Raw genomic sequence first — 60948 nt, forward strand, 5'->3', positions numbered from 1 at the left:
TGTTTGTTTGTTTGTTAAAAAAAATAAATTCCTCATTGTCAATGGATGGTCATATACATCTAGAAAAGAAACAAATCATTTTTGGGGGTGGAGGAATTATGAAGGGTGATGATGGTGAGATTCTTACGAATCTCACCATCTATTTTAGCAATATCAATAGCACTTAGACTTATATACCACTTCATAATGCTTTTACAGGCCTCTCTAAGTGGTTTACAGAGTCAGCATACTGTCCCCAACAATTTGGGTCCTCATTTTACCCACTTTGAAAGGATGGATGGCTGAGTCAGCCTTGAGCCAGGTGAGATTTGAACTGCTGAACTGCAGCTAGCAGTCAGCTGAAGTAGCCTGCAGTACTGCACTCCAACCACTCCACCACCTCGGCACTTTAGAATGAATTTTAGAGTGAATTAGAAACTCATAGAGACACTAAAGTATATTTATTTATTTATTTATTTATTTATTTATTTATTTATTTATTTATTTATTTATTCATTCATTCAATTTTTATGCCGCCCCTCTCCGAAGACCCAGGGTGATTCACATAAAAAAAAAAAAATCACTATAAAAACACTTAAAAATTAAAAACATTAAAACCCATATATAAGTATATTTGGAGAAAGGACCCAGTCATTTGTATAATACTCTTGCAAATAAAGTTTGTTCAACATTTAACAAATAAAATCACTTGAATTCACTAACAGTTTGATGCTGGTCTTTTTGCAGGTCTGAGAGAGATGCCTGGAATGGTTTGAATTTAAATGTATATAATAGGCATCTGGTTTTCCATAAAAATCACTAGACCCGACAAACACACAGGCACTAAATCTGTGAATCCCTTGAATATTGTTGGGAAAAAGCTTAAACTTGATTTAAGGTTTTCCCGAACATCCAGATTTCATAGACACAAATAAATCAGAATGGTAAGTAACCCTTGATATGAATAACTTAAAAATTAATTTTTAATCTTGTTCTGGCTTACTCCTACCAATTTTAAAAAGCATACAGAGGAAAATATATTTAAGAATGTCTCTTTATCAATTGTTCCTTGTTGTTTAAATCAGGCCTCAACACAATAATGTAACATTTGGGGGAAAAGATGCAGCCTAGGAGCACAGCAGTAGAGCACAAGATGGAGAAGATCTCCACAGCCACCATGGCTTTTCCCCTGGTGCTCAGGTAGGTTGGCACAAAGGAGACCCACACACTGCAGAAAGCCAACATGCTGAAGGTGATGAACTTGGCTTCATTAAAGCTGTCGGGCAGTTTACGAGCCTGGAAAGCCACAATGAAGCTGGCAAATGAAAGGAGGGCCATATAGCTCAGGACACAATAAAACATAACAACTGACCCCTCGTTGCATTGTAGAACCATTTCTTCAGTGATTGAGTGCACATCTAACTCTGGGAACGGGGGAGAAATTGATAACCATACAATACAAATGCCTGCTTGGAATAGAAAGCAGAGAAGGACAATAGAAACAGCTAGTCTTTTCCCCACCCATGTCCTCATCCGAGATCCTGGCCTGGTGGCCTTGAAGGCAAGAGAAACAAGGATGGTTTTGGCCAACACACAAGAGATGGACAATGAGAAGATGAGACCAAATGCAGACTGTCTCAGGAGACAGGTGACTCTCCCAGGTTGTCCAAGAAAGAGCAAAGAGCAGAGGAAGCAGAAGAGAAGGGAGATGAGGAGGGTGTAGGTGAGATCCCGGTTGTTGGCTTTCACAATAGGGCTGTCCTTGTGCTTAATAAAAGTTCCCAGGACCCATGTTGTAATGAGGGAGAACCCAGCAGCAAGACAAGCTAAACTATACCCTAGAGGTTCTTCATAAGACAGGAAGTTTATCCTTTTCAGGAGACATCTATATTTTTCTTGGTTTGCATATTGATCTTCTGGACATTGGACACAAGCTACCATGTCTGAAATTGAAAAGAAAAAAGAAAACCACTTGGCCAATAAAGAATTCTATTCTATTCTATTCTATTCTGTTCTGTTCTGTTCTGTTCTGTTCTGTTCTGTTCTGTTCTGTTCTGCTCTGTTCTATTCTATATGTTCTTACTATACACAAGTGCTCCAATGGAGATTCATGAATACCTGAAGGAATAATTGAATGTTTAAATTCATATTCACTTCAAGACTACACTTCAAGATATGTAGGAAATTGAAATATTTCCCCTAAAATTCAATACATTATATCATGGAGGAAATTCCAAAAGTTTAATATAATCATACATATTTCAAGTGCAAACTACATAGGAAATAAAATTTTCTAAGGCTGCGAGACATCATTTTTTATTTAATAAGTTTATTCTTAATTTTGCTTTCTACCTTCATTTCTCTTAAAGTTCATTTTTGCATTGATCCCCATAAACAGAATGTGGGAATCAGAGGCATCAAATTTGAATGTGCATATATACACACTCTAGGTTTGGATTTGACAGAGGAGCCAAACATGCAGAAATACCATATAATAAATGTAACTAGGTGGATATGAAAAGAATTAAGATTTAAATTGGGAAGTCAGTCATTTATCTTCCATATACCACTAATGTGTAAAAGGTTCATTTCATATTTATAAATATTAAGAATTTGCTTCCATAAATTCCATGTCTATTTATTTATTTTTAAATTTTTGCTTTCTTTGTTTCTTTTAAAACTTTTTTTTTCATTTTCATTGCCCCATTCAATTTCCAACAATAAACCTAAAACTAGCATTCTGCAAAACATATTCACAAAAATTCTCATATTGTATATTTCTTTGTAATGGCTTTACAGCTGATATTTCAGGTTCATCTCTGTAACAATAAAAATAGAGAAGTTATTACCATACCCATCTTATTTGAAAATTTTCCTTCTGGACATGGAACACAATCATAACAGCAGAATTTTTTCCCTTCATCCTTCCTTTTCTGATAACCGGGGAGACAATATTCATTGCACAGTGAGATGGGAAGCACCTAGTTATCGATTTCATAATGTTGGAAAGTGAGAAATTATTGTTTTGAAGAAAGTTCAGTTGTTATACCATAAAGGAAATGTGCACCATATCTATATATATATAAATGGCTGTGTGTGTGTGTATGTTCCAGCATAATTCTAGAACGCTTCAAGCAATTTCAACCAAACTTGGTACACAGATGACTTACTCTGTGGAAAAAATACTGTGGGGGTAAGACACCTCTAACACCTCTCAGGGTGTGTGTTCTGTTAAGATACAGCCTGTTGTTCTTTAAAATGGCTTCTACTGTACTGCCTTAAAATGGCTTCTACTGTACTGCCTTAAAATGGCTTCTACTGTGCAGCACAGTGGAGTTGCCATGGTAATAGCTTCACAGTACTCCACAAGGAGGATCCCTCTGGTAAGGGAGAAAATCCAACATTAGAAATTACATTTGGTCCGGACATTTTCAACAAGGTTTTGATTATTCTTGAGGACAAATGTATGGCCATGATCAATAAAACATTACTGCAACTCGCCCTGCCTGCACTGCTACAAGACTGACATGATGTACTTCATGCAGATTACATACGAGAAAAGAACTACAACATTGAACAGCTTAGTGCATATCTCGCGGACAGAAAGCCACTTCTAAATCAAGATCAGAAAAAAGCATAACAAATGATCATAGATCAGCTGGCAAAACAACAAGGTGGTATCATCTTACTTGATGCTTCTGGGGGCACAGGGAAAACATTTTTAACTAATTTAATTCTCTCCAAAATCAGGGCTCCGAGTGAAGTTGCTCTTCCTGTCTAATACAGGATTGGGATGAATAAATACCCGAGCAATGCCGGGTTATCAGCTAGTTTACAATAAAAAGGTCCTGTCAAAATAGGCATCAAAGAATCATGAAATAAATGGGATTTGAGAATTTTCAGTTCAATATTGGAGGAAGTGTAATAAGTGTTGTGTCAACTCGCAAAGCATCCCTGGCTTGCTCTCGAGTTGCCATAGGCAAGGGGAATGGGAAACTGATGAAGCAGTACAGCAACCAAAGACAGGAGCACATTCCAGACATACCTTTTTCAAGGCTGTCTCCCAGGGTTACCCACAGCGGCCGGAGGGGAGTGATCTCTACAACCCACGAAATTGCTCTGTTGGCGAATGTGATTGATGACACACACACTGGGGGGAGGGGGGAAACAGGGTCATGATTGGGGCTGTAAACTACATGGGGTCAGAGTTGGCTTCACTTGGGAACGTGCCAACACGAAGCTCCTAATAAATAACTGAATTTCTTTTGAAGCTTGGCTCGAGGCTCATGATTTAATTAGGGCATTTGTCGGAATCCTGACATATTGTTCACAATACTACTGCAGTTGGTTTTCAACAATTAAAGTGGAAAAATGTCATTTCTTTTTAATCTATTTAGTCCTCATGGTTTCCCTAGAAGAACAGCAGTACATTTCTCAACTTAATGAACCCAACTGAGAACGGTCACACAAACTCTCCTTGAAACCATACCTGGTTAAATGATCTATGCCAAACAATCATGTCCTCATTAATGACTAATTCCTTTCCTTGATTCAGAGCATCCGGTTCCACTTTTCCAACCTTTCGTCTCTGGAAACTGGAATTGGGAAAAGTGACTATGTTGACGATATCAAATCCACCTTCCATGTTCGTATGGTCATAAAAAGTCAAGGTCTCTCCAAGAGAATTGTTGTATGCAGTGCCTTTAAGAAATTGGTAGAGCTATTATATTGGGAATCAAAAGAAAATAGAACAATAAAGAATAGAAAGCGATGGGTAGTTTTATCTTAGTTGTATTCTACATTTCAGGGAGAAATTCTGACAATGTTAAAAGTCTATTTCTCCAACGTCTTGAGCCCCTCTTTTCTGCCCTCTGCATATGCAGGAAAAAAAAGGATCAGATATTTCAGCTTCAGTGATCAAATATCAGATACACAGGATTATAGTGTCCCACATCTTCTTCATTCCATTACAATATAGCTTAAGAAGTGGTACATAAACAAGTGGAAAAACAGTTTCCAAAATTAGGTTCCCTGTCTGATCTCCTCCTCCTTTTCTAAGAAAGACTCACCTGTCTGATTTGCTTCTGACTTCCAAGACATTTTTTATTTTCATTTAATTTTCACAGACATTTTCCAACAAGTGGAAAAGCAATAGAATAGAATAGAATAGAATAGAATAGAATAGAATAGAATAGAATAGAATAGAATAGAATAGAATAGAATAACAGAGTTGGAAAGGACCTTGGAGGTCTTCCACTCCAACCCCCTGCCTAGGCAGGAAACCCTACACCACTTCAGACAAATGGTTATCCAACATCTTCTTAAAAACTTCCAGTGTTAGAGCATTCACAACTTCTGCAGGCAAGTTCTTCCACTGATGAATTGTTCTAACTGTCAGGAAATTTCTACTTAGTTCTAAGTTGATTCTAAGTTGATTATCTGTGAATCATTTTCACAGACATAAGGCTGCTGTGGATGTAGTAAGGACTGAAGGATAGCTATTTAAGCTAAATAGGATTCACGTATTATTTTCAGTAATAGGTGAAATGCCTAAAAGCTAAATAGGAATTTAAAAACTAGGACTTGAATCTTAGTTAGTACTTGCATGCTGAAGATGTTCAAGGAGTAAAATGGAAAACATATATTGATGGAGATAAAGTCATAAAGACTAGGTATTTTTTAAAAAAGACATTCTATTCCATTTTGATAGTTGCTTCTAGCCTATTTAATTCATATATAACTTTGTAATTGCTGTTACCCAGCACAAAGTATTTCTCTAAAACAAATCACCTGCCATGGTTTTGCATCTTCATATTTTGATGATTTATGCCTCACCAAATGCCTGTCATTAGACTGAAGTAAGAAGAGATCATGTAAAGCTTGAGCCAGTACATAGACAGCATTATAGATACCATAGCTGTGCCCCGTCAACTGCACTTCAAATAGAGACCCAGGAATATCCTCCAGCTTTTCCTCTCCTGTACAAATATCTAGAGTTGAACGAGAAGATGGCAATGAACAATCAAACAGTTGACCCCAAAAAAGTGGGAAGAAACCATCTTCTTGAATCCAAGGAGGTTTTATCAAGTTAAGGAATTCCTTAAACCTTGGAATTTGCTTTGAGTGAATTGTAAAGCAAATGGCACCATCAAAGAACTGTCGATCCCATTTTCTCTGTAGTCCTGTTAATAAATAATCAATCTGGGCAGTCATGATCCACACCTTTCCCAAGGAACTCTGCTCACATCCAGGGCAAACTAAAAACATGATACTAGTTACCCATGCAATGGTCAAAGAGTCTCCAGAGACAATAAAGGTATTGGTCTTCCCATCAGCTATACTGTTATAAATATTTGTTATTTTATCAATCATATCCAAAAGTTTATCCCAGTGGGTTAAATATGGAATTCTTTGAATAGAAGCAGAGCAGATTCCATGTTGGGAAAAGAGGGACTCCATGATCTGCAGGAAACGTTCTCCATTCCAATTATCCGTAGTAAAAATCCCAATCCAGGTCCACCCAAAATGTTGAAGCAGTTGGATAATCCCAATATACTGAGAAGATTCATTGGGGACAATGGAGTAAAAGGAAGACATCCCAGCATTGTAACTATCCAGAGGGGTAAATGATCCATAAATCAACTAAAAAGAAAGAACACATTCTGTAGAACAAATTTACCTCCATTTTTCTATCCATGAAAATTATCTTTTGTACGGTTATTCAGCTAAGTGATTATCATTCATCATTATTTTCTAGAAGGGAGGAAACAATTAGCACTCTTATATCTATTCTTCAAGTGCCTACCTGTGGTATCTTGTATAAACCTACAATGTCTGCCATATAGGATGATGTTTCAGAGGTGAGTCCCCCAATAATGGCCATAAAGTTTTTCATAGTGTCACACTTGTAGTTGGGGACAAATTGCTGGGATTTGAAGAGTAAATCCAGGGTTGTCCGATAGGTCATCATTGGGTGATAATAGTTGTCATGGATATGGAAGCCAAGGCTGACATTAGACAGGATTTGTGGATTCTCATTGATCTCCTTCACAGCAAAGGCCAAGGAAAGGACATGTTGGTAGAATTTTGTTAACACCCTGTAAATAAAATGATGTCACTCTTTCAGAAGTTAACTTTAAAGAAGATTTATGTCTCTGCAACAGTAATTGCTATAACTGAATTAAATAGATCAATAACCTCTCCCTCTCTCCACGTTTAAGATAGGACTATTCCATCTCAATTGAGAACACTACCAGAATGAAATTTATTCCATGATTGACATGGTTGCAGAATAAGTCAAAGTATTGCCAGTTTCCACAAAATAAAATGTCCTCCTTTTTCAAAAACTAAAATATTTTTATATATTTCCTATCATTTGCAATAACATCTCATGCGGAGATTATAAATTTCAGTTTGCTCGTAGGCTTGATGTTATATAAGAGACCATGATATTTCTTTCCAGTATATATTGGTAGAATTTTGTTAGTACCCTGTAAATAAAATATTTCACTCTTTCAGAAGTTAACTTTAAAGAAGATTTTACATCTGAACAATGGTAATTGCTATAATTGAATTCAATATATCAATAATCTCTCCCTCCCCCCTCCCTCTCTCTCTGTTTAAGATAGGGCTATTCCATCTCAATTGAGAACTCTGCCAGAATGAAATATTTTCTGTGATTGACATTGTTGCAGAATAAGTCAAAGTATTGCCACTTCCCACAAACAAAAATGTCCTACTCTTTCAAAAAAAATAAAATTTCTGTTCATTCTTTCCTTCTCAATTTACAGTAAGGTTGTATAAGGAAATCATGAGTTGCACTTTCCTTTGCATGTATGATGTTATATAATAGCCCATGATATTTCACTCTAGCATCCTGCTGCTACCATAAATTGGGTCGCCTGGTCTAATTTTGCACACCTGGCAGACAGAATTTACATTCATTAAAAGCTGTCTTGAATTCCAGAGAATATAGATTAAAAATAATCTCAGAGAGAAAGAATTCTCATGATGCAAGGAAACAATCCATCTTTCCTTATTTCTCTGCATGCATTAAACTTTCCTAACTGCTACGGAGGAGCAAGATAGAAAATCCATACTCTGGAAATAAAAAAAACTCTTGAGAAGGATGCTCCTGAAATGAAACTTCATGAAAATTATAATTTATCATAGAAACCATTGCGCCGAGAACGATGTCTCCTTCTTGGTACCACTCATATCGAGTAGGTATTGGATCCCCCACATGACATGCTAGTCTATTCACACTGACTATTGGGGTTACAAAAAGAAGAAGAAGAAGAAGAAACATCTGGGCAACAGAAAGTCTTTCGAAATATGGATGTGTCTGATTTTACTTTAATCAGAATTCTGCATTAGCAAATGTTAGCCAGGCTAAATACAACCACTTGAGAGCTTTGCTCCTTCTCCTTAGATATAACAATTGTATAGATCCATCCACGTCCTTTATTCAGATTGCCAAAATCCAACTAACATTGTGCTCAAATGATGGCACCTTGGTACTATGACAAGTCACAGTTTGAAATGAAAAAAAAAAAAATGCAGAATCTGCCCTTTCCAATTGCTACTCTTATTTGCAATTCTCTATGGGACAAAACCTTTAGATGTTTTTTTTTTTTTTCTTCTCACTAATAGATTTGATGTTTTTGCTTCAGATGTTTCCATCTTAGACCAAGTGAACAAATTACAGTCCCTAGAATAATTCTAGTGGCGAGATCATCAATTTTGCTCTGCATGTCTTCTATGATTGAAAGAAACGATGTAATCCATGGTGAAGCAGTAAAGATTAGATGTGATTTTATAATTGTTCAGGCACTGCAGCTTTCCCCAGAAGCACCTTTCTCTTTTGGGAAGTTCAGCCAGTGTCAACTTTGCAAACAGATTAATTGTCTCTAGTAATTCAGCTTTTAAAGTACTCAACTCAGAAGCAAACAAAGTTATTTACAAATGTTATTTCTACAGCGAAATTCATGTGTCAATAGAATTGTGTCCCAGTATTTCCTAGAGTGAAAAATGTTTTTTTTTAAATATATATATATATGGAATTTTGACAGAAAATAGTATTGGTTTTTTTTTTATTGCAAAAGTTTTACAATTACATTTTCACCCCTTTTCTCCCCTACCCCACCCCCAAACTTCCCAACCTCCCTAACCCTCCCTAACCCTCCCCTCCCCCCAGACTTCCCTATAATATACTCATACTCATAAAGAACCCTAATATCACACTTATATATAAACTTGAACCCCTCCCTCCCCTGTATAATTTTTCTCTTTACCTCATTACATTAAAAAATTTCCAATACATTATTTTCAAATAAAAGCTATTTTATACTTTCTAGTTTGATATTTGTTCTGAACATATTCTATCCACTTTTTCCATTCCCATTCATAAGTCTCTTGTGAACAATCTTTTAAATATGCTGAAATCTTCGCCATCTCTGCAAAACTGGCCATCTTCAAAGTCCATTCCTCGATAGTGGGCAAAGCTTCATTCTTCCAGTATTTACCCTTGCTGCTGTTATCATATACAATATCAATTTTGTTTCACCCAATGTAAAACCCTTAACTATACCCAATAAAAACAGTTGTGGAGAAAATTGAATTTTTTTCTTCAAAACATTCTGCATGACCCACCAAATTTTTATCCAAAAAGCCTTAACTTTCCTACAGGTCCACCAAACATGATAATACGTAGCATCCAAACATTCACATCTCCAACATTTTGGCTGAACATTAGGGTACATACATGACAACTTTTTGGGATCTAAATGCCATCTATAAAACATTTTGTAGAAATTTTCCCTCAGATTCTGCGACTGTGTAAATTTAACATTCTGAACCCAATTTTTTTCCCATGTTTCCAGCATCACTGGTTCTTCAAAATTCTGTGCCCACTTAATCATACAGTCTTTAACTAATTTGGTTTCTGAATCTCTTTCTAGCAAAACCTTATAAAGCCTTTTGATATGCATTGGACCTTTCTCTCTTATATGTCTAACCAATTCTTCCTCATGCAACATAATACCAGTTTTTTGGTCCTCTTTCCATCTCAATTGTAATTGATTATATTGTAGCCAAGTAAAATTAATCCCTTCGTCCAACAGTGTCTGCAATGTCTTCAGCTGCCATCTGCCCGCATCTGTAAAAAGAACCTCTTTATATAAAACCCCCCCGAGTGACATTATATTTGTATTCCACAAAGTATGACCAAGATCCAACCATAGCAGTATTTTATAATCCCATTTGAGTCGGTGCTTCTTCCAAACTCTCATCAAAGAATCTCTAAGTATATGACTTTTAAATACTTTATCTACTTTGTCGTCATAAAATAAGTAAGCATGCCATCCAAATTCAAGATCAAAACTTTCTGCATTCAATATTCCAGTCTTTTTCCTTCCAAACCAATCACTTGTTAAAGTTAAAGCTGCTGCATCATAATATAGCTGTAGGTTTGGAAGTTTAAGACCTCCTCTTTCTGGAACATCTTGCATAATTTTCAATTTCACTCTCGGCTTCTTCTCGTTCCAGACAAACTTATTCACTCCAGATTGCCAAACTTTCAATTGTTTATCACTTTTAAGCACCGGAATCATTTGAAACAAAAAAAGAAATCTTGGCAAAATGTTCATCTTAACTGCTGCTATTCTTCCAAGTAGAGACAGCTGCAGTTTTTTCCAAGTCTCCATATCTTTCTGCACCTCTCGCCACAACACCTCATAGTTATTTTGAAACAATTTCATATTTGATTCTGCAACCTGAACTCCTAGATATTTTACCTTAGGTACAGTCTCAAAACCTGCCCTCCTTTCAAGCTCATGTTTACGATCTTGTGTCATGTTTTTAGCTATCATTTTAGTCTTTTTTGGATTCAATCTAAAACCTGAAACTTTACCATAGTCTTGTATAATGTCCTTCATCAAGATTATTGATTCCATTGGTTGTGATAGGGTAACAACCAGATCATCTGCAAATGCCTTTATTCTGTAATCCTCTTGCCTAATCTTTATACCTCTCAAGATATTAGAGTCCCGTATTGTATTTAGCAAGACTTCTAGTGTTAAAATAAATAAAAGTGGGGACAGCGGACATCCCTGTCTTGTTCCTTTTTCAATTTTAAACTCTGTTGTCAGACTTCCATTAATAATGATCTGTGCCTTTTGCTCTTGATAAATTGCCGAAATCGCCTGTATAAATTGATCCCCAAAGTCCATCTTTTTCAAAGTCTTTAATAGAAAATTCCAATCCACTCTGTCAAAGGCCTTCTCTGCATCCAAGAAGACCAGCACTGCAGGGATCTGTTTATTCTTCTCAAGATATTCCAATAAATCTATTACTTGCCTTACATTGTCCTTCATATATCTGCCCTCGATAAATCCCGCTTGATCATCATGAATCACCTTCTGAATTACTGGCATCAACCTGTTGGCTAGTACTTTCGCAAAAATTTTATAATCTGTATTCAAAAGAGATATTGGTCTATAGTTCTCTGGTTTTTTAGGACCGATTTGTTCTTTTGGTATCAAAGATATGTAAGCTGTTGTCCATGATGGGGGTATTTTACCCCCTTGCTGAATATTGCAAAATAAATCTCTAAGTTGTTCCACCATTTCAAATAGTATTGTTGATAAAGGTATACTGTGTGTGTGTGTTGTCTTTGTGTACACACACACACACACACACACACACACACACACACGTATGTATGTATGTCAGCGTTCCAGAAAAAACCCAACTCCAAGTAAAGATGTGGAAGCAAGCATTTTCCAAAGTTCTCTTTACTAGAATAGGCAAACTGGCACATCTGGGGAAACTCAAATCTGAAAAGCCCGGGTTTTCCTTCAGTAAATCAAAGCTCCCAAAATCATCCCTTTTTCCATCCAGTCGATCACATGCTCCAATCAACATCCGTTCCATCCCGATCCAGCCCCCTGACCACTCCTTCTCCAGATGCTGGATCGCCCTGACCTTGACCGACAGGAAGAATCCTATTATGTCTACTAACCCCCTCTCCTAAATCCCCCCTCCTACTTTCCAGCACATGAGAAGGTGGCAGCATTGGAGCTTCCGTCTAATATGGCTTCCAAAGCTGACAATGTATACATATAAATACATACATACATACCTAATTTTCCCCCAAAATAAGACCTAACATGTTTTTACATGTTTGTCTAATATAAGCTTTACCCCAAACTAAGCCCTAATTAAGACCCTGAGCAGTGGCCACCTGCTTATTCCTTCTTGTGGTGCCGCGGCAGCAAGGCAGGGTGGAGCTGAGCCGCACACCCCGCACTGGCTTACCCCAGGGCCCTTGAAGCCAGGCCATCCATGCCCTGACATCTGCCTTGCAGCAAGAGCACCAACAACCATGTGCAGCAGGGGCCACATGGCCGCTCACCCATTTCTTCTGGTTGCTTTCAGCCAAAATGGAACAGGAGGCTGAGCGATAGGCTAGTGCGGTGGTCGCGAGGTGAGGCAGGGTGTGGATGACATGGCTGTGGGGGCCCTGAGGTGAGCTGGTGGAGGGAGTGTGAGGCATGGCCACCACCCCTCCTGCCTCACCTCATGGCCACAGCACCAGCACATCGCTTGGCTTCCTGCTCCATTGCAACACAGAGCAAGCAGAAGAAGTGGGCAGATGGCCACACAGGGTCTTACTAGATGGGGTTGTTGGAGCTGCTGCTGTGAGGCAAGGCAGGTGTCAGCATCAGTGGCCTGAGCCCTGAGGTAAGCCCTGAGGGCCCTGAGGCATGAAATGGCATGCTGCAGGGCCTCTTGCCCTGCCACAAGCAAGCAGAAGAAGTTGGCTTCCCATATATGGAAAAAAATAAAACACCCCCAGAAAATAAGCCCTAGCACTTATTTTGGGGCCCAAAAGAAAATAAGACCTGGTCTTATTTTCGGGAAAACACGGGTACATACATACACGATAGACGTACACGAATCATTATCAGAGAATCATTGTAGGTTATTAAAATAATGACTAATGACACAAATAAGCAAATCATCAGTAAGAGGTTGTAGGAAGCCACAGCAATAACCAACCAAAAAATAAAAAGAGACTTAAAAGATGAGAGCAAAGAATAGTGATATTGTAATATTTCAGATATCATTATTAAATTAAATCTATATAGTCCTCAAGGGGCGTGGTGGCTCAGCGGCTAAGACGTTGAACTTGTCGATCAAAAGGTCAGCAGTTCAGTTATTTGAATCCCTAGTGCCACATAATGCGGTGAGCTCCCATTACTTGTTCCAGCTTCTGCCAACCTAGCAGTTCGAAAGCATTTAAAAAATGCTATTAGAAGAAATAGGGACCACCTATGGTGGGAAGGTAACAGCATTCCATGTGCCTTTGGCATTTAGTCATGCTGGCAACATGACCATGGAGACATCTTCTGATAGTGCTGGCTCCTTGGCTTTGAAATGGAGATGAGCACCACCTCCTAGAGTTGGAAACGACTAGCACATATATCCGAGGGGAACCTTTACCCTTTACCTTTACCTATATAGTATTCAAATTGTTGTGTCTGTAAATCTTATTGGTCAAAACATTGCATTCTAGGACAAAATCTTTTTTCAGGCAAAGTTAGGCTAACTTACAAAACAGTTCCAAAATTTGAGACCCCTGACTTTTCTGGAGTTGAAAATTAGCAAATTTTACAACACATTTTCTGACCTAAGGCAAAATGTCATGAAACATTTTTTGTACTATACAGTTCAACATGTGTTATTTTCAAAGCATGCACACCTCTGACTATTGCTTTAAATTTTTAAGAAGTTTCCCAATGAAAGAATTCATTGGAAGCTCTTTTGTTATTGAAGCCATTGAGGAATCTGATAAGGAAATATCTCTGAAAGAATGACCAACAGGTCATGAATGAATTTTATATTCTGAATTAAGATAGTTAAAGCCAATATTGAATCTTTCTTTCTGTGTCCAACTGTGTAGATTATTATTTTTTTAAATAAATCTATTTGTTAATATTCAGCACTTTCTCTCCAAGGATTTGGAGATGACGAAGGCAGGTCTTAGTACCATTGTGTGGGATGAGTTTGAGCCTGTGACGCCTGAGGAAGTGGACAAGGCTGTAAGAGCGATGAGTTCCTCCACTTGTTTGTTGGACCCATGCCCCTCCTGGCTGGTTTTGGCCAGCAGGGAGGTGACATGAGGCTGGCTCCAGGCTTTAGTTAATGCATCCTTGAGGGAAGGGGCCTTCCCGCAATTATTAAAGGAAGCGGTTGTAAGGCCCCTCCTCAAGAAGCCTTCCCTGGATCCAGCAGAATTAAAGAACTTTTGTCCAGTCTCCAACCTACCCTTTGTGGGAAAGGTTGTAGAGAAAGTGGTGGCACTTCAGCTCCTGCGGTCATTGGAGGAAATGGATTATCTAGACCCTTTTCAGTCTGGCTTCAGGCCTGGCTACAGCATGGAAACTGCTTTGGTCACACTAATGGATGATCTCTGGCGAGCCCGAGATGGGGGTCATTCCTCCATCTTGGTGCTACTTGACCTCTCAGCGGCTTTCGATACCATTGACCATGGTATCCTTCTGGGACGATTGAGGGAGCTGGGACTGGGAGGCACCGTGTAACGGTGGTTCTCCCCCTATCTCTCTGGTCAGTCACAGTCAGTGTTGGTAGGAGGACAGAGGTCGACCCCTAGGCCCCTCAATTGTGGGGTGCCTCAGGGCTCGGTCCTCTCTCCTCTCCTATTTAACATCTATGTGAAGCCGCTGGGTGAGATCACCTAACAACGCGGGGTGAGGTATCAGCAATACACGGATGATACCCAGCTGTATATCTCTACCCCGCGTCAATTCAGTGACGCAGTGGATGTGATGTGCCGGTGCCTGGAGGCTGTGAGGGTCTGGATGGGAGTCAACAGGCTCAGACTTAACCCAGACAAGACTGAGTGGCTGTGGGTATTGCCTCCTAAAGACTATGTCGATTATCCATCCTTGGTTCTGGGGGGGGGGAGAAATTGTCCCCCTTAGAATAGGCTCACAATTTGGGTATCCTCCTAGACTCACAGCTAAGATTAGAGCAACATCTGACAACTGTGACTAGGGGGACCTTTGCACAGGTTCGCCTGGTGCACCAATTACGACTCTACTTGGATCGGGAGGCTCTGCACACGGTCACTCATGCCCTTGTCACCTCACGGTTAGATTATTGCAATGCGCTGTACATGGGGCTACCCTTGAAAAGTGTTCGGAGACTACAGTTGGTCCAGAACTCAGCCGCGCGAGCTGTTGTGGGTGCACCTAGGTACACCCACATTACACCTCACATCCAAAATGAACCACATGGAGACTCCTGGGAGGGGAGGGGAGGGGAGGGGAGGGGAGGGGTGGGCGGGACCAGCCAGTCCTTGTAACTACCGGTTCGGTGAACCAGATGTAAAATTAGCATCCAGTTCACTTGAATTGGTCTGAACCGGCTGAATCCCACCCCTGAGGTAATGTAATTCTCAAAAGCAAAAGTTTCTGAATTTTTTCTATGTATAAGATCGATGTAAGAATAAGGAAGATTGCAAAGCAACAGAAAGAATATGGCACTTGCTATGGGACATTAACTGTAACTCTCATAATAACCATGTCTACAGATTTTAGACAAAAAAAAATTGCCTAAAATCATAAGGGAATAGAGTTAAAGGCTATGATTTGCACAATGACTATATTCCACTCCTGTTTCTTTGGCAGGATCAAACTTGCATAAGGATGTCTGGGAGAAAAAGGGTAAAAAACGCTGTACTTTGAAAGGTTCTCCAAAATTCCCCTTTGTGCCACCAAAATCTCATTTATCCAAGTCAAGGAAACCATTCTGTTTTATTTTTACTAATCAAATCTAATCAAAGCAACTTTTGGGGGAAACCTGATCACTATATTTTATTGACCATGTCCTTGAAAAGCTGGAATGATGGCTCAAGTCTGCAGGCATTGAAATTTATTCTGCTCTTCTTCTTTATTCCTGGCAGTGTCAGTGAGAGTTTGAAATCGATCTGCCTCCAGCCTTCTAAAGTTCCAGGGACAATTCCCACCTCAAGAGCTAAAATGATACTTGGCGGATTTACTTCATTTTTACTCAGTGTTGACCACGTACAGAGTTTCCAAAAACTGCCAGAGATTGCTGGCATTGTAAAGTAAGTGCCTTTTTTCTCTTTGAAGAAAGTGTAGTGAAAGGTGATAGAATGTAGGGTACATTATTCTGGTCCCTTTGCTGTCACATTTAGAGATAAATACAAATACAGATTAACAGAATTGGAAGGGACTTTGTAGTCCAAACAGACCCTGCATCATTTTTGACAGATGGCAGTCCAGTCTCTTTTTGAAAGCTTCCAGTGATGAAGCTCCCACAACTTCTGTTCCAAGGTTTTTTTTGTTTTGTTTTTTTTTTAATTTGATTTTTATGCCGCCCTTCTCCGGAGACTCAGGGCGGCTTACAATGCGTTAAGCAATAGCCTTCATACTTTTGTATATTTTTACAAAGTCAGCTTATTGCCCCCACAAACTGGGTCCTCAATTTACCTACCTTAGAAAAGATGGAAGGCTGAGTCAACCTTGAGTCTGGCACGATTCAAACTTACTAATTGCAGACAGCTGGAGTTAAATTACAATGCATTAGTCTGCTGAGCTATCCACGCTCCTGAGATATCCAGGTTGATTGTTCTCACTGTCAGGTACTTTGGAAAATAGCTTGACCCTCCCCTTCCTCTCTGTGGCAGCCCCTCAAATATTGGAACACTGCTATCATGTCTCCCCTGTTCCTTCTTTTCACTAGATTAAGATGTATCTTAAATGTTAACATATATTCATTGAAGTCTGTAGCTGCATGTAAGCTTTAATAGAAGTTCTAGGAAGAACTAGATAAACAGAGGGATAGAATCAAGTTCATGTGAAGTGTTCATACCACTTTATAATGCCTTGGTAAGGCCACACTTGGAATACTGCATCTAGTTTGGGTCGCCACGATGTAAAAAAGATGTGGAGACTCTAGAAAGAGTGCAGAGAAGAGTAACAAAGATGATGAGGTGACTGGAGGCTAAAACATATGAAGAACAGTTGCAGAAACTGGGTACGTCTAGTTTAATGAAAAGAAAGACTAGGGGAGATGTGATAGCAGTGTTCCAATATCTCACGGACTGCCACAAAGAAGAGGTAGACAAGCGATTCTCCAAAGCACCTGAGGGTAGGACAAGAAGCAATGGGTGGAAACTAATCAAGGAGGGAAGCAACTTAGAACTAAGGAGAAATTTCCTGACTGTTAGAACAATTAATCAGTGGAACAACTTGCCTCCAGAAGTTGTAAATACTCCAACACTGGAAATTTTTAAGAAGATGTTGGATAACCATTTGTCTGAAGTGGTATAGCATTTCCTACCTGAGCAGGTGGTAGGACTAGAAGAAGGTGTCCTGCCTAAGTAGGGTGTTGGAGTAGAAGACCTCCAAGGTCCCTTGCAACTCTATTATTCTATTCGATTTTAGATAGTGGACAGATTTTATATAATCATCGATGTACCTTTCCTATGAAAAAAGGAAGTTCCATCATATCAGCAAAATATGCACCAAAAGTTTGTTTTATAGACCTGATCATATAATTTGTTGCCAACATTAATATACAGTCTATCCACCCAGTGATGACAGGTGAAGTTGATATGCTGGTGTTCTTAAACTTTCAAAGACAAATACATTCTCTGTCAGGAGGTGACTTATACAAAACTGGTTGAGCATCACTGCATCCATTAGGAAAAGGACTTTCAACCAGCCTCTCCGAAATGCTTGCCTAGATGTCTAAGCATTTCTGAAAATCTCCTCCTCAATGATTCGAATGGCTGCTACATTAATAGAAGAATTAATACTAATTAAATAGCTAAGAGATATTTACACAACAGTTGGTAGAGAATAAATGGAATTGTATAACTGGGTAAAGTTCAAATACAGTCTTTATATATTTATGTCTATATAAATATATATCTATATATCTATCCTATATCTATATCTATAAATAGAATGGAATGGAATGGAATCGAATGGAATGGAATGGAATAGAATAGAATAGAATAGAATAGAATAGAATAGAATAGAATAGAATAGAATAGAATAGAATAGAATAGAATAGAATTCTTTATTGACCAAGTGTGATTAGACACACGAGGAATTTGTCTTTGAAATTTTAAGATATGATCAAAAAAGGAAAAAGAAGATTTTGGCAAAAATTGTAACTGAGTAAAATGTATTTGAATAAAATAAATTGTATAAGTTATGATACGGCCAATGGAGAAAAAAATCAATAAAACTTGATTCAAAAAAAAAAAAGGAATTTGTCTTTGGTGCATATGTTCTCAGTGTACATAAAAAGACTCAAGATACATTCATCAAGAATCATAAGGTACAACACTTAATGATAGTCTTAGGGTACAAATAAGCAATCAGATCATACTAGGAAACAATCAATATAAATCGTAAGGATACAAGCAACAAAGTTACAGTCATGCAGTCATAAGTGGGAGGAGAAGGTGATAGGAACAATGAGAAGATTAATAGTAATAGTAATGCAGCCTTAGTGAATAGTTTGACACTGGTTGAGCGAATTATTTGCTTAGCAGAGTGATGGCGTTCGGGGAAAAACTGTCTTTGTGTCCAGTTCTTCTGTTGTGCAGTGCTCTATAGCATCATTTAGAGGGTAGGAGCTGAAACAATTTATATCCAGGATGCGAAGAGTCTGTAAATATTTTCACAGCCCTCTTTTTGACTCATACAGGTCCTATATCTATATGAACAGTGTGTTGTCTGAGTACAGTTAGTTTTGAATAACAAAAAGACAATAAGCATAATAGTAATCATAATATACATATAATTGATAATAATCATATAGTGATAGTGGCGTTAGCTTATCCATACTAGAAAACTTTCATGATATAATTAATCATTCTCTTCATCTTTTTAGTTTCTAACTTCTGTTTCTGTTAGTTAGCCATTGGTAAAACAAGTCCCATGTTAAAAAGTATTGGTTTTTTCCTTCTCCTTTATTTTTAGTATTAATCTGTCCATCCCTGCACATTCTAATCTTTTTTTTATAACACTTCTATCTGAAGTATTCATTTTTCCACTGTTGTGCAAAAACAATTCTTGCTGCTGTTAACACATGTAAAATTAGATACGTGTTCCCTTTATTATACAGTTCTGGTAAAATACCCAACAAAAATATTTCTGGTTTCAAATCAGTCTGTTGCTTTTTCAGTTTTTCTAACCAAATGTTTATTTTAGTCCAATATCTTTTTGCCTTTGGACATGTCCACCACATCTGATTACATTTCCAACATGTTTGGATGGACATATTTTCAAACATCTTTGCTAGTCTTGCTGGTGGTAGGTGCCACTTATAAAACATTTTACATAGATGTTCCTTATAAGCAGTTGACATTGTTAACTTATAGTTTCTGTCCCACAATTTCTGCCGTTTATCTAATTTTAGTATATCTGAAGTTTTTGGCCCATACTATACAGCCTTGATAGGGGACACTTAGCTCAGTGGCTAAGATGCTGAGCTTGTCGATCGAAAGGTCAATACTTCTGCGGTTCGAATACTTAATGCCAACTAACGGGGTGAGCTCCCGTTACTTGTCCCAGCTTCTACCAACCTAGCAGTTCGAAAGCACATAAAAAATGCAAGTAGAAAAATAGGGACCACCTTTGGTGGGAAGGTAATAGCGTTCCATGCGCCTTTGGCATTTAGTCATGCTGGCCACATGACCACGGATATGTCTTTGGATAATGCTGGCTCTTTGGCTTTGAAATGGAGATGAGCACCACACCCTAGAGTCAGCAACAACTAGCACATATGTGCAAGGGGAACCTTTACCTTTACCTTTATACAGTCTTGAAATGATAATGGCAAATGTTTAAATCGATGCTCATTTGGACAGAAGGACTCTATGAAATATACTAAAAAGGATTCAGATTCATGGCTCCTATTCTGTTGCTCAACCATCAGTGACTGTTGAGGTGTCAGAATGATGTTGAAAGCAAAAAGTATCTCTGATTAAAATCCAAAATTAATCTCTCACAAGTAGCCGCAATGATCGACATAGTTTGCAACTAGATTTAGTGCTTTTTGTGATATAATTTTCTTGTCCTTCCGCACTTTTATTTCAGCTTGATACCAAAATATGTCCAGCAACCTCTTTCTATGTATTTTGCCCTTGATGAGATCAACAAGAACGTCAAACTGTTCCCCAACATCACACCAACACTGGAGATTTATGAAACCAGTTTCAATGCCTGGGTGGCCAATGAGGACGTTTTTGAATTTCTTTTTCTGAGTCGAAGGAGTCCTGTGAACTTCATCTGTGACAGAAGGAGGGAGATGGACTTCTTGCCTATCATTGGTGACCTCACCTCCCTCAATTCCATCCAGATGGCCCACATTTTGAACATCTATAAGTTTCCACAGGTATGACCATTTTTCACAGATCCACCTATTTGGCAAAAGCAGACCAAGAAAACCTCTGTTGTTGTTCTTGTTGTTGTTTTATAAATCCTAGCTTTCATCAGTTTTAGCCAGTCTATCAGGTGACAAGAAAAATGAACAATGAAATCTACAACGTTTCCCAATTCTGAGTTCTCAAAATTTCCTATCTTGAAGTTGATGATCTTACATGTCAACCTTGGGGGAAACTTTTGAGGTTTTGAAATTAGCTACAAGAGTTGCAAGGGACCTTGGAGGTCTTCTAGTCCTACCATCTGCTCAGGTAGGAAATGTTATACCATTTCAGACAAATGGTTGTCCAATCTCTTCTTAAAAACTTCCAGTGTTGGAGCATTCACAACTTCTGGAGGCAAGTCATTCCACTGTGGAATTGTTCTAACTGTTAGGATATTTTCTCTTTAGTTCTAGCTTGGTTCTCTCCTTGATTAGTTTCCACCCGTTTTTCTTGTCCTACCTCAGGTGCTTTGGAGAATAGCTTGACTCCAAAGCTATGGCAGCCCCTGAGATATCGGAACATTGCTATCATATCACCTCTAGTCCTTCTTTTCATTAAACTAGCCTTATCCAGTTCCTGCAACCGTTCTTCATATGTTTTAGCCTCCAGTTCCCTAATCATCTTTGTTGCAGAATTGTTCTGTCAGGATATTTTCTCTTTAGTTCTAGCTTGGTTCTCTCCTTGATTAGTTTCAACCCATTGCTGCTTCTCCTGCCTCCAAGTGCTCTGGAGAATAGATTGATACCCCCGCCCCGCTTCTCTCAATCCCATAGATACTGGAACACTGCTACGATTTAATGACCACAATTGGATTCTCAATTGATTTTTATGTGCATCTTTGTTCCAAATAGATTGGTTATGGCTCCTTTGATCCAGTCCTGAGTGATAAAAGCCACTTTCCTTCCTTCTTCAACATGGTTCCCAATGAAAACTTGCAATACGAGGCCATTGTTCGTTTACTAAAACATTTTAGGTGGAACTGGATTGGCCTCTTAGTAACAACGGATGAAAGTGGGGAAGTCTTTCTTCAGAACTTCCAGCCAAAGCTTTTCCAGAATGATATTTGCGTTGCTTGGATGGGGTTGATCCCAGTTTTAAAGGATGCTGCCGTAAATAAGCAAGTCCTTTTTCTCCGTGTAAGAAATGTTATAAAAAATATATTACTGAAGAATAGCAGTGTAGTCCTTGCCTATGGGACTGCCCGATCTATGGAAACTCTACAATGGGGGCTGCATGTCTTTGAGTTTTACCATAAAATACCAATTGTTCAGAGAGTGTGGATCATGACCTACCAATGGGATTTCACCGTGATGTTATCAAAAGATAAAATTCTAGTCCAGACTTTCAATGGTTCCCTATATTTCTCACTCCACACGAGGATTGTGCCAGGATTTCAGGAGTTTCTTGAGAGCATAAAACCTTCTTTAAGTCCCTTTCCTTATATTAATTGGTTCTGGAGGGTTGTATTTCGTTGTACCATGCCTCCAGTTCGCTTCAAAGCTAAACGCTGCACCATGAAGGAAGAGCTTGGGAAAGTCCCGGTCTCTATCTTTGAAATGACCATGTCTGGAGAGAGCTACAATATCTACAATGCGGTGTATCTCGCAGCACACGTGGCGCAAGCCATAAAATCAAGAAGAGCAAAGCCAGCTCCTCTGAGGAATCTAGATGGACCCAATCATTTTGCAAGTCATTTTCAGCCATGGCAGGTATGACATTGCACTTCTCAGATACCATTTATAGAAGCCCTGAACAGGATGGGATGGGAAGGCAGCAATATATAAACACTCTGGATTTGTTTCTCTGCAGCAACCAATTAACCATTAGCAACTTTTTTTTTTTTTTGCAATTCAGTAATGAATGCAGCTCAATCATATCAAATAATAGCAATAGTACTCAGACTTATATACCACTTCACAGTGCTTTGCAGCCCTCTCTAAGCTGTTTACAGAGTCACCTTATTGCCCCCAACAATCTGGGTCCTCATTTTACCAGTGGTGAAATCCAATTTTTTTACTACCGGTTCTGTGGGTGTGGCTTTGTGGGCTTGGCAGGGGAAGGATACTGCAAAATCTCCATTCCCACCCCACTCTAGGGCCTGCCAGAGGTGGCATTTGCTGGTTCTCTGAACTACTCAAATTTTCCCTCCCCACTCCTGGGGGAAGGATATTGCAAAATCTCCATTCCCACCCCACTCTAGGGCCAGCCAGAGGTGGCATTTGCTGGTTCTCTGAACTACTCAAAATTTCCGCTACCGGTTCTCCAACTGCTCAAAATTTCCACTACTGGTTCTCCAGAATCTGTCAGAACCTGCTGGATTACACCTCTGCATTTTATTGACCTTGGAAGGATGGAAGGCTGAGTCAGCCTTGAGCCTGGTGAGATTCGATCTGCCAAACTGCTGGCAGCTGGTGATCAGCAGAAGTAGAGTAGCCTGCAGTAATGCACTCTAACCACTGTGCCACTGCGGCTCTCCAGAATCATCTCCAGAGTCAAACAAACTCCAGGAAGAGCTATGTTTTGGAGATCTGCTATTAGTGCTGTGAAGGATGTGAAAGCCCATTAATGTAAACAGTTTTTGTGCAAACACTCATACCAGACATCTCCCAAAATTTGAATGCACAGCACTAAAAAGCTTTTAGTTTGTCTCCATATTCTTTATTAGAGGATCTCCCCCAATGTCTTTGTAGTAAGCAACTTTTCTGATCTTGCTACTCTACCTACTGTGCTTTGGAACTGTCTGTCTGTCTGTCTGTCTGTCTGTCTGTCTATCATCTATCTATCTCTATCTCTATCTCTATCTCTATCTCTATCTCTATCTCTATCTATATATCTGGAAAATAGGCTGTGTGAGAATCTTATGCCAAGGATCTATTAACATATTCTACTTAAAAGAATAAGTGTTAATGAAATGGTTGGATCTGATATTGCTGAAATTAGAAGTGCTCTCTGCAATCAAACCACAATGCACTTCAGTTACAATACCGATAATATTCACTAAAGAAACTCTGTTGTGATTCTGAACAAAGCCAAACTTTGGGCAAGATTAAGATAACCGATCTGACTTCTCCTCCCTCTCAAATCCAGCTTCACTACTTTCTGAGAAACACCCGTTTTAATAACAGTGTGGGTGAAGAAATCTTTTTTGATGAGAAGGGGGAGTTTGACCCAGGATACGACATCTTCAACTTTGTCTCCTTCCACAATCAATCCTTCCAGAAAGTCCAGATTGGAAAGATGGTCTCCAAAGATCTTGATGGGAAAAAATTCACCATTGATGAAAGTGCCATTGTGTGGAATCACAAATTTCAGCAGGTGGGATGTTAGGTAGACTCTTATTTGGACAGGAAGAGATTCTTCTCCAAAGACCTAAAAGCTCAGAAGTTGATTATTGATTATTGATGAAAGCCTAGAGTCTTGTGGTTTTGCTAAATATTTGGGATGGTTTTGATGAAGACCATCTACATGAACTAAGTTGCACATTGAAATTAATATGACATAAAACTATTTACAGACCCCAGGTACTTATTATCATATGTGGTGGACTTGTATGAAAGCAAGAAAATATTGGAACAAAATATATACCTGATTGGAAAAGCAACATATAGACCTGAAACCAAAAATATTTCTGTTGGGTATAATGCCGGAGGGCTATGATAAAGGGACCATATATTTAGTTTTGCATGTACTGACAGCAGCAAGGATTATATTTGAAAAATACTGGTAAAATGAACATACACCACGAGATGAGGATATAATTCAGAAAATGTTAGACTGTGCTGAGATGGACAGACTGATTTTAAAAATAAAAGAGAAGGATGACACAGAATATTACTTGATATAGAATAGATTTTATGAATGGTTAGAGATAACAGGTAGAAATCAGATGAAGAAAAAATATTGATACATATGAATTAAAGATAAAAATGGTTTATAAAAACCTCTTTTGCACATGCTCAAGATAGCGGCTCCTTTCTGAGTCGCTGCAGGCTGATGGGGTGATGCCTGACCTTTTGGGGAGTCTTGGGGGTCAAATTGATCATCTATGGCCCCTGCCCGGCTAATTGAGCATCATGCCAGTCACTTGAGAGCTTTTTCGCTCTCCGGAATGCGCTGGCCAGGGAGGAGCATTGTCTACAGGCGCTGCAGTAGCGGCCTGGATGGTGGCAGCCTGCTTGGCATCCATTGTAGTGGTGGCTGGAGTGGCGGTGGTGGTGGGGAAGCAGCGGCGGCAATGCAGTGTTCTCGTTGGGACCCTGGATGCCTCTGGAGGAGCTAGGGGGTGATGATGACATGAGCGGCAGCAGCGGTGGCGACAGTGGTGGCGGCGGCGAGTGCAATGGTGACTGCTGGGACAGTAGCGGGAATGGCGGCAGCAGCCTGACGACCATCAGTGTGGCAGTGGGGGATTTTTTGGCAACTTACCATCCTGGAACTGCCTGGAATGCCGCAGGGTCACTGGTGCTATTTTGGAGGGCCAGCCCTGGTGGTGACCCAGAGGCATCCACTGAGATCTGGTGGAGACTGTGATTGGGAATGATGTGACTATTGGAAGACCTGGGGGTGGTTTGGAGGGACTGGAGGACGACGGAAGGGTGGTTACCCGAGCCGCCTCACGTTGGCCTCCTCCCCCCACCGGCCTGGTTTCAGGCCTTATTATGGTCACTCATCATCCTGTCCCAGTTTGCTGGAAAGTATCTCCCTTTCCATATCCACCTTCATCCTCCTCTGGTATGGCTGCTATCCTGATCCCGTGGACCAGCTTTTTTCCCTGAGCCCTTGGACCGGCTCTGCATTCCATCTTTTGCTTCTTAGCCATGCGGAGAGTTGCAACATAGATTGTGAACACTGAGGGAGCCGGTTCTTCACTGCTGTCTCACTTCCAGTGGGACGTTCCATCAATTTCCATTGGCCATTCTTTCAAGGCCAGCCACCGTGAGAGGGTGGTTTTGGATATTTATTCCCCGGTTGTTCGAAACGGCATGAGACTCCTCCCACTGTCGTGAGAGGACAGTGGAGTCCAGTTTATCTACACCTAAGATCTGCTTTTTCTCTCTCCTGGACCTTTAGACTATCGTGGTGGACTCCCGGGCCATATCCCACCATCATCCCAGGGTACTGGATGTATTCAGCGGCCGAGCTCCTTGTGCTGTGAGACTCCTCCCTCTCATAGGTCTGGCCCTCCATACTATCAAGGGCCTACCTTGATGACTGGTTTTGGAACACCGAGAGGTGGCATGCGGCGAAGAGGAGGTTGAGGGGTTTTTTGTTCAAATTATCTACCAAAATTTTAAGGGGTTTTAGGAGGGAGGAGGGTTACTTTGTAAAGAATGGACCTGGGGGGGGATCCTTGTAGATCAGCAAGTTAGCCTGTCAGACGATCATGGCGGAGGGGATGGAGATGGGAGGCTGGATGGGGTACAGTGGGGTGAGGGACATTCTGTCATTGTGGTGGTTGGGAGGGGCAGAGGTAGTGGGAACAGAGGGGCATATGACATCAGAGGGACGCGCCCACGCTACTTGCAGGCGGTAACGCACTCTAGCCCTCTTTGTTCTTCCCGCTCCCCTGGAGGGTTGGGAGTGCAGAATCTGGGGCTCCAGCTGGTGTATGTTAATGCTAGATCCATTGTGAACAAGGCCCCCCTCATATGAGATCTTATACACAAGGGGGGTGCGGACCTGGCTTGCATTATGGAGACCTGGTTGGGACCGGAGGGAGGGGTTCCTCTCTCAGATTTATGTCCACCGGGTTTCTGTGTGCTGCACCAGCCGTGACTCCATGAAAAGGGTGGCTGAGTGGTGGTTGTCATTAGGGAAAATCTTAGCCCTAGGGAGGTTACTGTCCCTCAGATAGGCGGATGTGAATCTGTATTGTTGAAATAGAACCCTGGACTGCAGTCGGGCTTGTTGATTATGTACCTGTCTCCCAGCTGCATATCTTCAGCCCTGCCCACACTACTCGAAGTCATTGCCGAACTGATGGTTGAGCTCCCCAACCTGATGGTTGTGGGAGATTTTAATCTCCCGTCAGCCAGCGAGACATCTGAGCTGGTTTGGGAGTTCATGGCATCCATGATGGCCATGGACCTCACTCAAATTGTACAGGGCCCAACTCACAATGGTGGACACACACTCAACCTGATTTTTATCTCTGGGCAGTGGATAAATGCTCGGGGTAGGGGGGATCTTACTATCCTACCCCTGCCATGGACCGACCATTCCCTCCTTAAACTAGACTTTCTATCACCAACCCCCACCACTGGGAGGCGGACCCAATTTGTTGGTTCCGCCCCAGGTGCCTGATGGGCCCTGAGAGGTTCTGGACCGAGCTTGGGACATTTCCCACATACCTATCCTACGATTCGCCAGAGGGCCTGGTGGAGGCCTGGGAACAGGCTGCCACTGGGGCTTTGCATTGAATTGCCCCTTTGTGGCCTCTCCTCCGACAGGGATCCTGTGTAGCTCCATGGTTTTCCGTGGAGCTCAGGGAGATGAAGCGTCGGAAGAGATGCCTAAAGGGCTGTTGGAGATCTTCCCATTCCGAATCTGATTGAACACAGTTAAGAACCTATATTAGGTCTTATCTTGTGGTGATGGAAGTGGCAAAATGTGATTATTTCGCTGCTCTCATTGTGTCTGCAGAAAATCGCCCAGCGGCCTTGTTTCGAGTGACCTGCTCTCTTCTCAATCAGGGAGCAAGGGAGGACCCCTTGAAGGGCAGTGCTGAGGACTTTGTTCAATTTCTGCAAGATAAAATCATTCAGATCCGGGTGGGCCTAGACTCCGACTGGGCAGGACCGGGCGAGGAGACGAGAGCAAGTCTTGAAGTCTGGGTTGACTTTGACCCTGTGCCCACAGATGAAGTGGACAGGATTGTGGGTAGATTGGGAGCCTCCACATGTTTGTTGGACCCGTGTCCCTCCTGGCTTGTTAGGACAACCAGAGAGGTGACCGGAGACTGGATCCAGGCGATTGTCAATGCTTCATTGAGGGATGGGGTCTTCCCTGCCATCCTTAAGGAGGTGATGATTCGACCCCTTCTCAAGAAGCCTGCCCTGGATCCGGCCATTTTGAACAACTTTCATCCTGTCTCCAACCTTCACTTTATAGCGAAGGTTGTTGAGTCTGTGGTGGCATACCAACTTCCACAATTCCTGGAGGAAACGGATTATCTCGACCCGTACCAATTGGGTTTCAGGCGCGGACACAGCACGGAAACAGCATTGGTTGCCCTGGTGAATGATCTCTGGTGAACCTGGGATGGGAATTATTCCTCCATCCTGGTTCTACTTGACCTCTCAGTGGCTTTTGATACCATCGACCATGGTATCCTACTGCGACAACTCGGGGGGTTAGGGGTGGGGAGCACTGTTTTACGGTGGTTCTCCTCCTACCTCTCGGGCCATACGTAGTTTGTCTGGGCAGGGGGGACAGAGATCCTCCCCGAGGCCCCTCACTTGTGGGGTGCCTCAGGGATCGGTTCTCTCCCCCTTGCTCTTTAACATCTATATGAAGCTGCTGGGTGAGATCATTCACAGTTTTGGGGTGAGGTATCATCAGTATGCTGATGGTACCCAGCTCTACATCTCCACCCCTGACCACCCCAGGGATGCCCTTTCCATGATGTCGAAGTGCCTGGAAGCGGTGCAGGTCTGGATGGGTGGGAACAGGCTCAAACTCAACCCCTCCAAGACGGAGTGGCTGTGGATGCCGGCATCTCATGGCCTAGTACCCCCATCACTTTGGATGGGGGATGGTGGCTAACTCCTTCTGAAAGGGTTTGCAATCTTGGCGTCCTCCTGGACTCCCAGCTGTCCTTGATGGACCACCTGACGGCCGTGACAAGGGAGGCTTTTGCACAGGTTCGCCTGGTGCACCAGTTGCGCCCTTTCCTAGACAGGGATGCCCTTTGTACAGTAACCCATACTCTTGTTATCTCTCGCCTGGATTACTGCAATGCCCTCTACAAGGGGCTGCCCTTGGGGTGCACCCGGAGGCTCCAACTGGTCCAGAATGCGGCCGTGCGGGTTGTTACTGGTGCTTCCCGTTGCTCCCGTGTTACATCTCTCCTGCGCAAGCTGCACTGGTTACCAGTGGTCCTCCAGATCCGCTTAAAGGTGCTGGTACTTACCTATAAAGCCCTTCATGGCATGGGCCCGGGGTACCCATTTATTTACCCATTTATTTAAACAAGCCGGGCTGGCTTAAGATGAAATTTTTAACTGTTTTTAAATGTTTTAAACGTTTTTAATTGGTAAATGAGTTTTAATTGGGCCAAATTTATATATCTTTTAATTGTTTTTAATATTTGTTCTGCATGTTTTTTTAATCTGGCTGTACACCGCCCTGAGTCCTTAGGGAGAAGGGCGGTATAGAAATCCAATATAAAATAAAATAAATAAATAAATACTTGCAGGAGCATCTTCTGCCGGCCTCCCACTATCCAGTACGCTCACATAGGGCTGCCCTACTCCAGGTGCCATCGGCCAGGCAATGTCAGCTGATGGCGCCCAGAATGAGGGCATTCTCTGTGGGCGCACTGACCCTCTGGAATGGGTTACCCACCGGGCTCCGGACAGCCCCTGACCTCCGCTCCTTCTGCAGGGACCTGAAGACATGGCTCTTCCAACAAATCGTCTGATCTGCTGAGAGTTTTTACTTCTCTAAGGGTTTTAATTGGATTATTTTAATTAACTTAAATTAACTTATTAACTATTATTCTGTGGTTTTTATCTTTGTGAGCCACCCTGAGTCCTACGGGAGAAGGGCGGCATATAAATATGATTAAATAAATAAATAAATAAATAACTTATAACTATAAATATGCCAATATATTTAACAAAATTATAAATAAGCCAATATAAAGAGAAATTTAGACAAACTTATTCTGTTACATTATTACTATTGTTATCAATATATGTGTTAATATTTTTAATGTCTTTTCTTTGTTTGTCTTTTATAAATGATATACTCTGACCAAATAAAAATAAAAAAATAATTATGTATGTGTCCTTGTATTCTTGTGTTTTATCTAGTTTGATCAACATGCTACCGTTTTATAAAAAAATACAATGTATCTCCATTTTTTGAAATGAACAACATAAACATTAGGAAGCAACTGGTTTAAACTTGTAATGAATCATAAATACCATTTATATATAAAATAAATAATAAGAGGTGGTTATTTGTCTAACTAATTGAAATTTCATACATAATGAAATAGCAATAGTACTCAGACTTATATACCACTTCACAGTGCTTTGCAGCCCTCTCTAAGCTGTTTACAGAGTCACCTTATTGCCCCCAACAATCTGGGTCCTCATTTTACCAGTGGTGAAATCCAATTTTTTTACTACCGGTTCTGTGGGTGTGGCTTTGTGGGCTTGGCAGGGGAAGGATACTGCAAAATCTCCATTCCCACCCACTCTAGGGCCAGCCAGAGGTGGCATTTGCTGGTTCTCTGAACTACTCAAATTTTCTGCTACCGGTTCTCCAAACAGCTCAAAATTTCCACTACCGGTTCTCCAGAATCTGTCAGAACCTGCTGTATTATACCTCTGCATTTTATCGACCTCAGAAGGATGGAAGGCTGTGTCAACCTTGAGCCTGGTGAGATTTGAACTGCCAAATTGCAGGCAGCTGGCAGTCAGCAGAAGCAGCCTGCAGTACTGCACTCCAACTACTGCACCATCCATGGTGAAATCTTTCATTTCTGCCTAGACCACAGGTTGCAAGGCTCTCTAGGTTGCTCTGATTTCTAGCAAAATAGAAACATTTTAGATATCTCCTGCAATAGACTCTAATGCTCTTTGCTATCTATTTTTGTTGTTGTACAAAAACAAATGAGAATGGACGTGTTTGCAGAAAACTACAAATAGGAAGATTTTTTGTAAACATGGACACTCTCCTCAAGCATCTGGGATATTTTGACAGCAGAAGACTATGCATCCCTGGAATGTACTAATGTATCCTAATAAAATGGAGAACTTCCACAACGTTTTGATAAAACCCACTCCTAAACCTTTGTGATGTTTTTTTTTTCAGGTGCCTCCCCATTCCAGATGTGTAGAGAGCTGCCATCAGGGGTACAGCAGGGTTGTTGTGGAGGGGAAACATATTTGTTGTTATAATTGTATGCAATGTCCCGAAGGAAGAATTTCAGTTGAAATGGGTAAGTAAAGAGACAATTCAGAGTTGCCAAACTCAACTTTTCTTCATTCTTTCCATCTTTGGTATGTTATTTGGTAGAATACGATTGGGGTAAAGTGCAGTAGATTTTTAAAAAAGATGGTTCTAATTTAAATTTTGAATAAATTCATTTTATTCTGATATCCTTTGTATCAAACCCTGTCCAGGGTTTGCCATACCTGGAGTGGGCACTAGGGGGATTTGGAAGCAGCAGTGGTGGCAGTGGGAGCAAGCAACAGCTGCTGGGAACACTTGAGCGGCAGCATGCCAGGGCCCAAGGTCCGGGCGTTGACCCGTTCTTTGGCAGGGACGGTTCCACCAACTACCAGGTGAAGGTGGGACATAATGGTGACATTTCCGGTTGCCCAGGCCAGCTGATCGATGGAACTACCAAACCCCAGCTAGCCAGCGCTGGCTGGAACAGAGCAGCAGCAGGCCACAGGGCGGAGTCTGATTGCTGGGCTGGACCGGAAGACTGGTTGCTGGGAGCTGACAGATTGCTTGATTGCTGCAGAGGGATTGTTTGCCGAAGCTGGATGATGGTTGAGAGGCCCGGGGGGGGGGGATCCAGACTGAGAGGACATGGACCCCGCCTACAAAAGGCTCTGGGAGGCGGTAGTTCAACCAAGTACCTCAGGTTGAAAGTATCCTGCAAAAAGCTGAGTCCCGAACCGGCTGCGAGATTGGTTCCAGGCAATCATCTTAATATTCAAAGGAATAATTTGCATAAATAATAGTCCAGAACATGTAATTATCAGTTTTTAAGAAAGCATTACGGTGTACATGTCAAGAGGATTGTGAATCGTGTCATCAGGAATGATTTCTCTCAGTTAGCTCTCTATATTGTCCTATATAGTTGGAAATGACTAGCCCTTCTTCATGTATTTCAGATGCAAACCAATGTGAGAGATGCCCAGTGGATCAGTATTCAAATGAAGAAAAGATCCAGTGCCTTCCCAAACATTTCAGCTATTTATCCTATGGTGAATCCTTGGGAATCATTCTGACTTCCTTGATCCTTTTCTTTTCATCAATTGTCATTTTGGTGTCTGTGACTTTCATTCTGCACTGGGACACCGCCATTGTCAAAGCCAATAACAGGAACATCACATGCATCCTTCTTTCCTCTCTCCTGCTTTGTTTTCTGTGCTCTCTGCTCTTCATAGGTCGGCCTGGGAAGGTGACTTGCTTTCTCAGGCAAGCTTTGTTTGGCACCATTTTCTCTCTCTCTGTTTCTTGTATTCTGGCCAAAACCATCACAGTCGTTGTGGCCTTCCTGGCCACTAAGCCAGGAAACCAGATGAGGAAATGGCTAGGAAACAGACTGGCAGGATCCATCATTGTCTTCTGCTCATGTATTCAAGCTGTTATCTGTATAGTATGGTTGATCATGTCTCCACCCTTCCCTGAATGGGACATGCATTCACAGGTTCAAGAGATCATTGTTCAATGTAATGAAGACTCAGATGCCATGTTTTACATTGTGCTGGGCTACTTGGGGCTCCTGGCCACCATCAGTTTCACTGTGGCTTTCTTTGCCAGAAAACTGCCTGATACTTTTAATGAAGCCAAGCTGATCACCTTCAGCATGCTTGTGTTCTGTAGCATTTGGGTGTCCTTCATCCCAGCCTATCTGAGCACCAAGGGGAAATACATGGTGGCTGTGGAGATCTTCTCCATCTTGGGCTCTACTGCAGGTCTCCTGGGATGCATCTTCCTGCCTAAATGCTACATCATTATCTTGAACCCACATCTGAACACAAAACAACACCTGACTAGAAGAATAGATTAATAGTTCAATTTAATGTTATATTATTCAGTCTTTACCTGGTGATGAAAAGCATCCATGTGGAAAGTCCAAATATTCAGGATGGCAACTGTAACCATGCTATTCAATATTATTACTATCCTTTCTCTGTTCTTTATGTATGTATTATATATGATAAATCCTTAAGACTTTATCTGAGCTGAAGAATAATAGTGAAATCCTACTTCATATTCTTTGGCATTTCCCTGGTGATCATGAGGAACCATGGGGGAGACTCCAAATATTGAAGAAGACAGCCAGTAACATATAATTGAAACTTCCTCCTTTTTTATGTGTTTTGCATATGTGTTGCATTGTAAGAAAGTTGCAGGACATTGTTTGCTCAGTAAAAACTCTTTATCTTCTCTGATTGGGATGCCCCTACCTTGAACTTCATTGAAAGGACTACACTCCATTGCTGCTTTGGTTGATATTGAAATAAATGTTCTGTTATTCCATTAACTTCTCCAGTAGTTTGGCTGGCATATAATTTTGGTATTTACTCTTCACATTTATTCCAAAAGAATCCTTGTGATAATTTCTTTAAAGGTAAAGGTTTCCCTCGCACATATGTGCTAGTCGTTCCTGACTCCAGGGGGCGGTGCTCATCTCCGTTTCAAAGCCGAAGAGCCAGGACTGTCCGAAGACATCTCCGTGGTCATGTCCCCAGCATGACTAAATGCCAAAGGCACACAGAACGCTGTTACCTTTTCTATCTTCTCAGGTGTGCAACCATTTCCATGGTGTGTCCGATGTAATCCTGCACATCCTGGTCTCCCATCAGCTTGGTTTGGTATTGCTTTCTAATCGAATACAGTTTGTTGCTTAGGTTAGCTCTTTCATCCACCTTTTGTAATCCTTCCCACATTTCTTTAGCCGTTTCATGCTCACAGATATGTCTGATTTGATCCTCTCCTAAGCTAGGAGAGATTGTACTCTGAGCTTTTTTATCTTTTTTATCCATCCACCCATCTGAAAGGAGTTCTGGCAGTGGTGGGATTCAAATAATTTAACAACTGGTTCTCTGCCCTAATGATCAGCTGGGTGGGTGTGGCCAGGGGGTGTGAGAGGTATGACTCATCCTCCTGCACCCCCCTGAGAGTGAAAATGGGCTGCGAGGGGGGGCACTGCCCCCCATACTCTGTTTTGGGCCTAGTAAACCTCCCTGAAGTTTCCTGAGAGTGAAAACGGGGGATGAGCGCACCCCCCTGCCTTGTTTTGGGCCTAAAATGACTCCATGCACTTACCTGGGAGCCAAAATGGGGCGCATGGGGACTCCTGGAAGGGGCGGGGTGGGGAGTGGTGGGGCCAGCAATTTAACTACTGGTTTTCCCGAACTGGCTGAATCCCACCACTGTATTCTGGCCTCATTTTACTTATGTATTTCCATGTATCCTAATTAGCAGCATTTTCCTCCCTTATTAGCAGCTCCCTATTCTTCCCTTATTAGCAGCATTTTCATCTTGAATTTGCAAGGCTGGTCATTCTGGTTTGTTACATTTGCAAATGAAATCTTTGTTTTAGCTCTGTTACTGGTCATTTTCTTTTATTCTGTTGCTGTCTTCTTTCTGTTGCAGCATCTTGTGCTTATTTGCTGTATGTTTGGCTATGGCTGGGCCTATAACCTGATAAAAATTCTTTTTATATAGCCCTTACAGATCAAAATAAAGTGTACAGTCTCCCTGGGCCTTGCTACTTAACAGTTTTTAACTGTAACAGGAAATTCTCCTCAGAAGAAAAAGACCATAGAGTATATACCATAGATGACAATTTATAAACACTGCCATCTACTGGTTGAATACTGCTGTAGTTGTTGCACAGAATACAAGGAAACTGTATTCCAACATAATCTGAGGCATTTCATTAGTCATCCAAGTAATTTCATCAGCAATAATAATAATAATAATAATAATAATAATAATAATAATAATAATAATAATAATAATAATAATAGAGTCAGAGAGTTGCTGGAATATACCAATTCTTGACACACCATTTGCAGAGGTTTCTCCCCAAAATGGATTGCAATATGTCAATAAAGACTCAATTATCCAGGCTAAAGTATCTAAAAGGATGATTGACTCTTCACTGACAATATTACAATACATTTCAGGGAGAAACCCCTGCAGTTGGTGTGGCAAGAGTTGGTAAATTCCAATGACTGCCTAACTAATTTTTTAGTTAGACAGAGCAGCTGATGAAGTTATTTGGGTGAGTAACAAAACACCTGAGATTAACAAACTTTGGTCCAGTTGCCATGATTTAACCTTTTTAGATGGTTGTTGCTTGCAACTTCAGAGAGTCCTGGATGAAATGTATTATCTTGGCCCCATCTAGTCAGGATTGAGGCCTGGTTATGGATTAGACTAGATTAGATTAGATTAGCTTTATTGATTAGTCTATAGGCCATATCAAAGTACAAGGTTCAAACCAATAAATTACCAATAAAATCCTATACAAACAATTTAAAATAAGAGTAGGGTAAAAAAAGCAGAGACATCACCCTGCCAACAAAAGTGCATATGTAGTCAAGGCTATGGTTTTCTCAGTTGCAATGTATGGCTGTGAAAGTTGGACCATAAGGAAGGCTGAGCACCAAAGAATTGAGGCCTTTGAACTATGGTGCTGGAGAAGACTCCTGCGAGTCCCTTGGACTGCAAGGCGATCAAATTGGTCAGTCCTAGTGGAGATCAACCTGATGTAAATAATTCTCAAAAGCCAAAGTTTCTGAAACTTTTCTATATAAATTCGGTGAAACCAGGCTTAATAACAGTGTCTGTGAGAGGGATCTTGGAGTCTTAGTGGACAACCAACTAAATATGAGCCAGCAGTGTGCAGCGGCAGCCAAAAAAGCCAATGCAATCCTAAATTTTATTAACAGAGGGATACAATCAAGATCAAGAAAGGTACTAATACCACTCTATAAAGCCTTAGTAAGACCACACCTAGAGTACTGCATCCAGTTTTGGTCACCACACTATAAAAAAGATGTTGAGACTCTAGAAAAAGTGCAGAGGAGAGCAACCAGGATGATGAGGGGACTGGAGACTAAAACATATGAAGAACGGGTACAGGAACTAGTCTAATGAAGAGAAGGACCAGGGGAGACATGATATTTGAGTTGCTGCCACAGATAAAAGGGGGTCAAGCTATTTTCCAAAGCACTTGAAGGCCAGACAAGGCATAATGGATGGAAATTGACTAAGGAAAGATTCAACCTAGAAATAAAGAGGAACTTTCTGACAGTGAGAACAATCAACCCATGGAACAGAAATTGCCTTTGGAAGTTGTGGGAGCTTCATCACTTGAGACTTTCTTGAAAAGATTGGACTGCCATTTGTCAGAAAATGCTTAGGCGGGGGGTTGGACTAGATGACCTATAAAGTCCCTTCCAACTGTGTAAATCTGTTAATCTAAGGTCAAGTTGTGGGTAAGAACAAGGAAGATTGAAGGAGAGAGAAATAAAATGTTTGCAATGGGACACTAATTGTTACTCTTACAATAGCCAAGTACAGATTTTAGACAAACAAAGTTTGTCCGAATCACAAGGGAATAGAGGATTTGGTGCAAGGGTATGATTTGCCCTCCAATTTGCAAAATGACTGTATTCCACTTCTGTCTCTTTGGCAGCATCATCCCTGACTAAGAATAGCTGGGAGATTAAAAAATAAGACCTCCTGCACTTTGAAATATCCCTTTATATTTATCTTATGCCACTGAAATCTGAGTCAAGGAGATTGTTCTGTTTTAGCTTTTCTTTTTAATTTGCATGTAGAAAAATATCTTCTTCCTTTTCAGTGGATGTTTCCCATTAGCAATAACACTTTGACTTTTATACCACTTCACAGGGGCTTTTACAGCCCACTCTAAGTGGTTTACAGAGTCAGCCGATTACCCCCAACAATTTGGCTCCTCATTTTACTGTCCTCAGAAAGATGGAAGGCCACCATGACTCTTTAGATCTAAACAAGGCATTTTTTGACAGCTGTATTTTATTTTATTTTTGGACCATGCATTTGAAAGGATGGAATGATGGCTCAAGTCTGCTAGTACTTAAATTTATTCCACTCTTCTTCCTTTTTCCTGGCAGCGTCAATGAGACTTTGAAATCAATCTGCCTCCAGCCCTCTAATGTTGCAAGGAAATTTTCCACCTCCAGAGCTAACATGATACTTGGGGGATTTTTTTCCTTTATAAAAGCTGATGAACGTACACAGAGTTTCAAAAAAGTGCCACACATTTCTGAATACGGCATGTGAGTGAGTGCCTCGTTCTTCTTTGAATAAAATGTAATGCAATTCCAGAGAAACAAGTGATAGAAGGTAGAGAAGAGATACATTATTCTGCTTCAAAGTTGGCACTGCTAGTTTGGCTGTCACATTTCGAGGTGTTAGATATTTTGAGCATGGTTTCCACTGAGAACGTGGATGTGGGACTTTCTCAGGTTACAATTAACTTTCTTAGAGATCTAGAAATCTAAAGATGAGTTTTGAGATAAATGGATTTTTGGGGGGAAAAAATTCTCCAAACTATTTCTTCAAAATCTAAGGGACTTGGTTAACCTTAAACTGTCTACCGTGGACCTCACCCCATTCCTAAGAGGTCTCTAAGGGGCCATGCATAAGCGCACCAGCATGCCTACTATCCCTGTCCTACTATTCCCATTTATTCATACTCATTTAATATGTACATACTTATACCTGTTTATATTTATATGTTTATATATTATGTTCATACTTATACTTGTTTCTCATACATGCTTGACCAACTAAATAAAACTCAGCAGCACTTTTTCATGCAGCTGTTGATAAAAATAGGTTCGCCAACATGATCGCCAGCATCCAATGATGAATATGGAGGAAGAAGAAGGAGAAGGAGGGGGAGAAGGAGAAGGAGAAGGAGAAGGAGAAGGAGAAGAAGAAGAAGAAGAAGAAGAAGAAGAAGAAGAAGAAGAAGAAGAAGAAGAAGAAGAAGAAGAAGAAGAAGAAGAGGGGGAGGAGGAGGAGGAGAAGGAGAAGGAGAAGGAGAAGGAGAAGGAGAAGGAGAAACGATTTCTCCCTCCATCTCAAGAAAGGAAGTTCCACAGAATTCACAGGAAACTGGGTTATTACCTCTCTATCTTTTTCAATCCAGCAAATACTGGGGGCGGGTGTGTGTGTCATATCATTTATCTCATGGAGATCAGAATTCACAAACTGAAATTCAGGAAAGCACAATTCTTTCTAGCAAACTATTATAAGCAGAATCTTACAGGAATGCAATTTTCCAAGTGGTTCCATTCTGAGAAACCGCCATTCAAACCATCACCCCCAAATTGTTTATTGCATTAGATGAAGGGAAACACTGAAAAACTTTACAAGATTCAGAAGAAGAGTGTGAACATTTATTTCCATCTTAAGTGTTAACATACAGTCGTGGCCAAAATTGCAGAAACCTTTTGGGGAAAGTGTATTTTTGAGGTTTGATGGCTAATAACACCACTTTTTTCTTTTTTTTTTTTTTTTGGAGTTTCAAGATAATCCTATTCCTCTGCTGGAATGGCCTGGGAATAGCCCAGACCTTAACCCAATTGAAAATCTATGGAGCCGACTAAAGAAACTTGTTAGTCAAAAGCGACCCAGCAATAAAACCCAATTAAAAGAAGCAATCATTCAATCTTGGTTTCACATTATAACAGCTGCAGAACTAAAAGACTTGGTTCACTCCATAGGAAGACATTGTAAGGCCATTAATTCATGCTAAAGGTTACCCAACTAAGTATTAACTGACGTGATATTTTTTGTATATCTTGTTTTCTCTATGGTGATCATTTTTGTATATCTCGTTTTTTCTACGTGTTTCACTTTTCTTCTTTATACTGTAACTGCTATTCTAATAGCAAATCTTTCATAAAAGTTAATTGCATTACATTCTTGATTAAATTATCTTTCCATTGATATATAATTTTATGATACTACTCCCCCCTAAAAAAAGTGGTGTTATTAGCCAGTTTTAGAAAATACACTTTTCCCAAAAGGTTTCCACATTTTTGGCCACTACTGTATATTCAATCACATGTGTGGTTGCGTGTAAACTTTTATAGCAGTTCTAGGAAGAACTAAATAGTGGACATGTTTTCTACAATCTTCACTGTACCTTTCCTATGAAAGAAGGAAGCTCCATCATATTAGCAAAGTATGAACTAAAAGTTCATTTTATAGACCTGATTGTATAGTTTGCTGCCCAAGATTAATATACAGTCTAACCATCCAATGTTGATTGATGAAGTTGATATGCTGGTGTTCCTAGACTTTCAAAGAAAAATGCAGACTCTGTCAGCAGATGATTTTACAAGACAGGTTGAGCATTACTGTATCTATTAGGAAAAGGAATTTCAACCAGCCACTCCAAAATTCTTGCCTAGACATCTAAGCCTTGCTAAAAGTCTCCTAAATTACTTGAGTAGTTGCTATATTATTAATAGGATTAATAGTAATCAAAGTGTTAAGAGATGGTTTCACTATGACTTATAACAGAGAATACAAATGAATGGATGGATGGATGGATGGATGAATGAATAGGTGGATGGATGGATGGATGAATGAATGGATGGGTGGATGGATGGATGGATGGATGAATAGATGGATGGATGGATGGATGAATGAATGAACAAACAGTATACTGCTTTTCATATGTGTCAAGAATGAAAGAAGTGGAATTTTATAACTGGTAGAGTTCAAGTACAATCTTTCAATGGTAATGGCAAATGTTTAAATCACTGCTGATTCAGAAGAATCTATCTGAATCTAGCATAGATTCTATATCTAGCATAGATATAGAATCTATGCTATATTACAAAGGATTGAGATGCATGGCTCCTATTCTGTTGCTCAACCATCAGTGGCTGTTGAGGTGTCAGAAAAATGTTCAAAGCAAAAAGTATCCTTCATTGAAATTCAAATTTAATTTCCTCCATATAAATTGCAGAAATTATCTACATTGCATACAATTAGATATTGTTCTTTTTTGTGATATACTTACCTGTAGTTTTGCACTTTCATTTCAGCATGATACCGAAATATGCCCAGTATCCTCTTTCTATGTATTTTGCCATTGATGAGATCAACAAGAATGTCAAACTATTCCCCAACATCACACCAACACTGGAGATTTATGAAACTAGTTTCAATGCCTGGATGGCCAGTCAGCATGTTTTGGGTTTTCTATTTCTGAATCAAGGGAGTCCTCTGAACTTCAACTGTGGAAGAAGGACGGAGATGGACTTCTTGCCTATCATTGGTGACCTCACCTCGCTCAATTCCATCCAGATGGCCCACATTTTGAATATTTACAAGTTTCCACAGGTATGACCATTTTTTCACAGATCAGTTTGTTTGACGAAAACAGACACAGGAAACCTCTGTTTTCATAAATCCTATCTATCAGTTTAGGCCAGGCTAAAAGTGTTCCTGTTGTTGTTAGTTGTGAAGTCATGTCTGACCCATCGTGACTCCATGGACAACATTCCTCCAGGTCTTCCTGTCCTCTACCATCCTCTGGAGTCCCTTTAAGCTCACGCTGACTGCTTCAGTGATTCCATCCAGCCACCTTGTTCTTTGCCGTCTTCTTCTTTTGCCCTCAATCGTTCCCAGTATTAGGCTCTTCTCCAGTGAGTCCTTCCTTCTCATGAGGTGGCCAAAGTATTTGAGTTTCATCTTCAGGATCTGGCCTTCTAAAGAGCAGTCAGGGTTGATCTCCTCTAGGACTGACTGGTTTGATCGCCTTGCAGTCCAAGGGACTCGCAGGAGTCTTCTCTAGCACCATAGTTCAAAGGCCTCAATTCTTTGGCACTCAGCCTTTCTTATGGTTTTAGTCTCCAGGTCTTTAATCATCTTAATTACTCTTCTCTACACTTTTTCTAAAGTCTCAACATCTTTTTTTGTAATCTGATGACCAAAACTGGATGCTGTATTCCAGGTGTGGTCTTACTAAGGTTTCATAAATTGGTACTAATACTTGATTTTGATTGTATACCTCTGTTTATACAGCCAAGGATTATATTTTGGCTGCTGCTGCACACTGCTGGCTCATGTTTAAGTGATTGTCCACTAGGACTCCAATGTCCCTCTCACAGTTATTGTTTTTGAGCCAGGTTTCACCTAATCTGTACTTGTACCTTTGGTTTTTCCTGCCTAAGTGTAAAACTTTGCTTTTCTCCACATTAAATTTTATTTTGTTGGTTAGGACCCATTGTTCAAATCTGTCAAAAGCCTTTTGGATCCTGAGTTTGATTTCTTGGGTGTTGGCTATTCCTGCCAATTTAGTGTCATCTGCAAATTTGATGAGTTCCTCTTCTATTCCTTCATCTAAGTCATTTATGAAGATATTGACGAGTACTGAGACAGAACTTTGTGGTACCACATTACTTACTTCCCTCCATGTAGATGTACCATTAAGGACTGCTCGTTGAGTATGGTTTGTCAGCCAGTTATAAATCCATCTGGTGGTGATGCTGTCTAACCCACAATTTTGTAGCTTACCAAGAAGTAGGTTGTGGTCTACTTTGTCGAATGCATTACTGAAATCTACGTATACTATGTCGACAGCATTTTGTGGGTCTACTAATTTAATCATTTTGTCAAATTTGAATTTAAAAATCGGAAAAGATTGAAAAATTGAAAAAAGAAATTTAAATGTTGAAAAAAGAAGTTTAAAAAATGAAATGAGAAATGAAGTTGAAAATTAAAATTGAAAAAGAGGAATTTGAAAATTTGAAAAAAGAAGTTAAAAAATTCAGAGATTTTAAACATTTTTTTTTGCTTTAATTTATATGCCGCCTTTCTCTGGAGACTCAGGGCGGCTTACAATGCGTTAAGCAATAGCCTTCATACTTTTGTATATTTATACAAAGCCAGCTTATTATTTAAACATTTACAAAACTTCTTGGTCCTTTATGAAATGATATACACTTCTTTTTGCTGGACATCTCAGCCTATTTTCCAGGAAATGCTTTGCTGTTAATCCTCTATTCTCTGCCTTGAAAGTTTATCCCTTTTCTCCCTGTCCACAGGTGTTTTGTATTCATCCTTTTCCTCCTTACCTTCTTGCCCTTCAGTTCCCTGGCCACTGCTGAGGTTTTCAGGTACGATGTGCTGATCTGGGTGCTCTGCTCTTCACAATCGTAAAAGAACTCTCAATTTAATTTTCTATGCACCATTCTTCCCAACAGCTCAATTATGGTTCCTTTGACCAAGTCCTAAGTGATAAAAGGCAGTTCCCTTCCTTCTTCAGCATGGTTCCTAATGAAAATTTGCAATACGAAGGGATTGTTCATTTACTGAAACATTTTGGATGGAACTGGATTGGCCTCTTGGTCTCAGAGGATGAGAGTGGGGAAGCATTTCTTCAACATCTTCAACCAAGGCTCTTCCAGAGTGATATTTGCATTGGTTGGATGGGGTTGATCCCAATTATAATGGATGCAGTCAAAAATAAGTATGTCCTTTTTGATCGTGTAACAAACATAATAGACACTATCTTAGTGAAGAATATCAGGATATTCCTTGCCTCTGGGACTGCCCAATCTATGGAGACTTTACAATGGGGGCTTTCTTCTTCTGAAATTTACCATAAGAACCCAATAGATCACAGAGTATGGATCATGACCTACCAGTGGGATTTCACCGTGATTTCATCAGCACGAGGGAGATTCCAAGTTCAGACTTTCAATGGTTCCTTATACTTCTCACTCCACACAAGGATTGTGCCAGGATTTCAGGAGTTTCTTGAGAGAATAAAACCTTCTCTAAGTCCCTTTCCTTATATTAATTGGTTCTGGGAGTCTGTATTTGATTGTTCATTGCCTCCATATCATATAAAAGGTAAACATTGCACTGGAAGGGAAAAACTCAAGAAAGCTTCTGGCTCTGTGTTTGAAATGACCATGTCTGGAGAGAGCTACAATATCTACAATGGGGTTTACCTTGCAGCACATGCTGTGCAAGCAATGCATTCAAGAAGAGCAAAAAGAGCAAAGCCAGCTCCTCTGAGGAATCGGGATGGATCAAATCTTCGGCATTTTCAGCCATGGGAGGTATGTCATTGCTCTTCTCAGATAGATTTGTAGAAGCCCTGATGTGGATGGGAAGGAAAGCAGCAGTAGGAACACTCTGGATTTGTTTCTCTGCAGCAACCAATTAACTTTTGGCAAGATTTTGCCTGCAATTCAGTAACTAGTGCAGCTCAAACATATCAAAGAATCGTCTTCAAAGTCAGAGCAGCTCCAGAAGTAGCTACGTTTTGGAGATCTGCTATTTAGTGCTGTTCCAGGACATGAAATTCCATTAATATCAGCAACTTCTGGCGAAAAAAAACTCATACTGTATCTAACATCTCCCAAAATTTGAATGCACAAAACTCTCCTATTCTCTTTCAGTAAACAACTCATCTGTTCTTGCTACACCAGCTGCTGTGTTATAAAACTGTAACAGTTTTCAATGCATGTCTGCCTATCTATCTATCTATCTATCTATCTATCTATCTATCTATCTATCTATCTATCTACCTACCTACCTACCTATCCATCTATCCTTTTGCATATATGGTAATCCTCAAATTTTTGTGAATTTCTAATAGTTCTGCATAAATGTGACCAAAAACATGATTGGTTTTCCACACAAAATCTACTACAATTACTACAACTGCAACATCTACTACAACTACAACTAGATAATCAGGACCCCTTAAACTTGGGGGAAAAAATGATCTAAAGCTACATATTTGTGCGTGCGGAGAGAAACCTATCAGTTTCTGTAATCAGCACACAAACACCTTAACTCAACTGTAGTTTTACTTATTTATAAAATTTTCAAGTCCAGTTATGGTGATCAAGTTGCAAGGTAACACTCTGGATGTATTACATACATTATAATACAGTATATCCAGATATATAGGCTACGCAGGACTGGAAATGCTAATTTAAATGTCCAAGATATCAAACAATTTAAGTAATATTAACTTAAGAAGTTTATTGATTCAGATCGAAAGAAATTTCTGCAACGCTGTGTGAGAATCTTATACCAAGATCTTTTATACCAAGAATCTTAATTTATCTGTTAACATATTCCAGTGTAAGGAATAAATGTAAGGAAATTTTTGGATCTGATATTGCTGAAATTGAAAATGGGATGTGGTGCATGGCTTGAAGAGAATTCTGAATCAAACCAGAAAGGAATTATATTACAATTCTGATAAGATTCACTACAGAAACTCTGTTGGAATACTGAACAAAGCCAAACTTTGGGAAAGACTAGGATAAATGCTCTGACTTTTCCTCTCCCTCAAATCCAGCTTCACTATTTTCTGAAAAACACCCGTTTTAATAACAGTGTGGAAGAAGAAATCTTTTTTGATGAGAAAGGGGAGTTTGACCCAGGATACGATATCTTCAACTTTGTCACCTTCCACAATCAATCCTTCCAGAGAGTTCAGATTGGGAAGATGGTCTCCAAAGCTCCTGATGGGAAAAAAATCAGCATAAATGAAAGTGCCATTGTGTGGAATCACAAGTTTCAGCAGGTGGGATATTTGGTATACTATAATAGTATAGAGCAGTGATGGCTAACCTTTTTGCCATCACGTGCCAGGAGGGGGGGGGGTGGAGGTTCACACGTGCGTGTGCCCACACCCATAATTCTATGTGCCCTGCCTCATGCATGCACAAGCAACTCCCCCTTCCCCCCACCTCTCCTGGCACATGAGTCTCTAGGTTGCTAGGCTCAACAATGAGGGCCTGGTAGACCCGTTTTTCTCTCTCTCTAGGAGTCTCTGGAGGCTGGGGACAGCAAAAAACATCACTTCCTTTCCACCCGGAAGTTGGGAAATGGGCCATTTTGGACCTCCGGAGGGCCTCTGAGGGGGTGGGGAAGGCTGTTTTTCCCCCTCTCCAGATGCATAGAAAGGCTCTGGAGCCAGGTGAGAAAGAAAAACGGGCCTTACCCACCCACCCCCAGGCCCTCCGGAGGCAGGTAACAGCCTGTTTCCCTACTTCTGGTGGGCACAGTTAGCCAGCGAGCACATGCGTGCCAGAACTGAGCTGGCATGCCCACTGATATGGCTACGCATGCCACCTGTGGCACATGTGCCATAGGTTTGCCATCATGGCTATAGAGTATTATTTGGAGGGGAAGAGATTCTTCTTCAATGACCCGAAAGCCCAGAAGCGAAGGACAATGATGGTACACTGGAACCTTGTGGTTTTGCTAAATATTTAGGATGGTCTTTATGATGATATCTACATGGAATTTAGTTGCATTTTGAAATTAATATGAGATATGAATATTTGTGTATGTGTCCTTGTATTTTATTTAATTTGTTTGACATGCTATTATTTTTTTAAAAAAAATATCTGCATTATTTGTAACAAGCAGAATAAATGTATAGAGGAAACAGGTTTAAACTTGTCATGAATCTTTTTTGTAAATGCTACTTATGTATAAATTAAATAAGAGCTGGTTGTTATTTCTCCCATACAATTGAAAAATGTGTGTAAAAACCAAGTAAATACACAGACATTGAACAAATCATTCTCAAAATTGTTTAAAAGTCCCCCCTCCTTTTCTTTTCTTTCTTTCTTTCTTTTTTTTGCTTTCTTTTCTTTTCTTTTCTTTTTTTTGCAAAGATGAATTCATCTTCATAAATTGTATGTTTTAAAATCTACAATACAATTTCCTTTTGTATTTTCCCAATATAATATTTAATGTTAGATACTGTTGTTATGAGGGAGTACAGAAGAGGCTGTACTTCCTGAGAATGCTCGGGAAAATAAATCTATCTCAGCATCTACTTCTGTCCTACTATCGCAGCACCATTGAGAGTGTCCTGACATATGGCATTCTTGCATGGTATGGGAGCAGCTCTGTAGCGGACAAAAAAGCTCTGCAGAGAATCATTAAAACTGCCCAGAATATCATCAGACTCCAGCTACCAGCCCTGGATGACATCTTTGAATCTTGCTGTTTGAGAAAGTTGCATAACATTCTCAGAGACTCTTCCCATCCTGCTTACAATCTTTTTGGACTATTGCCTTCTGGCAGAAGATACAGAACAATTAAAACTCGGATCACACGTTTTCTGAATAGTTTTTATCCCAGAGCTATAATTGCACTCAACAATGAACTAAAGGGCCACCATCAGTGAGCTGTTGGACAGCATTACTTGGTCTGTTGTGTGGATGTTTGGGTGGTTTAGAGGTGGGGAATTGTGGTGTGTGGGAGTGTGTTTGGGGATTGTTATGTGTGTTGGACCTGGTCTTTGGATGTTAAGTGAATTTCGTTGTATGTGTATACTGTGTATATACATATGACAATAAAGTTGTTGTTGTTGTTGTTGTTGTTGTTGTTGTTGTTGTTATTATTATTATTATTATTATTATTATTATTATTATTATTATTAAAAAGAGGATACTGTCTGAAAACAAAAACGTTTATTATAGGTGGTTGTGTTCCTATGGACACACTTTTAGAGAAATCTGTGTATACAAATGATTTGTGTCTGGAGGTGAGGACTGCTCAGAATTTACTCCATATGACTTTCTTGAGTTCAAGTTCTGGCAGATATAAAGAAACAACAAGAATATTCCCATCCTACAGAAAGAAAATTGATGTTATTTCACACATAATGAAATTTTTCACTTCTGTTTAGACCACAGTTTGTAAGACTGTCTAGGTTGCTCTGATTTCTACTAGGATTGAAACGTTTTAGATATCCCCCATCAGAGACTCCCATGCTCTCTATTATCCATTTTTCTTGTTCTGCACAGTGGTTCCCAACCTTTTTTTGGCCATGCCCAACCTCAGCATTTCTAAAATCCTGATGCTCCCCCTGTGACATATAATTCTTACTTTACTCAAAAAGTGAACTCTTCTCATGCGGAGGAAGCCTAAAAGTCCATTAATTTGGTTTAAACAAGGTTCAAATTGCCCCCATTAAAAATCAAATTGGGAACCACTGTTGTACAAGAACAAATGAGAATTGATGTGATTGCAGAAAACTCAGAACTCATCATCCTATTCATAGGATGATTTGCTGTAAACATGAACACTCTCCAAAAGCATCGTGGGACATGTTGACGTCAGAAGATTATGCATGCTCCTAAATTTACTAATTTCTCCTGATAAAATGGACAAATAGAAATGAGCACCTCAATAGGCTTTGGATGTTTCTGGATTGAAAGGATTAGCCAGTTATAAGCGAATGTCTTAACTGTACAAATTCTTTGGAAAGGCTCCTTTCATAACCCCCAATATGGATGAATCAGGCTCCAAAACCTTCTTAATGTTTTTTTCTCCAGGTACCTCCTCATGCCAGATGTGTAGAGAGCTGCCGTCAGGGATACAGCAGGGTTGTTCAGGAGGGGAAACATACATGTTGCTACAATTGTATACAGTGTCCCGAAGGAAGAATATCAGTTGAAATGGGTAAGTAAAGAGACAAATGAGAATTGAGAGTTTGCAAACTCAGCTTTTCTTTATTCTTTCCATCATTGTTATTCTATTTTGTGGAATAAAGTTTGGGGTAAACTGCAATAGATTTTTTTTTTTAAATACTTCCATACATCCATTCTATTCTGATATCCTTTGCTATGTTGAGAATTGTTGTTCTTTTCAGAGTACTTGTCTACTAATATTGCAGTTCAAAAGAATATATTTACATAAATAACAGTCCAGAACTTTCTTAACACTTGTTAAGAAAGCATTGTTGGGTACATGTCAAGGGGATTGTGAATCGTGTCATCAGGAATGATTTCTCTCAGTTAGTTCTATATATTGTCCTACATAGTTGGAAATGATTTGTTCTTCTTCATGTATTTCAGATGCTAACCAATGTGAGAGATGCCCAGTGGATCAGTATTCGAATGAAGAAAAGATCCAGTGCCTTCCCAAACGTTTCAGCTATTTATCCTATGATGAATCCTTGGGAATCGTTCTGACGTCCTTGATTCTTTTCTTTTCCTCAACCCTCATTTTGGTGGCTGTGACTTTCATTCTGCACTGGGACACCCCCATTGTCAAAGCCAACAACAGGAACATCACATGCATTCTTCTTTCCTCTCTCCTGCTTTGTTTTCTGTGCTCTCTGCTCTTCATAGGTCGGCCTGGGAAGGTGACTTGCTTTCTCAGGCAAACTATGTTTGGCACCATTTTCTCCCTCTCGGTTTCTTGTGTCTTGGCCAAAACCATCACAGTCATTGTGGCCTTCCTGGCCACTAAGCCAGGAAACCAGATGAGGAAATGGCTAGGAAACAGACTGGCAGGATCCATCATTGTCTTCTGCTCATGTATTCAAGCTATTATCTGCATGATATGGTTGATCGTGTCTCCTCCCTTCCCTGAGTGGGACATGCATTCACAGATTGAAGAGATCATTGTTCAATGTAATGAAGGCTCAGATGCCATGTTTTACATTGTCCTGGGCTACTTGGGGCTCCTGGCCACCATCAGTTTCACTGTGGCTTTCTTTGCCAGAAAACTGCCTGATACTTTTAATGAAGCCAAGCTGATCACCTTCAGCATGCTTGTGTTCTGTAGCATTTGGGTGTCCTTCATCCCAGCCTATCTGAGCACCAAGGGGAAATACATGGTGGCTGTGGAGATCTTCTCCATCTTGGGCTCTACTGCAGGTCTCCTAGGATGCATCTTCCTGCCCAAGTGCTACATCATTCTCTTGAACCCACATCTGAACACAAAACAGCATCTGATTAGGAGGACAGATTAATTGTTAAATCTAACATTCTATAATTTAGTCTTTAACTATGACCAAAAGCAACTATGTGGAAAGTTCAAATAATATATATATATATATATATATATATATATATATATATATATATATATATATATATATATATATATATTGAACGAAAGAACGAATGAATACGATGACTTCATTGGAACTTTTAATAGTTTGGTGAGATACATAGAGCAAGGATAGTTTGAGATATTTATGGTTCTTGTAGACATGCCAGAGCATCTGGAAAATAATTTTCCCCAGATGACATATAGGTTCATTCAAATTTGTTATTATTGGCCCCATAATCTATCTTGGTTTTTCATCTATTTGAGAAGCCACACCTTGGTCTTCTGCTGTGAAAATTGTATAATTTTAATTCTAATGGAATTCAGAGTCATGGAGAAATCTCAAGTGAGAATGGAAATCAGGGTAACCCTGACATCAGGGTAACCCTGACATCAGGGTTGATGTCTTGCAAGTTGAAGGGCATTCAGGAGCTCCCTCATGGACAAACAATGGGATAGATGTATTCTGAAAGCAGGCACCAGGTGTGAATCCACTCAAATTAATTGCACTGCATGGACTACAAATCCCTTCTAGAGATGTGGATCAGATTCTGCAGTCTAAACTGATTGATCAGTTGGATTATTCAGATGACCAATCTCATTGTACATATGTTGTGCACTGACAATAAAGATTTGAATGACTATGTAACAATGCCTGGGAAGTAATACTAATAACTCTTCCATTTTACTAGGGAAATGCACTCTCTGTATGTGCCTCCAAGTTTGTTACTGTGACAATTGCACTAACAAAATAATGTATTTTGGTTGAAAAATGGTTCCGACAGATGCCCTAATTAAATCATGAGCCTCAAGCCAAGCTTCAAAAGAAATTCAGTTATTTATTAGGAGCTTCATGTCGGCATGTTCCCAAGTGCAGCCAGTTCTGACCCTACATAATTTACACTCCTATTATGACCCTGTTTTCCCCCTCCCCCCAGGGTGTGTCATCAATCACATTCGCCAACAGAGCAATTTTGCGGGTTGTAGAGGTCACTCCCCTCCAGCTGCTGTAGGTAACCCTGGGTTACAGCCTTGAGAGAGATAAGCGTGGAATGTGCATCTGTCTTTGGCTACTGTGCCATTTCACCGGTTTCCCATCACCCCTGGCCTATGGCAACTTGAGAGCAGGCCAGGGATGCTTTGCGAATTGACAGTGAACACTTTCTTATGTGGGACAAAGTATTTTCAGGGATATTGGCTGCACTTTGATTCAATCTGCAACAGTGAACATCACATGAATTAGTTCAGTGCAGCAGAGCTGGAAATACAGTTGGATTGGTCATTCCCCAATTGGGTATGCATATGGGGTAAAGCACAGTGGTGGGATTCAAATAATTTAACAACGGTTCACCCAGGGCCAGGCTGGCTGTCATGGGAGGCATGCCCCATCCCCGTCCTCCAGCTCTGCTGCACATGCTGGACAAGCATCCTGACCTTGGGTGAACCAGTTGTTAAATTAACTACCCCTCCCACTATCAAAGTGGATCCTGGGTGCTCTGTTGCGCTGCAATGGAGAAACGGGCAATGGAACAGCTGGCATGAGGGAAGGAGGAGCAGGGAGAAGAAAGAGGGGAAATGGCCTTCTCTTTCCCTCACGTTGGCCATCCATTGCCCGTTTCTCAGTTGCAGTCCAGTGCAGTGCCCAGGATCCACTTTGATAGCGGGGTGGTAGTAGTAATTTAACAACCTGTTCACCTGAACCTGTGCGAACCGGCTAAATCCCATCCCTGGTAAAGCACCTCCCGGCACAACTGGTTCAGAAGGCCTTGAATGAAACAGTTTACCTAGATCTATTTCAGTCAGGATTCAGGCCAAGATCCCTTCCAGATAGATTTGGATCAGCTTCTGCAGATTAATGTAATTGTTAATCTGTTGTGTCATTCATATGACAACGTGACAAGGCCTAAAAATTACAAAAGGGACAATGTTCTATTCCCAAAATACCCTGGGAAGTCATATTTGTAACCATTCATTTTACTCCAGAAATACACTTTGTTTAAATATGTCCAGTGTTCGTTATAGTGAATCTTACATGAACATACAAATACTTTTTAGCTGAAAAGTGGAAAATGACCAAAGTTTTAATGCTCAAAATGTACCTACAAGATAAATTGAAGTTCCCCTCTGAATTTCCACTCTATGTCACAAAGCGATACTAAATTCAACATGTCTTCAATATGTGTGTATGTATATGAATATGTTCTCTCTCACACACACTCCCTCCCTCCCTCCCTCCCCTTCTCTCTCTCTCTCTCTCTCTCTCTCTCTCTCTCTCTCTCTCTCTCTCTCTCTCTCTCCCCCCCGTCTCTCTCTCTCTCTCTCAACCTTACTCGGATTTGAATTTGGGCTGCCATATTAGGCAGTTGTATTAACCTCTGAGCCACAGCTGATGAGAGTTAAATAGCTTGAAATAGATCTATACTAGTCTACCTTTATTTCTTTATCAGCAAATATAAATTTGGTACAAAATAGTTTGTCGTGAAAGCGACTGCCTGAGGGCTCCTGGATTGGAGCTGAAAGGCAAAAGGTAAGCAGTATGCTCCCTCCTATAGTGAGGTAGACCAGGTGCTTTGACAGAAAAAACACTTAATCTCTCCCCTGGCACAGCTGATAAAGGGAGGAGAACTTGTGGCTCAGAGGTTAATACAACTGCCTAATATGCAGGCAGCCCAAGTTTGAATCCGAGTAAGGGTATTGGCTAGCTGATGAGAGCTAAATAGCTTGAGATCTATACTAGTCTCCCTTTATTTCTTTATCAGCAAATATAAATTATACATATATGTATATGCCTCTCACCTGGCAGCAAGAACTTGCTGGCTGCCAGAAAGAAAAAAGCCCAGAATCGAGTGGATGTGATTCCATTGAGCTAGGGCTGCAGAAAAACCTTGGTTACGTAGGAAAAAACTGGCTAGAGGAAAAACACACATAAAACCTACGAAGAAGTAAGAATATATATATGTTTTCTTTCCTTTTCGTAGGTTTTATGTGTATGTCTCTTTAGCCAGGTTCTACCTACGTAAACCAAAATGTTATGGAGCCCTAGTTCAGTGAACTCACAATTCACTACTTTCTGGGCTTTTTTTTCCTTTTCTTCTGGCAGCCAGCAGACCCTTTGCTGCCCATTAGGAGACTAAGATAGATCTATTTCTAGATCTAAGATAGTTCTATTTCTATATCTGAGGCCTTATAAGGCTGAAATAGATCTATCTTAGTCTCCCAATGGGCAGCAAAGGGTCTGCTGGCTGCCAGAAGAAAAGGAAAAATAAAAAAAGCCCAGAAACTGGTGAATTGTGAGTACACTAAACTAGGGCTGTATAACATCTTGGTTTACGTAGGTAGGGGTATATATATATATATGTGTGTGTGTGTGTGTGTGTGTGTGTGTATAAGAGACAATTTATATATATATATATATATATATCTAGGTCTTTGGTTATTCGGGTCTTCTCCCACGTAAAATTGGAAGTGTCTTGGCGACGTTTCGACGAAGTCTCATTCGTCATCTTCAGGCTGGTGTTCTCGGCTTCGTGCTTCCAGGAGCAATGTGAGATCGCAGCCTGAACACCAGCCTGAAGATGACGAATGAGACTTCGTCGAAACGTCGCCAAGACACTTCCAATTTTACGTGGGAGAAGACCCGAATAACCAAAGACCTACATACAAACACCCGCGAAAACCTGAGAAAACATATATATATATATATATATATGTATGTATGTATGTATGTATGTATGTATAAGAGACATATATATATGTGTGTGTGTGTGTGTATACATACATACATATAGATACACATACATATAGATACACATACACACAAACACACAAACACACAAACACACACACACACACACACACATATATATGTGTGTGTGTGTGTGTGTGTGTTTTTCTTCTAGCCAGGTTTTATATATAGTACATATAGATACACACACAAACACATGCACACACAAAGAGAGAGAGAAAGACATAATGATCTCCCAACTGAAATTATTCCAATGGTGATAATTTTCTCATCATTTGATGAAACAACAGTTTCATCAAAACTGTAAACAACTGAAGAAGACTGTCCCATGGACACTGGGGAGTAGAAGACAAGAACACACAAGTCTTGTGATTTCAACTGCTCCAGATTAACTGCTCCAACTGTGTTTCCGGAACTCTACATTGCCATTCATACCTTTTTCAGTATTATCACTATATGCAATAAGAATCAGGGCTAAGAGTTAGGCTTCAGCCTTGCTCTTAACAGCAAGTTTGAGGATAGTGAATACAGACAAACATGGGAAGCTGATGGTAGTGGAGGGTCTATACTTAGAGAGTGTTTAATGCCCAGAATTTTCTTTCTTCTCCTATTTCCACTCTTCAGAGTGAAGTCTCTGCCGTGTCATTCAGGTGAACCCATACCTGTTCCAAATGAATGGTACCAGCAAGGGGACTTTGTCATTGGTGGGATGGTATCCATGGCTAACTACCAATTTAATGAAGTTTCATTTCAGCAGCATCCCTCTGAGGAGTATTTTGAACATCCAGAGTAAGTGATTCTTATCATTCAACCTTTGTGTCATCTCTATGTAGTTAGAGGAATTGCAATGAATAAAGAGAAAAGTAGATTATTTGATTTCATAATGAGAACACTTTGCTTTGTGAGAAAGTGTTTTCAGGGATATTGGCTGCACTTTGATTCAATCTGCAACAGTGGAAATCACAGGTTCAGTGCAGTAGAGTTAAAAATAGAGTTGCATTGGTCATTCCCCAAATGTGCATGCATATAGGGTAAAGCACCTCTCTGAAGTTCCAGGAAAATAATCAGGAAATATTTAATGAGATATGTCCATTCATCCTGTTTTCAGCGTGCTAACAAAATTCTACCAGCATGTCCTTTCCTTGGTCTTTGCTGTGAAGGAGATCAATGAGAATCCAGAAATCTTGCCCAATGTCACTCTTGGCTTCTCTATTCACGATAGCTACTACAATGCCATAATGACCTATCGAACCACGATGGATCTGCTTTTCAGATCAGAGAGATTTGTCCCCAACTATAAATGTGACACCAGGAGAAATCTCATTTCTATCATAGGAGGGTACAGCTTTGGAACTTCCTCCTACATCGCACATCTCGTGAAGTTTTACAAGATTCCACAGGTAGGATCTTTTATTTATTTTATTTTATTGAATTTATAGACCGCCCTACTCCCGAAGGACTCAGGGCGGTGAACAGCCATAGAATAAAACATAGATGCAAAATTTATATTGTAAATTAAATAATTAATTTAATTAATTATTAAATTAATTTATATTAGAAATTAATTTTGGAAATATAGGCATGAAAATTCCCCCTTCTTTTCTTTTTTGCAAACTGGGGCTGTTTTTTGTTTTTTTTAATGGCTATTCCCTGGCTACACACCTCAACAATCTGACTAAATTGGTTGGAAAATATGACGAAAAAAAAGATACTGATATATTTTCATAATATGTGTTTCTTTTAGCTCACATATGGGTCCTTTACTCCACAAGATGTTCATAGCACAGAGATTCCCTTCTATTACTCCGTAGTCCCAAATGAGTCTTCGCAGTACATTGGGATAATCCGACTGCTTCAACATTTTGGGTGGAGATGGGTTGGGCTCTTTGCTATTGATAACACTGAAGGAGAACATTTTCTGGAGACCATGGAGTCCCTTTTTTCCAAGCATGGAATCTGCTCTGCTTGTATGGAGAGAATTCCATATTTAACTTATTGGGATAAACTTTTTGAGATGTTTAAGACATTTAATAATATTTATAAACACATAATTGATGAAAAGATCAAGATCTTTATCATCTGTGGAGAATCTTTGACAATTGCATGGTTAACGAATATCATTTTTGGGTTGGATCCTGGACATGAACAGACTACCTTGGGAAAAGTATGGATCATGACTGCCCAGATGGATTATTTATTAACAGGAATGAATAAAAAATGGGATCGGCAGTTCTTTGATGGTTCCATTTGCTTTACAATTCACTCAAAAGAAATTCCAGGGTTTAAGGAATTCTTGAAGTTCGTAAAACCTCCTTGGATTCCAGGAGATGGATTTTTCCCACTTTTCTGGGAACAAGTGTTTGATTGCTTATTGCCATCTCCTTCTTTGACCAAACTGGATGAACACATCTGTACCGGAAAGGAGAAGCTAAGGGACATTCCTGGTGCTCTTTTTGAGGTGGAGCTGTCTGGGCACAGCTATAGTGTCTATAATGCTGTCTATGTATTGGCTCAAGCTTTACATGCTCTCCACTTACGTCGATCTAACCACAAGCATTTTTTGAGGCATAAATCATCAGAATTTGAAGAATCACAACAATGGCAGGTGATTTGTGTGCTAGAAGTATTCTGTATTAGACAATAGCAAAGTACATGGTTAGTGAGTATGATTTAGAGAGGGAAGTTGCACCTACTAAAATGGATTTGAACATAAGAGCCTACCTGTTAATGACTACTTTAACTTCAACTGCAATAATAAAATGCTATCAATAGATACAAACTAAATGTAATCCACTCTAATCTTGATTGCAGAAAATACGACTTCAGCAAGAGTAATAGATGTCTAGAGTATAGAGTAATAAATGTCTGGAACAGTCTACTTGATCTTTTTTTTTAGTTCCTCTAACCCCCATACCTTTTACCTTAAACTGTCTACCATGGACCTCACACATTTCTTAAGAGGTCCCTAAGGGGGCATGCATAAGCAGACCAGTATGCCTACCATCCCTGCCCTACTGTCCCCATTTGTATGTACTCATTTTATGTGTTTATGGCTATGTTTTGCTTATTTATAGCCATTTATTTGTGCCATTTTTTTCATTTGTCCATGTCTATGTCTCTACTGAAACTTGTTTCCTTGTACTTGCTGTTAAATAATTAATTAAATAAATAATTAAATAAATAAATAAATAAATAAATAAATAAATAAATAAATATTTCTATTGATGATATTTAATTGCATGCCTCTATTTCCATCCCTGTAATTGTGGGAAATGGCACATGTAGAAGAGAGCTGATATGATGGACTACAGTGAAGGGGCAAATTTCCTGGGAGCACATTTCAGAAACTGTTTTGAAGGGGAGAGAACAGACAGCACACCCTCAAATTTTAGAGAAGTCAGAGGAGACAGAGGAAGAGAGTTAGAATAACCACGCCTTCGAATCTCTCAGGGAATATCCATCAGGATGTGAATAGTAAGAATTTAGTATGGGAAAATTATTCCTACAGTGAAAGCAAATAAAAAACCTGAATTCTGGTTCATTTTTTTTTTTTAATTTGATTTATATGCCGCCCTTCTCTGGAGACTCAGGGCAGATTACAATGTGCTCACAATGCGCTAAGCAATAGCCTTCATCCTTTTGTATATTTATACAAAGTCAGCTTATTGCCCCCACAACTGGGTCCTCAATTTACCTACCTTAGAAAGGATGGAAGGCTGAGTCAACCTTGCGCCTGGCGAGATTCAAACCTGCAGTAATTGCAGGCAGCTGGTCTTAATAACAGGGTGCTTTAGACCACTGTACTACCAAGGCTTTTGTATCTCATTCTTGGGCTTAGCCTCTCAGTACTATGTTTTCTATTTTATTTCCTGAGCATAGTACACATATGATGCAAATCCAAGTAGAGGAAAAACCAATTACAACATGGATTATCAGACTATTGATTATCATGTGCAAAAGATAGCAAACAGATTCTCAAGGGACTGGAGAAATGGACTTTGCATGTTTTCCTATATAGTTGTATATATGTTTAGTATTGTATGGTATGGTATAGAATGTTATGTTATGTTATGTTATGTTATGTTATGTTATGTTATGTTATGTTATGTTATGGTATGGTATGGTATGGTATGGTATGGTATAGTATGGGATGGGATGGGATGGGATGGGATGGTATAGGATGGGATAGTACAGTATAGTATAATATCATATAGCATAGTACAATTATATACTATATAGTACATAGTATAGTATAGCACAACTGTGATAAAATTACTCATACATTTCTATTGTTTGATTTACCTCTGTTATTATTCCCAATCATAAAGCTCCACCAGTTTCTTAGAGGCATGATATACAACAATTCTCTTGGAGAAACATTGACTTTTTATGATCAAAAGAAGATGGAAGGTGGATTTGATATTGCAAACATAGTTGTCTTTCCTAATTCCACTTTCCAGAGACGCAAGATTGGAAAAGTGGATCCTGATTCCGTAAAAGGACAGGAATTAGTCATTAATGAGGACATGATTGTTTGGCATAGATCATTTAACCAGGTATAGTTTCAAGAAGAATTTTCGTGACCCATTCTCGTATGGTTTCTTTTGGAAATTTATTGTTCTCCTTCCAGGCAAACCACGAGGAAGAGCCACTTCTTAAAAAACAAAACAAAACGATGTTTAAATGTGGAAAACTAACTTCACTAATATTGGACACATTATTAGAGTTACCCCCAAATAGCAAACTGAAAATGTGACAAAAAATAAATGCATTTAAATTACTGTATTTCCTTGGTTGAATGTTTGATGAGATTTAAAGCAAATTTGATTGACTCAATTCATCTGATCAAATAGATGAATTGAATTAATGAAACATCACATATGGATTTATTAGATTTGCATTTATTCTCCTGGTGAACCCATGAAGATAACCAGATTAAGAAATGTTTTTTTTTCCCTTTAATTGTTAAAAGCTAACAATATTTGGTATTGTGCACTATATTTATTGGACTTCCCTCATTTCCCTCATTTATATTGCAATGTAAATGAGAAAGAAAAAAACATGCTTTTAAGGGACTATATTTCTCTAGTTGAGTGAAGCTTTATCAAATCTTTATCAAGCAAGTGATGGATTGACTCAATACTTCTGGTCAAATTGATGGTTTAAACTAATAAAAACATTGAAATTCCCATATGGATTTAATTAAACAAAAAGTGGAAACCCAGATCAATTGTGCTCACAAAATAAAATCAGAGGGCAAATTGAAATATACTTCATTGTTTTTGAAATAAATCATCAAATCCAATCAATTTCTTGTTTTACAACCTTTAGATGGGACTTTTCTTTTTAATGTAACAGCACATTCCATCTTCAGTGTAACAACTGAATTTTCTTGAAAACAATCAATCCTCATCTTCCAACATTTTAATATTGGTAACTAGGTGCTCCCCATTTCTCTGTGTAATGAATATTGTCACTGTGGATATCAGAAAAGGAAGAAGGAAGGAAAAAAATTCTGCTGTTATGATTGTGTTCCATGCCCAGAGGGGAAAATCTCCAAAGAGATGGGTAAATTTAGAAATCATTTGATTTTGTTGTTATACTGTCTATTGTGGGGCAGCCTTTCAACTAATTAAATTGTCTGGTTGTGCATGGATAAGAGTTTCTTTGGAAACTGAATGGGACAATGAAATCAAATTCATTATTACATGAAAAATTATAGGTTCCAACAATGGAATTACAAGTGATGATGATGATCACACAACAACAATCACAACAATGTTTCAATTAATTAATTAAATAAATAAATCTTGGAATGGTTTTAGCTTTATAACCAAGCAACCATCACAGTGAAGATTCAGAAACATTTGCAATGTACAGAATGTATAGACAAACACAGAGAAATAATTATTTCAGAGATTTTTTTAAAAAGGTGAAAAATAAAAAACAAAAAAGTGATTGTACAATTTAAAAACTACATATAATATAATGACTGATAAGGAAGGAAGGAAGGAAGGAAGGAAGGAAGGAAGGAAGGAAGGAAGGAAGGAAGGAGGAAGGGAGGGAGGAAGGAAGGAAGGAAGGAAGGAAGGAAGGAAGGAAGGAAGGAAGGAAGGAAGGAAGGAAGGAAGGAATTCAGAATTGATGTCTTGTTATCTAAATTGAAACATTTGGTACTACAGTACTATGGAATCTAAAAACCTCCAATGTGCACTAACTAAATAAGGACATTCTTGAATAATGAAAACAAGAATTTCTGAAATTTATGGAATTTATTACTTCTTAGGAAGAGTGGACAAACTAATGAAACATATATTTTAATAATAATGAGAATCCTGTAGTCATAATGAGAAATATAATTAAATCACTTTCTACTTTAAATCTTAATTATTTTTCATTTCCATCAAGTCACTTTATCTATCTATCTATCTATCTATCTATCTATCTATCTATCTATCTATCTATCTATCTATCTATTTCTGCACAATTTTGCTTCATTAAAAAAAATCCTTATTCATATTTTCCCCAAATTTTCTCTTTGGGGAACACCCTTCTTGGGTGTGTAATAGCTAAGTATGTATTTTATATGTAATGCGGACTGATTCCAATATTCTCTTTAGGGGGGTTAACCCAAGTAATGAAATGGTAAAAGAAACATAGAATGAAAGGAAAAATAATAATATTCTTAATATTAAAAATAATAAAAGGGGATATATACTTCTCTTACAGAAGCAGTTAATCCCATTTCCTTCTCTCGTTTTCCTTTAAAATACATAATTACTCATCTTTTTACAATTTCCCCTTTGATGCACTATCTTTCATTTTCACTTTGAATTTGGTGAATATATTATACTTAGCTACCATATTTTGAAATGTGATCATTATGGTTCAATATTCAATAACTCAATATGGTTTTAAATATGAAAATAATCTCTTCAGATATTCACAAATCTTCATTGGAGCACTCCTATATCACAAGAAAGCAAATCAAGATAACATGGATTTTCATGGTGTTTGCTAATTTTCCTTGTGTATAATCAAAGTAATATTTGACTTAATACCACAACATACAAAATATACATAGGGAAATGTTCAAAGGAATTTTCATATTTTGGGCCTATATTTGGTACAAAGCCATAAACATCAGGGTATGTATCAATATGAAAATTAATAATGATCATTCTTATGAATCTGTGTTGATATTGTTTTTTTTCTTTTTAGACACTGTTGCTTGCTTTCAATGTCCTGATGATCAATATGCAAACCATAAGAAAGATGGATGCATCATGAAAACAATTAGCTTTTTGTCTTATGAAGAACCTTTAGGAATCATTTTAACCACTGTTGCTGCTTTATTTTTCCTCACTACAACATGGGTGTTGGGAACATTTATTAAGCACAAAGACAGTCCCATTGTCAAAGCCAACAACCGGGATCTCACTTACACTCTCCTCATCTCCCTTCTGTTCTGCTTCCTCTGCCCTTTGCTCTTTATTGGAAAACCTGGGAGAGTCACCTGTCTCCTCAGACAGTCTGCATTTGGCCTCACCTTCTCATTGTCCATCTCTTGTGTGTTGGCCAAAACCATCCTTGTTTCTCTTGCCTTCAAGGCCACCAAGCCAGGATCTCGGATAAGGTCATGGGTGGGGAAAAGATTGGCTGTTTCTATTGTCCTTCTCTGCTCTCTATTCCAAGCAAGCATCTGTATTGTTTGGTTATCCACCTCTCCCCCATTCCCAGAATTAGACATGCACTCAATAACTGAAGAAATGATACTACAATGCAACGAAGGATCAGTTGTTATGTTTTATTGTGTCCTGAGCTATATGGCCCTCCTTTCGTTTGCCAGCTTCATTGTGGCTTTCCAGGCTCGTAAACTGCCCGACAGCTTTAATGAAGCCAAGTTCATCACCTTCAGCATGTTGGCTTTCTGCAGTGTGTGGGTCTCCTTTGTTCCAACGTACCTGAGCACCAGGGGAAAAGCCATGGTGGCTGTGGAGATCTTCTCCATTTTGTCCTCCAGTGCTGGGCTCCTAGGTTGCATCTTTTTCCCCAAGTGTTACATTATTGTATTTAGGTCTGATTTAAATAACAGAGAACAATTGATAAGAAGATTTGTTTAAATACCTTTTTATTTTTTTTATGATGTCTTAAATTTGAGAAGAGAAACATCAAAATTCAAAATTAAATTTTAAGTTTTTTTTTTTTGAAGGGGTGTGTGTGTTTGCATCCTGATTTATTTATAGCTCTTAAATCTTGATGGAATAGGGAGGCTCACAGAACTTAGAGGGAGAGTACTAGTATGTTTTGAGCAAAACCAGAGAGAACCTGTTATCAAGTCAATGAATTAAAGTTTTCTAACTATCCACCTAACTGTTTGAAATTACTCAATTGCATTTAAAGAAATATGAAATTTAAATATAAGTATAAATGTAAAGCTCATAGGCTGAAGATGAACCGTGATTTTCTGTTAGCAATTTCCTTTTTTAAAAGTGAAATTTTCTATCCTGCTCTAAGGAGTAGAGAGTTGGTCTCTGACAGAAAGCCACTTGAAGAAACTAGAAGCATTTGAAATGTGCAATTACAGATGGCTGTTACGTATAAGATGGGTTAACAAAATCACAAATGAGGAGGTGATAAGCCGTCTGGGAAAACAAAGGGAAATCATCAAAGCCATTAAAAAGCCAAAGTTAGAATATTTTGGATATGTGATGCGACACCCAGGGAAATATTTTTTTTTATTCAAAAAGTTTTTTATTTTATAGACAAACAAACAAACAATACATAATCAGTCAGTCAATATATCTTCTAAATATATCTTTTGTGTCTTCTTTCTGCTCTTCCAATATTTATCATATCTTAATATCATCATTTCCTTTATTATAACATTTCCCCCACTTTT

At 39.5% G+C, this 60948-nt stretch overlaps 4 protein-coding genes across 6 annotated transcripts in view; 3 read left to right on the forward strand and 1 right to left on the reverse strand.

Annotated features, from left to right (window-relative positions):
* LOC148113716 (vomeronasal type-2 receptor 116-like) overlaps window positions 1-6910 on the reverse strand; it is an 18202-nt gene extending 11292 nt beyond the window's left edge. The window contains exons 1-3 of one of the 3 annotated variants that reach the window (XM_087894424.1): window positions 6785-6910; window positions 4469-4699; window positions 1831-1922 (exon numbers count right to left, since the gene is read on the reverse strand). In XM_087894424.1, coding sequence (XP_087750550.1) covers window positions 1914-1922; window positions 4469-4699; window positions 6785-6874 — 330 coding nt within the window. In that variant the 5' untranslated portion in view covers window positions 6875-6910 and the 3' untranslated portion in view covers window positions 1831-1913. Of the gene's footprint in view, window positions 1-1830; window positions 1923-2591; window positions 2799-4468; window positions 4700-6784 lie in introns of those variants that run through there. The other 2 variants (XM_087894425.1, XM_087894423.1) reach the window with 2 other exon arrangements.
* Window positions 6911-21951: 15041 nt separating this feature from the next.
* LOC117656920 (vomeronasal type-2 receptor 26-like) lies at window positions 21952-32929 on the forward strand. The gene is made up of 4 exons (XM_087893314.1): window positions 21952-22182; window positions 23561-23788; window positions 30518-30644; window positions 31552-32929. Exons 1-4 carry the CDS (start codon window positions 21952-21954, stop codon window positions 32451-32453), a joined length of 1488 nt encoding a protein of 495 aa, XP_087749440.1. The 3' UTR covers window positions 32454-32929.
* Window positions 32930-39514: 6585 nt separating this feature from the next.
* Window positions 39515-48221, forward strand: LOC132711315 (vomeronasal type-2 receptor 26-like). Its single transcript, XM_087893315.1, has 5 exons — window positions 39515-39811; window positions 41677-42540; window positions 43797-44024; window positions 46798-46924; window positions 47320-48221. Exons 1-5 carry the CDS (start codon window positions 39515-39517, stop codon window positions 48219-48221), a joined length of 2418 nt encoding a protein of 805 aa, XP_087749441.1.
* A 1460-nt stretch (window positions 48222-49681) lies between these two features.
* On the forward strand, window positions 49682-60169 carry LOC132711316 (vomeronasal type-2 receptor 26-like). Its single transcript, XM_087893316.1, has 6 exons — window positions 49682-49740; window positions 52671-52835; window positions 53155-53446; window positions 56507-56602; window positions 57536-57614; window positions 59268-60169. The coding sequence occupies exons 1-6, from the start codon at window positions 49682-49684 to the stop codon at window positions 60167-60169; spliced, it is 1593 nt and encodes a 530-aa protein (XP_087749442.1).
* Window positions 60170-60948: the final 779 nt, after the last annotated feature.

Source organism: Pantherophis guttatus, chromosome 4 (assembly GCF_059756535.1).
Source record: "Pantherophis guttatus breed Tessera chromosome 4, ASM5975653v1, whole genome shotgun sequence".
NCBI classification, from domain to species: Eukaryota; Metazoa; Chordata; class Lepidosauria; order Squamata; family Colubridae; genus Pantherophis; species Pantherophis guttatus.

Bases quoted from the DNA above. Each gene is read 5' to 3' on its own strand.
- LOC117656920 (XM_087893314.1), top strand. From the start codon at position 21,952: ATGCCTCCAGTTCGCTTCAAAGCTAAACGCTGCACCATGAAGGAAGAG. The intron at 22,183-23,560 runs GTATGACATTGC...TCTCAAATCCAG, and splicing joins GTCATTTTCAGCCATGGCAG to CTTCACTACTTTCTGAGAAA. The intron at 23,789-30,517 runs GTGGGATGTTAG...TTTTTTTTTCAG, and splicing joins GGAATCACAAATTTCAGCAG to GTGCCTCCCCATTCCAGATG.
- LOC132711315 (XM_087893315.1), top strand. From the start codon at position 39,515: ATGATACCGAAATATGCCCAGTATCCTCTTTCTATGTATTTTGCCATT. The intron at 39,812-41,676 runs GTATGACCATTT...TCTTCCCAACAG, and splicing joins ATATTTACAAGTTTCCACAG to CTCAATTATGGTTCCTTTGA. The intron at 44,025-46,797 runs GTGGGATATTTG...TTTTTTCTCCAG, and splicing joins GGAATCACAAGTTTCAGCAG to GTACCTCCTCATGCCAGATG.
- LOC132711316 (XM_087893316.1), top strand. From the start codon at position 49,682: ATGCCCCATCCCCGTCCTCCAGCTCTGCTGCACATGCTGGACAAGCAT. The intron at 49,741-52,670 runs GTGAACCAGTTG...TCCACTCTTCAG, and splicing joins GACAAGCATCCTGACCTTGG to AGTGAAGTCTCTGCCGTGTC. The intron at 56,603-57,535 runs GTATAGTTTCAA...TGTGGATATCAG, and splicing joins GGCATAGATCATTTAACCAG to AAAAGGAAGAAGGAAGGAAA.